This window comes from Eschrichtius robustus, chromosome 2 (genome assembly GCF_028021215.1).
Source record: "Eschrichtius robustus isolate mEscRob2 chromosome 2, mEscRob2.pri, whole genome shotgun sequence".
NCBI lineage: Eukaryota > Metazoa > Chordata > Mammalia > Artiodactyla > Eschrichtiidae > Eschrichtius > Eschrichtius robustus.
This window is the reverse complement of record NC_090825.1, coordinates 167,887,515-167,957,967: the sequence shown is the minus strand read 5'-3', so window position 1 is coordinate 167,957,967 and position 70,453 is coordinate 167,887,515. Positions and strand designations below refer to the sequence as shown.

The following is a 70,453-nucleotide window of genomic DNA, read 5'->3' as shown; positions in this document are numbered from 1 at the left end:
GGCAGGCAAGGTTCCAAACAGCTACTTATTTCCCAATGGCAGAGAAATAGGGGAAGGTGATGTAGGGAGCGCGGAGTGAAACCGGAACCACCCACATGGCACACGAAGCGGGGAGGGGCAGGGCCCGGCTGCATGCGGGCAGAAGGGGCAAGACCTGGGTCTGAGTCTGCTGCCCTCACAGGAGCTGTCCCCCAGCCAGCCAAGTTCAAAGACAAATGTGGCAGCCAGTCTTCACAGCTACAGGCTAGCCTTACTAGCACCGTGAGCTTCCCCGTCTCTGGCCCAGGCATCTGGTTTCTCGACTTAACGTTTGTCAAAAGGCACCAAAGAGGCCGTGTGGAAGTAAACACCGGCCTGGCCTTAGGAGGGCTTGGGGGTGTGCAGAGGGTTAGCCAGGGGGACCCTATGGGAAGACTCCTGAAGCAGAGCAGAGTCAGGTGACTGGGGTGTGTGTAGATCAGTGAAAGGGAGCTGGCAGCTGATAGAGACACTGAAAAACACCCAGAAACTGCCCTGAGAGCAAGGAGTGAGGGGACAGCGGCCCCAGGTGGGGCGAGGGGTCTGGGGTAGGGGCTGAGGTGGTGGGGGGTGTGGGTGGCTGTCCTCCCGATGGAGGGCTTGTGGCTCAGACCGACCCTCCCCCTGGGTCTTCGGAAGAGTGGTTCCCAGTCCCGGGACAGGCCAGGCTCCTGAGTGTAGAGCATTGGCCGGGAGAGGGAGAAGGAGCAGGAGGGAAGGCGGAGCTGGCAGGGCCCTCACCAGTGGTGCAGCACATCATTGATCAAGTAGATGAGGTGCAGCCGCAGCTCGAAGTGCGCCCCGTCGGCCGTGATGCGGTTCCGGAGGTGGCCCGCCATCAGCTCGCAGTGCGGTGGGGACTTGGCGTTGCTGAACATCCAGTTCTTCCCAGCCTGAAACAGCCAGGGTGGTGGGTGAGTGGGGCTGGGCTCCCCCAGGCCAAAGTGTGTACAGACGCCCGGGAATGTCGGACGGCCTCTGACTGCCTTCCACCTTTCTTGGTGGGGGAGCCCACGGAAGTGCTCATGCGGGAAGGGGATGCGGAGACGGGGTGCCCCTGGAGCAGCCCTGGTCCAGACTGGCTGCAGGAGCTCCCACCTAGTCAGGAGCACCAGGTTCTGGGAGCACGCCCCCCACCCCGACCCCGCCCTCACCGAGATGGCATCTTTGGTGCAGGTGTCGATGATGGGCTGCAACAGGTTGTCAAACTCGTTCATGTCCAACTGGGTCTCCTCCAGGAGCTTCTGCATCTGCTGTTCCACCGCGTGGGCCACGGCTGCTGTCACCTGCTCCTAGAAGGCCAAGTGGGACCGAGACTGCGTGAGGAGGGACCCTGGCCCAGGCCCAGCCAGGCTGGCCCATCAGTGCCCTGCCCCCAACACTCACGCCCGAAGCCTGAGACACGCATCTGTAAGTCACGGCCGTAACAGGCAGAGCAGGCAGAGGATAAAGCCAGACAAGATACAGGGGGAGACAATGTCTCCCCGGAGGTGACAGACAGAAAGATTAAGACCCAGAGGAACAAGGAACCTCTGCACGTCAATTCACCAAAAAAAGAAAGAAAAATGAGTGGCGGGTGTGAACACGGTATGGAGGGGACAAATATAAACAGTCACCAGTCACACACAAGCAGAGCAACCTCACGAGCAACCAGGGAGTCCGCAATGAAAACATGACGCCAGATTTCTGCCCGTTAGGCTGGCAAACTGAGATATGGCTGAGACCCGGTGCTGCTGGGGGGACAGGCAGTCAGCCCAGGGCTGGCTGAAGCCAGACTGCCCAGTCTGTGACGAGCTCCGTATGGAAACTGAGGGTAAGCATTCTGGAGTGTTTTGTTTTCAATAATACAACCGTAACTTACATCTTGACTCCAATACTAAAACTGCGGCTGGTGTTTAAGATATCTTTTCATCCATCTTGTGTTTCTGGCAGTTTATCCTATTGTATTTGGCTAAAGTACCAGACTGTGATGGATTGGGACAAAAGGGTCCTTCCCCACAACAGCTTGGGGTGACCTAACCAGCAGGAGCTGGTGCCGGTGGCGCCAGAGGCCACCGGGCATTCTCTGTCACACAATTTCCAATGTGCAGTCTCACTTGTCGGCACCCACTCCAGCACAACGGGTGTGTGTGTATCAAAGCTCGTGCAGTGACCTCACTGGGATGAGACGCAACCTCCGTGTCCAGCATCGGGGTCAAGCTACACACAACATGGGTGGTGGCAGCATGGAGGGATAATGACCGTCAGGCACCGAGCCCCGGGCAACGGGACATCCCCGTCCTCAGCGCTGACATCTGACGTTAGCGTCAATGTACAGATACAACAACTGAGGCACAGAGGGTGAGCTTGGGTACCCCCCTCAGGACAAGAGGGGCGGGGGCGGGGACAGAGCCGGCCCGTACCTGTCTGAGGGCCAGCAGGTGCTGCTCCTGCTGCTGCAGGTTCCACTGGCTCTGCTGGATGAGCTCGTCCATGGATGGGGTGCCCTGGGCTGGCGGGATGGGCGCAGTGGGGGCCAGCGGGGGCTGTGGCAGCGGTGGCAGGGCCGTGGCCGCTTCCAGCTCTGGGGCCTGCTGCTTGCAGATGACTGGCAGGAGAGGAGGAGAGGTGGCCCCTGTGAGGATGTGGCTGGGGTCCAGGTATCCCCTTGGCCGCCTCCTGGGCAGCTCTGAGTCCCGGGGGATCCTCTCCCTATACTCACCACCCAGAAGAGGACCCCTGCGACGTGCCGCAGCCATGCGTGCCTTGTATCATGGGGCCTAGCCCCGGACCCTTTCTGCCTTCCTGCTCGTCCTCTCCTCGGAGACCTTTGGGACCGTCATCTCACCACTCACTAGCCAACACCGTCCAGCCTTGCCCACTGTCCTTCGGCCCAGAGGAAGCCTCAGCCCACCCCCTCCACCTTCTCCACACCTCGCCTGGGCCTGAAGAAACAGCCCCTCCCCGAGGGAGTCTCTCAACCCCCAGCAACCTCGGCAGCTATTTCTAACGCCTGCTGTCCCCCAGTCTACTCTTGCCTTTCAAGACAGCAAAGCCACCGGACCTCTGGATGGCGACCAGCAAACCCACGCGCCTGCAGCCCTACGGCAGGAGCACGGCAGCACCCGACACATGCTGTGGCCTCCCTACACCCCACCCTTTGCCTTCCTTCCACTGACTCTATTCCTCTGTATTCAAGGGTCAATCCATATTGAGGCGACGTGGGATGCCTTATTCTGCTAGCAGGAGACTGCGTTGGGCAGGTGCAGGCCCCAAACCTCGCCAGATGAGACGGGAGGGGAGGACTTGGGGAAGGGTCCCTGGACAAGATGGCCTCCCCCTCTGCATTTGGGCCTCGGCTGGTCTGAGCGTGACCACGCTCTGCTGGAGCCCTTCTGAGTCCCACTCTAAGGGGGCCCAGCCTTTGGACAAAGCCATAGAAAGGACGGTGGGGTGCAGGGTGTCGTCCAGGGCCCACCACTGCTTAGGTCTGAGGCAGGCCTTCACCAAAGGCACCTTATGGGACCACCCCCACCCCCTGACTTGCGCTCTGGATCCCACCCTCCCAGGGACGCTGCTTTAGGAAATGTGTCCTCTTGCTCTCCTTCCTTCATTTTCTCTCTTTACTGACTGCCCCAGCAACATCTAAACACACCCGAGTCTTCGATCTTTAAAAGCTCCCTCTTCATCCATGCCCCGCTCTCAACAATTTTACAGCCAAGATTCATCTTCAATTCTTCATCTCCCCTTCATCTCAACCCACGGAGGTCTGGCTCCGCCCCCCCCCCCCCCCAAGCCACTGCGGTCATCCCCACTCAGCCTGATGGCCCCGTCTCAGCTCCTTGTCTCACGTGGCCGGTGTGGCCATCCCCTCGGCCCCTTCTTCCTCTATGCGACCCTCACATACTGAGGTGCCAGGTGTGAGGATTAAGCCCCCTCCTCTGAGCAAGCCCCCAGGAGAACATGACATCTTCCTGTGGCTGCAGTTACAAAGTGCACTCTACGACCCCTAAATCTATCACCGCCATCCTGGATTCCTCAAGCTTTGGGTCTAATTACAGACCAAATAGCCACTGCTTTCCACAGGCACCTCAAACAGGCATGGGTTCCCTCTCACCCTGCGTTCCACCCCCTCCAAAGCTCCCCTTCTGATCCGTGGCTGGCACAGCTACGCCCACATACCTGAGCCAGAAATGAGAAGGTTCATGCACCTTTCTCTCCCTTGCACTTCACACTAACAAGCTGCCCCACACAGTCAAGTCACCCTCCTAGATCACATGCCAATCTATCTGTGTCCTGCCATCACCGCCATGACTCTGCTGTCACCTGCATCAACCTGGGAACTGGTTTCCCTGCATCCAGTCCTGCCCCCTCCTCTCCTTCTCTACTCTGCGGCTGTAGTGCCGCTGCTCAAAGTGTGGTCCAAGGGCCAGCCCCAGGTGACGCCAAGACTAGACAAGCACAGAAATGGCGAGGGAGTGTTTTGGCACTTATACAGCAATTTGATGTTTCACGGTTCACGTTTTTTCCCTCATTTTCTTCTTTTCTTCGCTGTGCCACGTGACTTTCTGGATCTTAGTTCCTCGAGCAGGGATCGAACCTGGGCCCCAGCAGTGAAAGTGCCAAGTCCTAACCACTGGACCGCCAGGGAACTCCCATCATTGTTCACATTTTTATTGTACTTTGCCAAACTATACTTTTTGCAACAGATCAGAAAAAAACAAAAACCAGCCCTTCACCAGAGTCTGTGAGGCGCCAACCTCAAGCGGTCCCAGGACTCAGTCTTCTCAAACCACCAGGGTGAAGGGCTGGCTACAGAGTGGCTAGCCCTGCTCCAGAACACAGTCCTGAAACCCTTCTAGAGCTTCCCCAAAGCTTCCAGAATTCCTAAGTCCTTGGTAAGCCAGCCCTCCCTGCTGTGCACCCTCACTTCTGGCTGCTCCAAGAATCCCTCCTTCTCTGGGCTTCAGGCACCCTGAGCTTTTGTCCCCTCGCCTCCCCAGCCCCTCCTAAGGCTCGTTCCTCCATCTGAACACTCTTGGCTCCTCAGTTTCCGTGTGTCTAACTCTGATAGGGACTTTAATGGCAATGGAGATATTCTTACCTGCAGAAAGCATTTCCTGAGCCCCCATCTTCCCCTGCTAGAAACACCCCAACTTCCCCCCATTATGGCACCAAGTCCCAAGCAGCCCCCGATTTCTGACTTTCAGGGTGGGAGTGGGCTCCCCTCGCAGGGGAAGCAGCTCTCACCTCATGGTCACTCGAACCCAAACACCATCCTCCCCTGCCAAGTTATGCCGCCTGCATCAATATCCAACTGGCGCTTCAGTTCACAGATTCTACCCCTGAAGCCCACCTGTCCCCAGGCCCACTCCCTTTACTCAACTCGCCAACTCAATTCAGACTTTACCACCAACTGCCAGCCTCACTGGTCCCAGCCTCCACTCACGCTCCCTCTAGCCTGTCCTCCACACAGGCCACACAAACCCGACCCACCTCTCCCTTGTTTCAACCTCCCTTGTGGCTTCCCACTGCCTACAGCAGAGGTTTTAAAGTTGACATGCTGGGGCTAAGGAACGGTTGCTCCAGAAACACATAAACACAATTTAGGCACAACACTGTTAGGCACAACACTGACCCAAACAAGGTCTGGTTGGCCTCAGGGAGCTTGCAGTCCAGGGAGCATTCACCTTTCAATGTCCACCTACTTGGCAATCTGAAACACAACGTTATCTAGAAGCTAGGGATTTGCTACTGAACAACACAGATGTGAACTCAGGGACTATTTATCTGTTATTCAAAGACCACCTAGGATAACTGAGCTCATCTTAAATTCTGTTAATTTCAAGCCGGAACCTTGAAGCCCAAACCAGTGAACATAAACAGCTGCAAAGAACTAAAGCCCACAGGACAATTAGTTTTGATCTGGACTCCAACCATCTGAAATGCACAAAAACCTTGCTGGACCCACAGAGAGCCCGCAAAGGGGGCTGGACGGTACCTGCCAGGAGGGTCCCACCCACTCCGGCTTCTATCACTTCCTCCCTGGAAAACACTGAAGCAGTCACTCTACTCGCTGATCTCAGTCATCATGTTTGCAAAACAACAGAAATCCCTGATCCGGAGCCCAGAAGGAGAATCGATAACCTCGTTATCCATGACACTCGGACTCTGCAGCCGCAGGGCTCTGGGAACAGCCGAAGGAATCGTGAAGGCCCAACTAACCCACTTTCACAGAGAAATAGCATGCGACCTAAAAGAAGGCGTTTTGTGGCAGAGCCCGAAATGGAACCAGAGAAAGGATTCGCTCGAGGGGGCGGCCTAAGAGCTGGAGAGGACTCACGCTGCTGCTGCTCTAGAGCCAACTTGCACTTGTAGTAACTGTAGAACTCGCCTCCGAACAGAAACGAGAATTTCGGGTTGTCCTTCTGCTTCTCCATCGTCATCTTTTCAAACTCGGGCCCGTTCCGAGCCACGAACTGGGCCAGCTTGTCGATGACGTTTCGGAGTTCCTGGTCTGGAAGTCGGAGAAAAGGCCACGCGGGGCGTCAGCGAGGACCGCCCAAATCCTGGGGCCCTGGCTTCCTAGCCCGCGTCCGCGGGGCCGGGGTCCCTAGGGGTGGGCCCAGGAGAAGCCGCCCTTGTACGGGCCCCGATAGGGGCCAGAAGCGCTCCGGGAATGCGGGGACCCGCGGGAGAGGCCGCAGGCGAACCCGGGAGGCCGAGCCCCGCCCCCTCCTAGGCCCGGGGACCCCGGAAGGCGGGGCGGGTCAACAGGGGATTCCGGGGAGAGAGAAACGGCCCCCGAGCCCGGGCTGGGCCTCACCATCGGGCGGCAGCGGCATCTCCATGGCTCCGGCCGCGGGGAACGTCCTCCGGCGCCTCACGATCGCCCACCAGGGCCGTCTGCGGAAGCCGGCCGGAAGTGGCGCGAGGGAGCCTTTTACGGCTGGCCTCGCGGGCTGCTTCCGCCCGCCACTTACGGCCGTCGCCGGGAGACCCCGGAAGTGAGGGCACAAGGTGGGAGGGAAGAAGCCGCGCGAGGCCGGACGCGCAGGAGGGGCTAGCGAAGTGCACGCGCAAGGGCTTTCCCGCGCATGTGCGGAGTGGGCCCAGGAACTGCTGGAACTGAGCGGACGGTCGTTAGCCGCGGCCGGCGCGTTTTCTCAGCTCAGCGTTGCAACCCGAAGGCTTGGTCGGCCGCGTTCTCCGCGGGACTAGGGGTCCTGGGGTGTTCCTGCCCTGGTCAGGGCCTGTTTCCTCCTCGCGGGGCGGCGGTAAGGAAAATACGAGGTGAGGTGCGTCTGGGCGGCCTTTGGGCCGCGACGCCCGTCACATGCTCCCGGGCTCGCCCGGAGGTAGAAACAGAACCAGGAGGCTACGGGCTTGGCGGGGATGGAACTGAGCTTATTGAGGTTCAAAAGAGCCTCCCGCTTGGTTTCTTTCTCTCGATCCAACGCTTTGATAAGGAAGATTTTAGGGCGAGCGGACCCCACCCTCACCCCCGCCGGCCTCAGACTGAGTGCGCCTCTTTGGGTCTCGCGTGGCTTCTGTGCAGTCTTTCAAGCAGCGGGGAAGGAGTGAGCGCCCAGGACCTACGGGTGCTGGGCCTTCTACACTGCGCGTCCAGAGGGCAGGGCGCCATCCTGCAAGATGCATTTACGTTGCATCCAAAACGATGATGGTAAAGTTAACGCATGCTAATTGTGGGGAAAATTAACAAGCAGCAGCAAACATTAGGGAAATGTAGACTGTGGACTTGCCCCGTAATGTGACTCTCTCTCGAGATTGCCGTTAACAATAACACTTTAGTTGGCTATACCTCTCTATTTTATGAAGATGTATATCTGTGTGTTTTAGATACATTTCTTTTTTGTTGCTACGTAACTTCTGACGCTTATGGATTGTCTCCTGTACGCCAGATATTGCCTTGGACCAGAGGCTGGCAAACTTTTTCTATAAAGGGCCAGATAGCAAATATTTTAGGCTCTTCTGGCCAAGAGCCAAAATCGAGGCTATTATGTAGTGCTTATATAACCAAAGAGAAAAATGTCCAGAACACTTTTTATTGGTGGAATTTAAAATATAGCAATTGAGTACAATTTACATAATTTAGGTCTAATGAGAAGAATGGAATGCTTTTCTGGGTATTCCAAGTCAGTCTTTCCTGTCATCAATTGATTGCAAATGTTCACCTGTAAAGACCATTCTTGGTTCACAAAAAGGCAGGTTGGATGTTGCTTGTGGATGAAACAATGAACAAGTCAGACCTAAGCTCTTGCTCTCATGAGCCCACGGTCTGGGTAGGCAGAGACCCGTAGATCAGTAAACAAATATATCATCTCAAAGGTGTTATTGAGGAAAACAGAAGGGTGCTAAGACCATGATAAGGGAGGAGGGTGGTGCCTACACTGATAGGGTTATCTGAGAAGGCCCTTGGGTGGTGAGGTTTGCACTGAGATTCCACTCCAGAGCCAGCTATGTGAACATTCCAGGCAGAGGGAATGTTCTGTTTAGTATAATGCTCAGTAATCTGGATAGTGTGATTTTTCCATGCCAGTAAAGAACTATATCAAGAAGCTTTAACTTGTGATCCACCATGGATAGATTTCAGAGATAGCACTCATTTTTGTGAGTTGAAGATACACAGCACTTATCAGATTCTTAACGGGATCTGTGAACCAAAACACGTTACAAATCTATCTGGTCATTTTTAATGACTGCATAGGACAATGTGGTGTGGATTTACTATAATTTTTTGAAGCCAGACTCTATGGAGTCTCTTGAGTTGGTTCCACTTTTAAACCACTATTAAAAGTTTTAGTGTATACAGAGATCTTGTGGTCAAAGGGTTTGCACTTTTAATGCTGACGTTGCTCAACTGTCCACCAGAAAGGTTGTACACCCATGACTACTGCTATCATACATTCATCTCATAGTGTTTAAAATGCCGTTTGAGACTGGATATGTAAGCATCACAAGGCCTCCCCCAGGCTCCTTTCGGTGGGCCAAATCAGAATCCGTTGGTCAGGAGAAAGCAGTAGAGAGAGTTGCTAGAAGTAGAGGCTCCTGCAGACCAACATGGTCTCCAAGGACCTGGGAACAAAACTCTTAAGTAAGCAAGTAAAATGCACACCCCTTGGTGAGATGAACTTGCTGAGGGGCCCACCTAACAAGCAAAAAGGAAAGAATTTAAAAGACACACACATACCCACTTTGGTCCTGCAAATGTGCTGTGAGGAATTTATCCTAGATCAGAAGCATGTGCAACATTGTGCGCTGCAAACTTATCCCATTAAAATAGTATTTAGGGGCTTCCCTGGTGGCGCAGTGGTTGAGAATCTGCCTGCCAATGCAGAGGACATGGGTTCGAGCCCTGGTCTGGGAAGATCCCACATGCCGCGGAGCAGCTGGGCCCATGAGCCACAGTTACTGAGCCTGCGCGTCTGGAGCCTGTGCTCCGCAACAAGAGAGGCCGCGACAGTGAGAGGCCCGCGCACCGCGATGAAGAGTGGCCCCCACTTGCCACAACTAGAGAAGAGCCCTCGCACAGAAACGAAGACCCAACACAGCCATAAAAAATAATAATAATAATAATAGATTTAAATAGCACTTGACAGAGGGAAGAAAAATATAGTTATAAAAAAAATAGTATTTAATGTGCAGCAATAGGGGTTGGTTAATTGTAGCACATCTTATAATACCATGTACACAGACACAGAATCAAGGGATAGTATTTAGTAACAAGGGAAATGTTTCTAGCATATTTTTGTAAAGCAGTTTACAAAGTAATATGCACAATATGCCAGTTTTGAAAAAAGTGCATATATCCTCTCCAGAGGCAACTGCTGTGTCCAGCTTCCTGTGTATTTTTTCAGAAGTAAACTATTCACAAGCACCTTTATATATCTCAGCGATATATTTTGGAAGTTGTTCTTTATCCCATTCTTTTTGACATCTGTATAGTATAGATAATTTTTTGGCTTTAATAATTTTTTTCTAACTTAAAAAATATATAGACTATAAAAATATATAGACTAGAAAAGTTGTTACTAAAAAAAGTAGGGGGTTGATTGAGGAAATCTAGGCCCATCTAGACCTATGGTCTCAGTAAAGCAAAGCTTGGTGTGACTGTCACCTCATCTGCAATAACTGAACCCCATGTGATCAACTAGCTGAAGCCGTGGCAGGAGGAATGTCATGTGGGAACAGAGAAGAAGGTCCTATCCTGTCCTAGACATGAGCATTCCTTGGGCCTGATCATGTGTCACCAAACGAACCTCTGGTCACAAAGGAGCTGCCCTGGGGAGAGAAAGGAGGAGTCGTGTCTGGGAGCAGGCATCCCTGAGGAGGGGTTTGGGCTCTGGTATCTGAGCAATGAGGCCATCCTTAAACCTGGCCCTGCCTGACTTATAAGGCAGTGACACCATCCCCAGCAGAGCCTCTTGAGGCCCTGCTGGAACCACAGCAGGCAACTGCAAAGCGACTTGGGTCATCTGGACATCAGGGCTCCTTCAGGGTCTTACTTTAGCAGTGTGGCCGAGGCAAGTGAATTGAAAGGATCCCCTTTGATTGCACCAGCTCCTCTTCGGAGTGTATGACAAACGTGAGGAAAAACAAAACCACTCACTTTATTGAGGCTGCTTTGCAGGGCAAAGGGCCCTGGGCTTGGAGTCAGACACTTGGGTTCCAGGCGTGTTCCATGGGCCAAGCCTGACTTTCTCTGTTGACATTTCCCTCTGTAAAATAGGGCTAATACCTGCCTCTTGGGTCCTGATAGTTAAACAAACATATATAATACAAAATGTGCAAATAAAATACTCTGAATTGAAAATGCAAGCCAAAACATTCCCATATGCCGCTTGAATAATTATTACCCTGTACTTCCTTTAGCATTTTCTGCCCTGCCTCCAACACAGCACTTGTGTGCTCCTTAGTCACACATCCATAAATTAAGCTGAGTGCTCTGAGGGTAGGAGGCTTACGTATCTGTTTCCTGTACTTGGCACAATATGCCAGTTTTGAAAAAAGTGCATATATCCTCTCCAGAGGCAACTGCTGTGTCCGGCTTCCTGTGTATCTTTTCAGAGATAAACTATTCACAAGCACCTTTATATATCTCAGCGATATATTTTGGTGCTCAGTAAATCACTGAACGAAAGGATTATGAATTAAAAGGATGTGGGCAATTGTTTTAGGAGAAACTCATACCCATCAACTGTGATTGAAGGAAATTCTTTGTTGGGAGTGGTTTCTGAGTAATATGGGGGGAAATGGGCTTGGAGGCAGACTTCAGTAGCTGTGTGATCCTGGACAAATGACTTAACCCCTCTGGGCCTCACTTTCATGTGTTACAAGGTGAAGGGTAATCCTTTGTGGATTGTGTGTGAAAAGCCCACATGTAGCAGGTACTCTGTTGTTTCTCATACAGATGTAAGCACAGCTCTCACAACATTCTTGGATTTTCCATGTTATTCTGTTCAATAAAGGCATGTCAATAACTGTTAAGCTGTGATTCTAGTTTTATTCTACTGGCTCATAAATTCACAAGTCACATGTTTAAATTTTGGCTCAGAAAAAATAAAGTTGCAATACACCTGGATGTGGGAACCAAGTTGGTTTGCTCTTTCTGCCTCTTACACGTTTTTCTGTTGCTGGGCACACTGACGACAGGGTCACTCAGAAAGGGACCCTCACTGACAAACTGGGACCAATCTTGATTCCCTGGAGACCACCATTTATTTTTGGTAAATGCCATCCATGAATATACACAGTATCACTCCCACAGAACAGTCTATAGCATGAAAAGTCCTGAAAACAAGGTGACAATTGAAAAAAAGAATTCACAATGTTCAGATTCTTCAATAATTTAATGTTCTATGCCCTTAAGGCTGTTAGACCTTAAGGTATCCAGGTCTCGTTATGTCCCAGTGATAACAGAGGGCCTGTTGCATGATGTATGCCAAATACACAGTAAAATCCAGAAATTCCAAGTGCTTCTTCATTTGAACCTATTTGGCTTCTCTCCTTTGTAACAGGGGTTTGATTTTCCCAATAATGAATGAATTAAAATAAGGTGCTTAAAAATTCCACACTGAGTCTCAAGATAGTGAACAAACACTATTTAAAAATGCCCTCTGAGCCTCAGTTTCCCCTTCTGTAAAACGAAGGAGTTGAGTTTGAGTTAGTTTTGCAGACCATACCACGGATGGGTGAACTAGCTGTCACAATACCCAGCAGTGAGGAGGTGAGGGGAACCCAGCTGCAAATGTGGATGTGAGAGTGGGGTGGAGGGTTGAGCCAGGGCAGCAAGTGATTGGAAAACTGGCCTTAAAGGGGTCAGTGTCAGCTTTGAACTTTCAAGTCTCAAAAGTATGTCTTCGTCTTTTGATCTGATGATTTGGTCTAATGTGATTGTCTCTCATTCCAGTGTATGTACTCACTGTAGATTTATGTACAGAACTAAATATCCCATTTATTCATGTATAAACCGTAATAAAACCAGTCAGATATTTCCCCTCACCAGCAGATCTTGCACTGGAAAAGGAAAACAAATATACACATTTCAGCAACCTCAGAAATTTCATTAAACCTGCACAGAGGCATAATTCATTTTGGAGTTCAATTATACGTTCAAGGAATCAGCTCCTATCATAAAGACAACTACCGTAATGTCTATGCCGTGCAAAATTATCCCCATTTATTGGGGTTCAACTGCAGACTCTACTGCCTCTGGTGAAGGCACTCAGCAAGTTGTTTTCACAAATAACACCCTTCAGAACGGCCCCTTCCTGTTTTACACAGCATTGTCTCAGAACTTGTGGCCAAAGTAATTCAAAAGCAAGACAACGACAAACAGGGACTCCTTAGGCCAGTGGTACTGAACTCACAGGCCACAAGGGGACCCTGTGACCTCTCCAGGAGCTGCCCATTCATAAGCTGACAAAAATGTAACCTCTAAATACAGAGTTCTAATTATCAAAAACAGGAGTCGAGCGGTACTTCCTGGTGAAACAGAACCGTCTCACATGCCAGGAGGTAAAGGGTGACCCGATATCCCATCTGCTGATCAAGCCAAGTGCCTGTTCAAGAGGCTGGGGACAGGGCTGAAGGAAGAAGGCGGCCATCAGCGAAGACCCTAGCAGCCAAGCAAGTGGTCCTTTCCGAGGGCACAGTCTCTCGTGATGCCAGGTGTCCTGACCTGGACCTCAGCACGTGGGTTACCCACTAGGGTCACATAATTTTCCTGGAGTGATTTTGCCAAAACCCAAACTTCTTCTTGACCAAAGACTGATTTGGCAAACCAAATCCTAGCTTGGTGCTTGCCCCTTCACTGGGACATGATTCAGATACTAATGCAAACACCACAAGAACAGCTAATGGAAATCAGAGCACTGAGCTCTCATCTATGACACAAACTATCGAGATGACATTCTTGATTCATCTCACTTTCAGGGACTGGTCACTAGAAAAGCTAGTGACCAGCTTTTCAAAACACTTCATTCCTTCCTACTAAACGCAGAAATGTGCCGAGACAGGCATGGCCAGCAACTTTTCTTGTTTTTAAATGCTTAAAAACAAAAGGGTTTTCCAACCATAAGCCGATCCTCATCCATCCTGCGTCCCCTAAGGGGGATGGGGGCATAAAAACACAGACAGCTACAAAATTTGCCCTAGAAAAATGCAAGATCCTCATACAGCCAACATCACCCCACCAAACATCCTACTAAGTCAGCACAGAAGTGAAGGCTCAAAAGACAAAACAAATATTATAGAACTAGAGATTGAAACACTGAACATGATTTCCTCATGATCCTTCTCACAGCCCTGCGTCCCCTCCTCCTTGCTGCTCTGAGAGGAGAGATGCCCCGCTCCAGCAAGGGAAGAGGGAGCCCAGGAGACAGCGGCCCTCTTTCCCTCTGGATCCGGGCAGACGCCACCTCCGACTTTTGGGTCAGAATTAGGCTCTAAGAATTCAATGCTAATTACAATAGCTTTGCACTGGGGAACGTTTGCCAGAACTGCAAACAGCCATGGGGCTGACCAGAAAGCTGAGTCCATCTTTGGGGCTGGAGATGTTTTCAATAACCGTTACACTCCTCTGCTCCATGGCTGCACCAGTCCTGCGCCTACCTGAGCAGTGGAATTAAAGCGGCTAGTCTGTCACCAAGCACCACCCTAGGGTCCTTTCCTTGCCACCCTCCCTGCAAACCACCTCTTGCCCACTCCGAGGTCTGTGTCCTTTCCAGAGAGGGTCCTGGCTGTTATCTGGAAAACAGAACAAGACCTCTGAAAAACATGACTTGGGGAGTAAGTCCACACAGAAAGGTAAAAGCCGGCCGAGATTTCCACATGGCGACGCAGCCCTCAGAAGACAGACTCCAGGAAGAAAGGGCATGAAACACCGGAGCTCGGGGGCAGTGGTCCCCACCGCAGGGACGGCGTCCTGCTGCCCCCAGGGGGCCGGGAACCCCAGGGTCTTCTGATGGTGCTGCACCATCCCCCCTCGGCCGGGTTGTACATTCACTGGTTGTCAGAAGTTTCTGGTACTGCTGGGGGCTAGGAGGGAGGATTGGCAGGACGTCCTGCCCTGGTCGCTAGACTCTACACGTCGTAACGGTTCAAAGTGTACGAGTTTGGGTAGCTCTGCCGGCTGTACTGGAAGTGGTCTGTCAAGGTGTTGTTGCGGCCGTACTGATAGTCCCCGTGCTGGGGGAAGAGGATGCCGTTGTGGGGCTTCTCCAGGGCGCTCCGATGATGCGCCTTACTGCTCAGGTCCCCCGTCGTGACGGGGAGGAGGTGCTTCCGGGCTTGCTGATTCGCGTCATACTTGGTCTGCGAGGTCAAGAGAGCAGTGAGACCGTTGGCTCCTTGTCCGGAACGCGCACAGAGGACAGAGGGGAGCTCGAGATTCACGGCCAAGCAGCCTTCAAGGCCAACACAGGTGTCACCCCTCGCGGGGCTGGGCATGGCCGGTGAACTGTTACTGGACCGGCCCTACCTGTCAGCCATCCCACAGCCTTACATCGGAACAAACAGAACCTTCGCAAGGAGGGAGTGAAATTCCCGATAAAGCCGCAGTAGACCCGAGAGTCACACTGGAGTGAGGCATGAGCCTGGGGTCATCTACGCAGGAAAAGGAAGCCCCGGGCAGAGGGGGCGGGGCCAAGACCATAAACCAGTCAGTGGCAAAGCTGGGAGCTGGAACCGGGCCTCTTAGTTCCTGGTGAGGCCCTTTCCATTCCCTGCCCCGACCAACTCTTGGTAGACTCCCTGGGCGTCCGGGGGGACAGCCTCCCCCCACCCCAGGCTCACCTTGTTGTACAGAAAGACTCCCAGGATGGCCGTCATCATGCCCAGGACGTTGGTGCTGGTGACTGGGTTTCGCAGCATGATCAGGGACACCGTGATGACCATGATTCTCTTGGTGGCGTTGGCGACCGAGTAGCTCAGAGGGCTGATGAGGTTGAGGATGCTGAAGGCAATGACGTTCTGGGCAAAGTTACAGAAGCCGCTGACAGCCAGGAGCAGAAGCGTCCAAGGCCACTGGGACACATAGGTCTACAGAGACGGGGGAGCGAGAACAGCACTGCGGTCACAGGCTTGCCCTGGCGGGGGTGGTGACACACAGTGGCTTATCAGGGTCACACATTCGCTGGGGAACAGACCCAGGTGGGTCATCGTGTGATACCAGGTGCTTTATCTATACAACCTCTGACCTTCACGACACTCCACATGGAGCAACAACAATAATGATCACCACCCTTTCCTGCTGAGGAAGCGGAGGTTCGGGGGCACATCAGCTACCCAAGGGGTGCAGAGTATGACACAAACCAAAGCCTTCCCTTGTCCCTGTACAGTGAGGGCCGGGGCTCTGGGTTAGCAGAGCGAGGTCTGCATTCTGGACATCACCTGAGTCTGTTTGGGCTGCTAAGACAAAATACCACAGGCTGGGGGTGCTTACAAACAACATGTTTATTTCTCACAGTTCTGGAGGCTGGAAGTTCAAGATCAAGGCGCCAGTAGATTCCGCATCTGGGGAGAGCCCTTTTCCTGGTTCAGGGTGGCACCTTCTCACTGGGTCCTCACATGGCAGAAGTGGCGAGGGAGCTCTCTGGGGTCTCTTTTATAAGGGCATGAATCCTATTCATGATGGCTCCACCCTCATGACCTAATCACCTCCAAAAGGCCCCACGTCCTAACACCATCATGTTTGGGGCTTAGGTTTCAACATATGAATTTGGGGGGGGTGACAGACATTCAAACCATAGCAGACATGATGCATTGTATAAAATGGGGAGGTCCTGGGAAGGCAGCCTCTGGGTGTGTGAAGACCCCCCCCTGCCCAAGGCTGGGAGCCAGAGGCTCTGGGTCTGCCCCATCGCTGGGAACCCCGGGCAAGCTGCTCGACCTCTCTGTTTTCTTCATCTATGAAATGGGGAAGACTGACCCCTGATAAGTCCACACAACGCTGCTGCTATGAGGATCAAATGCAATCACAGCTTTGAAAGTGCTTTAAAACAATCCCAAGCCAAACAAACAGGAGGTGATGCTACCGTCAAAACTTCAGTTACCATTTGACCCTCACCAGAAGGAAGCCACCCTAATGAAGGGAACCCAGAAATCAAGAAACCACAACTAGCAGACATCGGGACCACAGAACTCCTCAAAGAGCCTGGGCTGATCCCAGGCCAATTCCCAGGCTGCTCTGGCCTTTGACAAAGGAGGATGCAGCTGGGTCCCCCCAGGACAGTGGTGTCTAGTGGCCCTGCCAGGATGGGAGCTGCAGCAATCTTAGGGCGGCGGCCTGATTCTATCTCTACCACCCTCTGATAGGGAACGATCATGTAGTCCTCTTAAAGGTGAGGGAGATCTGAGTAGGTGACCTGCTCAGAATTGCCCAGAACATCGCCCTAGTTGGGATAATAGCCTCTGTAAGGCAAGTGAGCCCACCAGCATGCCTTCAGGGTGAGCTGGCCTGTTCTCCCAGCAATTCTTCCCTGAGGTGACCCATATGGACTTCCAAGCTATTTTTACAAGGCAGCCAGCTTGCAAAGATATCTATCTTCCAGGAAAGGAACCCAGCCAATCCAGCTTTTTAAAAGAATTGACATAACAATAAAGGCAAGTGTTTCTTCCTCCCGGTGGATAGTTCCATGTGTTTTCACACATATATTGATTCATGTAGCCAACACTGCAATCAGGATTCAGAACAGCTCCATCACCCTGTAACACTCCCCAGGGCTTCTTTGTGCAAACCCCCTCCCCCAACCTAGGCAACCACTGATATGTTCTTCATGATAGGTTCATCTTTTGGAGATTGTCCTATAAATGGAATGATACAGCATGGAACCTTCTCAGACAGGTTTCTTTCATTCAGCATAATGCCTCTGACAACCCCCCCCCAAGTTGTTGTAAGGGATGACAGTTGGTACACTTTTTATTGCTGAGAAATGTTCTGCTGTACAAACATACCGAAGTTACCTTGACCATTCACCTGTTGAATGACATCTGAGTTGTTTCCAATACTTTGTGATCATGAATAGAGTTGCTATAAACATTCATGTACAGGCTTCTGTGTGAATGTGAGTAAATACCCAGGAGTGAGACTACTGGGACACATGGTCAGTGTATGTTTAACTTCAGAAGAAACTCCCAAATGTTTTCCAGAGCGGCTGCATGATTTTGCACTTGCTCCAACGATATATGAGAATTCCAGTTGTGGCCCAGCCTTGACAAACATGGTACTGCCAGTACTTTTTATTGTAGCCATCCTACTGGATACGAAGTAGCATCTCATCTTGGTTTTAATTTGCTTTTCCCTAATGACTAATGATGTTGAACATATTTCACATGCCATCTGTACAATCACAATGGTGAAGTTCAAGTCTTTTGCCCATTTTTAAGCAAGTTGTTTTCCTACTATTGAATTTTGAGAGTTCTTTATAATATATCCTGAACACAAGTCCTCTGTCAGTATCTCACTGGCAAATGAGAGGTATACCAGTATACCTTTATACTAAGCCTTAAAATTATGTAATGTGATTCCTCCAACTTTATTCTTCTCTCTCAAACTTATTTGGCTATTCAAGTTCTCTTGCCAGTCAATGTATGTAAATTTTCCAATCAGCTTTTCTATATTAAAAAAATTTTAATATATATAGGTATATATCTATCTCCATGTATACACACACACACACAGATAGATTAGTACCTCAACTTTTTTTTCATTTACACCTTTGCCAAGGAGAAAAATTAAAGTTAAAACTTAAGTAGTGATTTATAGTTGAATTAATACTAAAGAATAAGATTTTGTTGGGTAGAGAGAATTTTATTTCGTCCTTTCAAATCTGTATTTCTTTTTTCTTTTTCTTGTCTTATTGCCCTGGCTACGATGTCAAGTATGATGTGGAATATGCATGGTGAAAGTAAACATCTTTACTTATTCCTGAATTTAGGGGGAAAAGCCTTCAATCTTTCATCATTGTGATGTTAACTATATATGCCCTTGATCAAGTTGAGGTAGTTTCCTTCTATTTCTAGTTTGTTGACTTTTTAAAACTCATGACTGGATGTTGGACTTTGTCAAATGCCTTTTCTGCATCAGTTGGTATGAATACATGATTTTTGTTAGACTATTATAGTAGATTACACTGACTGATTTTCAAGTATTGAATTAGCCTTGCATTCTTGATTTAAATCCCACTTTTTCATAGTGTAGCATGCTTTTTATATATCACTGCATTTGATTTGTTCTAATACTTTGTTAAGGACTTTTGCCTCCATGTTCATGAGGGATTTTGGTCTTTTTCTTGGTTTTGTTATGAGCCAAAAGAGTTCCTTTCCTTCCTTTTCTGTTTTCTGGAGGAGACTGTGTAGAACTGGTGTTTATTTTTCCTTAAGCGTTTGGTAGAAATTACCAGTAAAACCATCTGGGCCTGATGACTTCTTTTTAGAAGGTTTTAAACTACGAATTCAATTTCTTTAATAGCTATAAGACTCAGGTTACCTTTTTCATCTTGAGTGGGTGCGTTTTGATAGTCTGTGGTTTATGAGGAACTGGTCTATTTCATCTATTGTTGAATTTATGTGTGTAGAGTTGTCAGTAGTATTCTTACGGTTTTAAGGTCTGTGAGTTCTGCAGTGCTATTCCCTCTTTCATTCCTGGTATTTGTAGTGTCTTCTCTCTCTCTCTTTTTTTTTTTTTTTGGTCAGTTTTGTTTCAGTTGAAAAAAATTTTTTTTCTCCCTTGAGACGTCCTCTTTGGCCCAGGGATTATTTAGAAATGTGCTGTTTAATTTCCAAGTGTTTGGAGATTTTCTCATTACCTTTCTGTTATTTACTTCCGATTTCATTAGGATCAGAGAATATACTTTGCATGTTTCCAATCCTTTTGTTAAGGTTTGTTTTGTAACAAAGAATATGATCTTGGTGAATGTTCCACATGTTCACTTGAAAGAATGCCTATTCTGCTGTTGCTGGGTAGCGTGTTCTATAAATGTCAATGAGACATCCAGTTGGTTGACTGTGGTATTCAGTTCTTTATTCTTGCCGATTTTCTATAGTTCTATTGATTTTGAAGATTCTATATTCGCTGGATATAGAATTATCTGTTGATAGTTCCTTAGTGTCAGTACTTTAAAAAAAATGTTATTCTACTTCTGGTTTTCATTGTTTCTGATGAGAAACCTGCAGTCATCCAAACCGCTGTTCTCCTATAAATACTGCGTCATTTTTCTCTGGCTGTTTTGAAAGATTTTTTCTTTGTCTTTTCATCTTTTTTTCTCTGTGGTTTAAACTGGATAATTTCTATTGATTTATCTTCAAGTTATGGACTTTCCTCTGTCACCTCCATTCTGCTTAGCCCATCCAGTGAGTTTTTAAGCTGTTTCTTCCATTCTGAAACTTCCATTTGGTTCTATCTATCTTCTGTTCTTCCCATGTTTCAAGAGCATTTTTGGAGCATGATTATATATCATTGCTTTAAAGTCTTTGTCCAATAATTCCAACATCTGGGTCATCCCAGTGTTGGCGTCCATTGATTATCTTTTCCCACAAGACTTGAAAATTTCCTGGTTCTTCATATGCCAAGTAATTTTGGATTATATCCTGGACAGTTAGAATATTATAAGACTGTAGGTCTTATTTAAGTCCCACGGGGAATGTCGATATTTGGTTTTAGCAGACTCAGTTGGGTTCAGGCTACAAGCTTGAGCAGCCTCCTGTGGGTTGTGGTTCCAATGTCAGTTCTGTTTTCAAAGCCTTTTCAGTGGTACACAGCTCTGTCCTGAGTGTGCTCTACCCAGTGGGCACTCTTGGTCCTGGGTAGTAGTCTATCCTGTCTTTGTATGCTGCTAGGGTCAGATTCCCACGTGCGCAGCTCAGGAGTGGGCCCAGGATTTCATGTTTTATGAGGTCACTTTCTCTGGGTTCCTCTCTCCATGTCTCCTTGGTACTTTATGGTTTCTGAGGGCTCCCTCTTTCAGTCCTCCAGTCAGAAAGTTGGACTTAATTACCCCATTCTGCTGTGTCTTTCCCACAACTGCACCTCCTTTCGGGGGCCAAGCAGTGGGAGGATGAAGGGAGAAAAAAATGCAATGGGGCTAATCCCGTCCTGTGACTGCAGAGGGAGGCTGCCCCCCTCAGCATCTCAGGTGCCCATGGGACCTGCTGCCGCCACCACCATGGGATTGCTGGGGGCCTGGGATGCGAGAGAACAAAGGAAACAGAGAAAATGGGGGATTTCCTCTACTCTCTCTGAACACCAGGAATCTCCTTTCCCCGTCTGCAAGCCAGCATAGAGGGCTCTTGACTCTGTTCTCCCCCAGTGCCCACTTCTGCATTTCCGGCTGCCTTGAGTCCAGGCTGGAGACACAGGAGACAAAAGAAAGGCAAACTCACAGATGGCTCAGTGGTACTTTGCAATCTGGTTTTCTCTACCAGCCTGCCTGCTCCCATTTACTTTTCAGTTTTCAAATACCTGTTTCACACATCCTGTCCAAACTTTAAAACTATGCTTCCTGCTCCCAAGTCTGGTGATCCGTGCCTGGCTTCAGTTGAACTGTTGGCATCAGGGCTGGGCGTGTCTGGGAACTGCCCGCTGTAGCCTTTGCTTCTTGGTAACATGGCGAATAGCAGACCCCAGCTGATATTCTCCGACATGAGCCTCCTTCCTCCTACTATGGAGCGCCGCACTGGAACAGAGCTAACTCACCTGGCTGCTGTGGGAGACACAGGGCAGAGAGGAGGAGCCCCGACAGGAACCCCGCCTTCAGGCGGCAGCACTGTGGACTACTGCATGCTCCTAGGGCTGCTGTTAAAATGCACAAGGGCCCCATCAAGGTAGAAAATAGATGGCCTCAATGAGAAAAACTAGAAGAAAACCGGAAGATGTCCAAAATACAAGAGAAAAGCAAAGCAAAGAGAGCAGACAAAAAGATAAAAAAGAGAGAGCAGAGCAAAGCCTACGTATACCTGTTTGTGTGTATACACACAGACCCCAATGAGTTGTAACAGAACTCATGCCAAACCTATAGACAATACTATGCGGCCAATAAAAGGAACAAAAAAGACCTAACAGGTCAGTATGGAGTGATCTTCAGGACATGTCATTGAGTGAAAAGAGCAAGGCACTCTTTTCTAAGTATCTAAAAAGCCACTTTTTGTGTAAGGAGGAGGGAGGTATGAACACACTTGGCCCTCAGTATCTGTGGGGTGTTGGTTCCAGGTGCCCCCTATCTGAGGATGCTCAAAGCCTCTCATATAAAATGGCGTAGTACAATTTATAGTCGGCCCTCCGTATCTGTGGGTTTCACATCTGCAGATTCAACCAACCTTGGATGAAAATTTTGATCCTCGGTTGAATATGGGGACTCGAAACCCATGGATATGGAAGGCTGACTGTATATAGACATTTGGTTATGTCTGTGAAAAGAAACACTGAGAGGGTAAACCAAGATCATAAAAATGGCTACTTATGGGGGTCAGCAGTGGGGAGGCAACAGGGATTGAAGTTAGACTTCTTTGAATAAACCCTGTCACATCATTTGGGTTTGGAAATATAAAGGTCTGATATATTCAGTGAGGGAAAAAAATTGCCTGGAAATTGAAAACAAATGGAAGTAAAGGAACCCAAATGCACAAGAAGTTGGTGACAGAGGCACACTGTGAAAACAATTATTTCAAGTGCCCTGAGAACAGTATTCCAGTTGTACATCTGTAACGAAACCTGTTTTAAGGACAAACAGGGCTGCAAAGAAATCTTAACTGTTTCTCTGTACGCTACCTACAGTTGTCTGGTAGGGATTCTCACTCTGAAGCAGTTATATGTGTGTACAGTAGAATCATGCATGAACAGTTTCTGTAGTATATTGCGAGTAAGAAATGTTGTGAGAAACCAAGTGTACCAGAAAAGACACACACACAAAAAATCAAAGCAGTAATAAATCCTGCAATGTTAAATTGGAATTAGAATGAATCAGGATAAACTCTTCCCTCCGCCACCAAATACATCTTTCCTAGTTTTTTACTGCCAAGGCTTAAAAACAATGACAACCCAACAGCAGTGAGCACACGCGGCACTGAGATGGTATCTCTAAACACGACTCTCTCTCTGCTAAAAGCAACCCGGGTCCCTGAAGGAGTGGCTGATTGCAGGTCTGGGATGGGAGGCGCACAAGATGAGGGAGGACATCCTGTGGGGCCAAAAGTTACCCAAGGCTGATATGTGCTATCAGAAGGGCAGGGAGCCAATAAGAAGGACTCCATCAGCCCAGACAAGATACTCTGAATATTTTTAAAAATAACATGTACAACTGACAAACACAAGTTCACAATGATACTGAAAAGTAAATAAATCAAAGAACCCTCCTTCACCCAAAAGAAACCCTCAACTCCCTGGTTAACACTCCCTGGTTTTCTTTACTCTGAAAACTGGTAATTAGAAGAAAAGAGAAGCAGTAAACTGCTTTTCGTGCACTGTACTTCCAGGTGACAAACTACTTCCAGTTGATGATGGAAAGTTCTTCACAGAAACATTATAGCTAATCAACATGGAAGGGAAGTTAGAACACAGAGTCACAGTTGCCTCACCTGGAAACCAGAGATAACCTCCACTACGTCCATAGGTGGTGGTAGGGATTAAAGACCAATGTCAAGAATCCAGTCAGACCTCATTAAGCCCTAATAAACATTGACTCCATCTAACTCGGGCCTGGAAGAACCTCCTTCTTATCACTGTCACCTGCATTAGTTTCTAGCACATTCTCTGGAGGCTGGTCCTGTAGGGGGTGGGAAGATGCTCTTTCCTGTGCCCAGAGAGCTATGGATACATCTGGTGCCAATGGAAGTACAGAGATGACACCAAGAAAGGACTCGAGCAGTGCAAGCACAATTTCCAAAAGGCAAAGTGAGATCTGAACCAGATTGTCAGGATGGGAAAGTTGCCTGTGCTGGCATTTTTTTCTTCCTTGAATGCACTGGCACAAATGCAGCAGCTATCAGCAGCTGGGATCTAGCACGACGGAGAAGGAAATGCACAGGCAGCCTTCTTACTCGACTGCAAGCGGTGTGAGTCATCAAAGAGCTGAGGGCTAAAAGGGCTGGCTGTCAGAGGCCTCAGATGCCCCAAAGTCAACACAGAGGCGTAACTCCCTGACAAAGCACCTACTTTGGAACCAGTTAAGAAAAGGGCATGTTCTTGACACAGGCCAACTCACCAGGTCGCTGCTGACCAGGAAAGCCGAGAGGTCCACCAGGACCCACGTGGGGATCATAAAAAAGATGGCATGGCAGCCCAAGATGTTCAGCAGCCGGAGATGGTGGATCCTTGAATCTCTTAATACCTGAAGGGAGAAAACCTCTTTAAAGGCTGATTGAAACAATAAGTGGCAAGAGAGGCTCCACTTACCCAGGCCCCAAACATGGTGACTGTACATTAACCCTGACATCTGACCTTGACTGCCAAACCTGAAAGCGCACCTATGACGAGACACACAGCCCATGTCCAAAACAAGCACAATGTTTCGTACGTGAAGGACCGAGAAAAGAAAAAAACAAAACAAACACAAAAAACACCAACACTCAATGCTGGTGAAGCTACAGTAAAACAGGCACTCTGAAATGGCACTGGTTAATGTCTGAATTGGCATATAGTTCCAGAAAACAACCAGGCAAAGTATATCAAGAGCCATAAACATCTCATACCCTCTGACCCAAGAACTGTAAACCTATCAAAAGGAAATAACCTGAGAGACAGAAAAATGTTATGCACAAAGACGTTCATTACAATATTATTTATAGTGAGTAGCTGGAAATAATCTGCATCTGCAACAGGGAAACCGACTGCGTTACTTGTGATACCTGAAAAGATGTGATTATTACTGGAGTTAGGAGCAATAACTTTCAATGATATGGGGGCACGCAGTGTTGCAATAATAAATGAACGAAGCAAAATTTGAAAAATATGTATAATATTACAACTCTAAAAACCGTGCAGGAAGAAACTCTAGCATTAATAGTAGTTCTCCTTAGGGGACAGCACTGTGACTTTCCTCAGTAAAGAGGAAACCCTGGGGCAGGGGGCAGGTCTCTCTTGATTCTTTGTCTCCAGCACCTACTATGGTGCCTGGCACACAGTAGGTGCTCAATAAGTTTTCTGATTTCTTTTCATTGGGCTTTTCTCCATTTTTTCACATTGAACATAGGCGAACTTTATAATAAAAAAACAGAAAAGCTATTTAAAAACCAAACAAATAGAAACCAGCAGAAGGGCAACAGGATTTGTTTTGTTCCAACACCGAAGAAATCCCTACTCGGCCACTTTTTTTTAGATGCCACCCGCACACCCCTGCAACACCAGGTGCACCCTGGATGGCACCCAAATACCTTTTTGGAGAAAATATTCTGAAGCGAGAAGCACAGTGTGGCAGCAAGGGCACTGACAAGCCCCCACATGTCGAAGGACAGCTCCGTCACAGTGGCCAGCAGGACGCCGCTGATGATGGGGATGAGTGACAGGTACACCTGCGAGAGGAGGGCAGGAGGGGCTGATGGGCCAGGGTTGAGCTGGGCCACCCAACACAGATGACCAGAGGAAAGCCTCAGCTGCTGTCTCTTCCCTCCCCAAAAGGACACCGCCTACCCCTTTGAACAATGGTGTTAGCCATGACAGTGATGCTCTAGGGGGCGCTGCGGGGGGGTGGGGCGCAGATGGTTCTCGGAGTACCTGAGGGCAGGGCTGTATCATTGTGGGTGGCCCCACCCCCTATACCATCACCCCCATTAAGAGCCACAAACCAGGGCTGGTCCCAATAGGATCTATCCAGCTGCCTCCACCAACACACCAGGGTCTGAAACTTCAATCCTCTGAGAGGCTGGCCGGGTCCCTCTTATTTCGGGCTCTTCCAGCATGCAGTTATCCCTGGTAGGGACACTCCCCCGACACCTTCTGCGGCTGGAGACCTCCCTTCCCTTCAGGTGTCAGTTCACAAACACAAGAACTTTCCCTGACCCACCTCCCCCTAGACGCTGTCAGTTTCCTCTGCTGTGTGTTCCAGGGAATAGCGCTCTCCATCCACTATAAGCGCCCTTTACATTGTCTGCGTCCCTGCACTCGCTTAGGGCAGCTCCTTGTTCACTGTTCTATCCTGGTGCCCAGCACACGGCAGGCAACCCAGTAACTGCTGGCTGAAAGACCGAGTAGCGAGTGCCATGATAGGGGGTCCTCCAGAAGGCTCAAGCTTTCCAGGGCCTAGGGCAAGGAATGGCCCTGGAGCTCTGGTGGCTAAAATGGGATCCATTCTCCACATTTAGCTCTTCTTACTCCTGGCTCATCCTTCTCCTACAAAGGATACTCTTAAAGCACTTGGGAGACTTTAGGAGGGGGTGGTGAGGCTCCCCACCCCGCCAACGCCCACACACAGGGCCGAGGGAGGCCTCTGAATTCCAGAATTCCTGCTCCCCCCACTACTGGCTGCGGCCCTCGGGCTCTCCCTTTTGAAGTCCCATTTCTTCCCCTGAGATCAGGAATGATTAACCAGCTTATCCGAACAGGGTGGGGCCACACTTACTCTATCATAATCCTTAGTCTCCTGCCTAAGCCATTCCCCTGTCTTTCCTCTCTGTGTAAGGTTCTGGCTCCCTGCCCAAGCCGGGTACAATGTCCCTTACAACAGGAAACCTGATAAACACAATGTGATATGGAGAGATGCAGCCGCACACCTCTCAGGCAACTCCGACCTGGGGAGACAAGTCACACCTGACTTCACCCTGGGGGTGGGCTGCAGAGCGCACCCAGATCTTGCAGGGGAAAAGACTGGCTGAAAGAAAACATCAGCCAGAGGTGGCCCCATTTCTGTAAGCTGATCCAGGGCACCGCCGTTCTAAGTTACATAAAATACAGGATGCCAGAAACCGACCACATAGGAAAGAGGAGCTCTGTCCAGCGTGAAATGGATTCCAGCTGGGACAACAGGAGTCCCACTTCCACTTAAGGACACAGGGAAAGGCTGTCTCTGGCTGACGCCACAGCTTCTCTCCCTCCAAGCCAGGAAATACCCTGGCTTGGCATCTTGAACAGACCCTGAATTGTGCCCGAAGCATCTTCCCTATGCAGCCCTGGGTTCTGCGTGTTGTTTTCACTTCCATTCCCAGACAGTCACAATTCCTGGCTGTTTTTATTTCGAAGACTTTGCTGGGTTTTGCCAAAATCGGACTCCTCTAACTAGCATTTCACTTCTGACCCCAGAAGTCCCAACCTGACCGCTATCTCTTGCAAAGATGTGAAACTCTGTCAGGAGTTCCGTTCCAGCAAGGAGTCGGATGTTCCAAGGATGTTCCAACCCTGAGCCCACTAGAGGGGCATGGGGTGTCTGGTCAGGATGGGACCAAGTTATCCAAGTTGCCTACCAGCAACCCCAGGTAGGTAATCAAAGCAGGGAGGAACGCTGCACCTGAGATGGATGGCAGCATCCTGAGATCACACAACAGAGACAACTCAGGAACACACACCCCACACACCACTGCCCCCAGGGTGATTCCAGAACTTTAGCAGCAAAAGAGCTACCAGACGTCTCTAAGCTGACTTCCTTATTTGACAGGAAGCCAGGCAGCCTGCAGGCCAGGAACCTGGACCACGTCACCAGCTGGGCAACAGCCGGAAAGCCCTTGGGGCCCCCACTGGCCCAGAGCCCTCCTGGGTTACCTTGGTGCTCTGTTTCTCCTTCATGATGATCCGGGACAGGAGGACCACCCAGATGGGCATGGTGGCCTTGACTGCAAAGAGAGGCAAGGGGCGTTCAGGGAGCTGTTCCTAGTCCCAGAACCCACCCTGGGACTCTGTCCCAACTCCACTGGAGGGGCGGGAAGGCTTGGCAGCCCCTCAACCTGCTTCAGCTCTTCTATTTCTGTGGGCCTTCCCCCTAACCCAACAGTTCTGATCCGCCCTGCTCAGCTCCCAGCATTCTTCTCAGCCCTTACCTCCCCGAGACCCCTGTGCGTGTCCCTCTCTTGCTAAAAGCTTTTGGCGGCCTCCAGCGCCTTCCGGACATTAGCTGACTTCTCAGCTCGGCATTCCTGACCGTCGACAGCACCCCGGCCGGCGCGCTCCTACCCAAGAGCCGAAGCCCCAGGCGGCGTGCCCCGGCCGCCGCCCCCTAGGCCAGCCTCGGCACCCACCGGTGTGCGCGTAGGACACGGGCACCTTCCAGATGCTGACGTGCGCGGACACTGACGCGAAGTACTTGCCGAAGGCGAGCGGCAGCACGTAGCGCGGGTAGAAGCGCGGCGGCAGGAGCGGGCCCGGCGACTGATGCGGACCGGGCCCAGGGCCCGAGACTGGCGGCGCCGGGGGCACGCGCCAGGCGCGGAGCAGAGGCGGGAGCCCCGCGCACAACGCCAGGATGTGGCACAGCGACACGGTCACGGGGAACGGGAAGGCGCTCAGGATCACCTTGTTGACCACATTGCCGCCCGCGCTCAGCGCGTACCACAGCAGGCACAGCGCCGCCACCCGCGCGCCCTCGCGCGCCCCGCCGCTGCCGCCCGCGGCTCCTGGGCCCCCGGCGCCAGCGCCCACTCCCACCGCCGCCGCCACCGCCATCCTCCCCGAGCGGCCGCCCCTTCCCGCCCGTCCGACGGCCCGACGCCGGGCGGGGGCGGGGCCGGACGGGAGCGGGAGCGCCAGCCAACGCCGCTCCCCATTGGCTGCCACCTCTCGCGTCACTGACACGCGCCGGCAGACGCGCCCGCCACCACGTAGCGAGCGCAGGCCCCGCCCCCTCCGGAAGCCCACCCGGGGGAGGGCGGGGCCTGTACCGGAAGCGGAAGGAAGGAACGGGGGCCGTGAAGCCACAAGGGGTCTTCGAGCGGTGGGCTGGCCAGGGGGATCGGGGACGGGGCCCCGGAGCACAAGCGGGAGGGGCGGGCGGGAGCGTTAGGCCCCGCCACGTCGGTGTCTGAGCGGGCGATCGAATTCGTGGGTCAAACCTCGATGTCCGGGCTGCATCGGCGCCCTCCAGCCAGATTCCTGATGGCCGGCGGCGGACAACGAAGGTAAAAGACCAGACCTTTCGGGGAGAGAAACCGAATTGTAAAAACCTCTCCTTGGGCTAAATTCTTTCTGCAAACCGGGAGCGAACTCCCGTGGCTGGACTCCAACAGAGGGGCCAACCTCAGAGCGCTCCGGAGCACGTTCTGGGAACTCGATGTGCGCTGTGCGGTGAAACGAAGATGGTATTACCACCTTCATTTCACCGACTGACGGACCGAAGCCCAGAGAAGGGAAGCGACGTGGCTTAGGTACTCGGGCCAATTTGGGAGCCGCGGTAATGGCAGCCTCTTCGGACACCTGTCTCTAGGGATCTGCAGGAGGGAGGGGCGTGGTTTTGGCCTCGACTGCTGACGCCCAAGGACCGGCTGGGATGGAGCAGCCCCAAGCCGCAACGGAGGAAAACAAAACGGTGTTTTCAGCAAGATGATCTTATACTAAAGGACTTTGTTCGAAAAATCATGTACTTCCAACTTTTGGGGGGATAGGGAGTGTTAAAATTTCCTTCTACCGTGTCCTTACTTGGCAAATTAAAAAGTGACAGCCCAACTTGATCCCCCAAATGTTGGTGGCAGGTCTTAGCTTAACCTTGTGTTCTCAGAGGCAGGCAATATCTGTACCCTAGGGCTTACCAAGATACTCAGACACAGGAAAGGTGGTCCCTGCAGGGGGTGGGGGAGCAGTGACCTCCCTCAAAGCCCAGGCCTGAGAGAAGGACAGGCTCATGGGATGGCAACCTGCACCCTAATAGCTTCCAGCTGTGCCTGTGACCCTTTGTCACAAGAATAATGTCACCCTCAGGATACCCACATGTCAGCTGGCCATATTACAAAGTGAGAAAACAGGCACTGTGGACTTAGGAAACTAGTTACTCCACAGCACAAATGGTCCTGCTGACATGCTTTTTTTCCCCCCTGAAGTTTGATGATTTAATTTTAGTCCTCACAACTCTGGGGTAGCACTTGCATCTCCCAAATGGGGACAGGTGCATGGGAGTAAAGTGATTAGCCCAGATCCATACAGATGGTAGATGGCAGGGGCAGAGTTCAACCTCACACTGCCCTTAAAGTTACTTCACCTACTTTTTCTAGGAGTGGGTGTGTCCTGCACCAAGGCTATGTCAGAATTCCCCACTGGCTCTGAAACTGTGGTTCTGGGTTGACTGAATGTTCCTGGACCCCTTGGTTTGCCCTATGGGGCTGCCCCTGTAAAGGGGTAGCTGCTTCCTTACCTGTGAAATTAAGTAGATATGGACAAGAAGACCTATGCCAGAGTGAAAAAAACTAGAAAGCTGAAGCATACGGTTTCAGAGACAAGGGGGAAGAATTAAAAGATTATCACTTTATAGTCAAGGAAGAAAAGTTATTTTTTAAAAAGTCAGCCCCAGCCACATAGTAAGACAACCCCAGGCCTGCATGGGGAGTTGGCAGCCTGGGGCTAGGGCCAAGGGCTAGGCTGCCAAACATAGCTTGGGAGGGCTTCTTTCTGGGGAAGATGAGGTCTGGATGGAGACGGATGTGGCCCCTTGGTCTGTCACCCAAAGCTAGCAGGTGACTTTAGAGATGGAAGAGGCATCGTGGCCCTGAGTGAATGAAAGGCAAGGTGGAGGTCAGTCTCCATGCAGAAGGCTAATAGGCTGACTTGGTGACTTTGCCCTGCCCACCTCCCCACGGTCTGGCTAGCTGTGGGGCCTGAACCGTGGATATGGGGTCCAGGTCTTGGCTAATACAGAATCCAGAAAGGGCTGATATGGCTGTAAAGGACCAAATTAAAAACAGTTCTCAGACTGGTTTGTGCAAATGTTTTTTTTTTTTTTTTTTTTATTTCCACATTTATATCACAAGGTGTCCACTTACTGGACCAAATAGCAAAGTTGCTCCCTTCTGCGTCCTGAGAACACAGAAGTCTAGGTACTGTACATTCACTAAGGCTCCTTGTTTTTGCAAATCGCGTTTATGACAAATAACCATAAGGCAAACGAATCTAAAGGAATGGTTATGAGTGTTTCCAGAGTACAGACAGGTCTCTTCTCACCCAACAGTACAGCTTACACACCAGTAGCACCCACGGTTACTTTTGTGTTTTTTGGGGAGGGGACTCTAGAAAGGTGAACTTTTCTAGATATGTGCAGGAAGGGGAAAATGAAGAGGGATGAACAAGGAAAGTTATTCGTCTGATGGTCAGATGGAAGAGGGGGGTAAAATAAACTCTAGAAAACTTAAATTTTTGCAGCATTTCTTTAAAAACTGGGTTGTAACTGAAACCAGATACAAATGTGTGGACGCCCAGGGAGCGTGGGTCAAACTGGCTGGCAAGCTGGCCTGCCTGATGCCAGCAGCTCGCTACAGCTGAGAAGCTTCTGGCACCATGATGGAAAAGCTGGCCAGGTGGGGTGCAAACAGAGGCCACAGCGTTGCCCACTGCCTCAAACACTCAGGGCCATGTTAAAAAACAGAAAATGCAGAGATGAGATGCGTGCTTCTGTTGCTGTGTTAAAGGTAACCTCTTCCACAGGTTTTCTGTGCCTGCCTGCAACTGAGGTCCCAGCTCACCGGGGGCTGGGAAGTGTCCGCACCTCTTCCGGGGTGGGGGGCTAACGCTTTTTATAGCTGGTTTGCTATAGAGTTCTGAACTCACTTTGCTGGCCTTCCTTCCACGTGGTCCTTCCTTTGCAATTTTGTTAGTAAACTGGTAGCAGCATTTCACAAAAGAAGGAGAATTTTGAGGGAAGAGCACAGAGAGACCTAGAGACTCTCGCTCCCTCTCCCTCCCACCCTGGGCCGGACCCCCACCCCCCACTCCAGATTCCCAACCACTGGAGGCGGCCGGGCCCTGGCGCCCGCCCTCTATGGCTGACTGCAAGGTGGGAATGCACTTAGAGCCCGACAGGCCAGTCAGTCCAAGCAGACATAAGGCAGAATGTTCAACCGCCCGTCGTCGCCGTGCGGGTCGAGCGATATGCACTGCGTCCAGTCATACCAGTTACCCTGTGTGTCCTGACACCCGTTCACCCCCGGCCACTGATGGGCCTGGATCCTGTCCAGATCGTCCTGCGTGACCTCACGGCTTAGCCCTGGGAGGTCCGTGGGTGGGCCGTGAGGCACCAGCACGTGCGGCTTCCGGGCCCCGCGCCGAGTGCTCTCCTCCTGCTTCAGGTACTCGGACATGAAGTGGTGAGCGCCCGGGGTCTGTGCGCCCGACGACGAGAGCAGGCTGCTCTGCCGGCTCAGGTAGGACTGGATGATCTCGTTGCGCGACAGCTCCTTCCAGTTCGTCTGTTCAAAAGGGCTCTGGAGGCTGGCCTTGGCCTCGGGCTTGTCCAGCTCTGTCCTCGGCTGCTCTGTGTGCACAGGGCTGTCAGCCCGCACTGGCTCTTTCTGGGTCAGAGGTTTGATCTGTCTCGTCATGGGGTCAAAGGTGAGCTTCCGCTCTTTTAACCGGACAGGCTTGACACCTGCCTCGGCCACCTGCCCGTCCAAGTTAACCGTGTAGTCACGAGGCCGGTACCTCTTCTTCTTTTTGCTGTCCGAGCCACCGGAGGAGGCAGCATCGCTGTCTGCCTTGGAGGAGTCCGGGGAGAAGCCTGCCCGGGGCAGGAGGGGCTCGGCCGGTGGCAGCCCTGCCTTGCAGCCCGACCCCGCGAGCCGCTGGTGGCCCTCAGGCTGCTCCAGCCAGCGTACCGGGCTCTCTGCGCTGGGCAGCAGCTCGAGCCGCCGCACGGGGGGTGTGGACGGCTGGGCCAGCGGAAGCGGTGATGGCACCTGCGTGGCATCGAGTGACTGGGGCCGAGGCGAGGGACTGGGCACGGAGCCCTTGTATGTGTACGGGCTCCGCTGCCGGGCAAAGGAGCCCTCGTGCCGTGAGTTCCGGGGACTGAAAGAGCAGCGAGGCGGCCCCTTGGGGTGGGGGGGACCTGGAGTCTCGTCCACCCTGTCCAGCTGCTGCAGCACCGCAGCCTTCGTCTGCAGGCAGGGCCCGGGGGGCTTGCCCAGGCCCGGGGAGCTGGTGTGTGGCCTCACGGCATTGACGGGGATCTTGCCACTGTGCTTGTCATTCTCGCTGTGCTCCAGGCGGCTGCCCTCGGGGCCCACGTGCCCACTGCCGTCCAGGGGGCCGGGGAAGCTCTCAGGGCTCCCACTGATCCCGTTGGTGGGGAGGGGGGACGAGTTGGCTACCAGGGAGTCGTGGCTCACTTTGGAGACCTTGGGAGGTGGCCCAGGGTGACCGAGGTCACGCTGGTCCCCCCGGCGCTTGCGGCTGCCCAGCCTGTCCAGCCGCTGCCCGGGCAGCCTCTGGATGTCATTGCGGTTCTTCAGGTCATGGATGCTCTTGGGCGGGCCGGCCACCCCTGCCTCCGGCCGGCAGTTATGGGCGCCCCCGTTGGCCGAGCCGGGGGCACCCGCCAGCCCCCGCAGTGCAGCCTCATTCTGGTGCACGGGCTCGATGAGCTTCTGCCAGCTCCGCAGCAGCTTCTTGGCCCGCTTGGCGAGCTCCTCGTTCTTTGTCTTCTTGCGGACGTCGTTGATGAGCTTCCCAAGTCGGGTTTCCTACAGCCAGAGAGAGACGATGACACACTTTTAGGACAGGGTCACCCCATGAAAAGGGAGCTGAGACAGAAACGGGGGGAAGGGCCCCATGTCTCTGAAATGACCCCACTGGCCCCTAAACCACTGGCCTCCCAGACACAAAACCTACGAGGATTTTGGGTCCCTTGTGACATTTAAATTCTCAACTCCCAAGTCCTCAGACCTTATGGTCCCAGAGACGGCATTCTCAGAAGCATCATCTCACAGGCTCCCAACTCCTGGAGGCTGTGGACCATTTAAGGCTACTGCAAAGCATGCTGGGGGAGCACATTGTGGCAAAGGCAACAGCAAACAGAGGGCCCTGAGCCAGCGTCACTCACTGGAACCTCTGCTGGGCATGCACCCCAGAGTGTGCAGGGCCTCCTGCAGAGAAAGGGGCCCCAGACTAAAGCCACCCATTTCCTGCAGTGCCTGTGGGAAGACGGTACTCTTGGAGCATGCGCTGTGGGCTGGCACAGTGCAGGCCAGGAGGGCACGCCCCCCTCACTCCTCTTAAGGCCCCGCTGGGCCAGTGAGCAAAGTCTCTGAGGCTCCAAGAAGCCAGGAAAGACCTGGGTTGGGGCAGCCCAGGCCTGGCCCTCACTGCCCTCCCTAGTGCTCAGGCCAGAAATGCTCACCTCCAGTGCCTCTTTGGTAATGGGGTATTTCTCCAGGCTGGAGATGACTTCCTGCACCGCCACCATGTTCCGGATCTGCAAAACAAGAGCCACTGGTCAGACCCCAGGCACTTCTCCCCGTGCCAGCCTGCTCCAGAACGCTCCCTTTCCCAAGAGCCAGTGGAGCCAGCATCATCAAAGTCCCCACCTCGTGCAGCCTCCTACCTGCTGCCAGGGGCCAGCATGGCACCCAGCGCGCACCCTCCGGTCTGCCTCCTCTAGTGCGTGGTGACCAGTTTACCATGAGCCTGTCTATGGACACGCCCACCTGTCGAAGTGGCTGTCACACAGCTAAGATTCACTGTGTTTATGAAACAAGATTCGCTCTTCATATGGGAGATGCACTCAAATCTGCCATCTGACGGGAGGTTGAAAGATTTATCAAATAAAGTGCACCAAGTTGAAAAGAGCCATACGTAATAATCTAATCAATTTAGTTAAATTAACGAGATCGTCAGAGTTCATCTAAAGACACCACAAGGAGAGCAAAAGTCAAAGTGGGAGAAGACCAATGCCACAGGGCCCCAAGGATCCATCTGAGCATACAGAGAACTTGGGCCAGGAGACACGAATAGGAACTGGACAAAACAGGAGGTCGTGCAGCAGTGTTCAACTCTCTTAGTCATCAGCAGATGCAGACCGAACCCACCAGTGGCTGCTACACTGCATACACACCTGACTGGTGGAAATGGGGTCTGACAATACCAGGTAGTTCTGGGGTGCAGCCAACTCTGGGGAGCGATGGGGCTGTGTCTAGTCAAATCAAACACGTGCATGTCTCATGACCAAGCGATTCTATCCCTCACACGATACTTGCTACGAGGCAGGCCCTGTTCTACCAAGGTCTGTTGCCACATAGCACTACTTTGTTGAATTATCACAACCTCAAGGGGAAGGTACTATTATTACCACCACATTTAATGAATGGGGATGGCACAGAAAGGTGTGGGTCATGTGGTCGTATGTTATAACGACACCAATGTCTTCCAGGAGTTGAAGGAACAGACTGAGAAATTCAAGAGCACTAGAAATGAGCACACTGCAGCTTCAGTGCGTTAACAAGGTGAAGTTCAAACCACGAAGGATGAAAAGTCACAGAAAATACATATTGTTGATTCCAGTTACACCAAGCATCACAGCATACTCAAAAATTAACTCAAAATGAATCCCAGACCTAAATGTGAAAGCAAAAACTCTAAGGCTTCTAGAATAAACAGGAGAATATCTTTGCAACCTTGGGGTAGACAAAGATTTCTTAGGAGCCCCAAAGCACTTTTTTCCAAGAAAAAATACTGACAAACTGGGCAGTGAGGAGGCCGGTCCCACCGGGACGAGGCCACCCTCTCCCTGTCCCCAGCCCTGGGATTCTGGCCCTGACAGGGTCCTGGGCTTGCCACATGGCCTGTCTCCACTCCAGTGACCTCACCCTGGTATATTTAGAGCCCTGGGTCCCCACACACTTCTGAACCAGCAGTCCCCGCAGAGCGAGCCCAGCGGCACAGAGTGTCCTTGTCCTTGGGCAGACACTGTCTTGCTGCCAGACAGGAGGGGGGAGGCAGAACACCTGAGCAACCCTGGGGGCTGGCAGCAAGCTGGCACTGTAGACCTCACACAGCTGGAGACCCTCCTGGAAGCTGCACAGGGGCGGGGATGGGGTAAGGCTTGTGGGCCCCACTGTCACAGCTGAGCAGCTCCTACACTCGGGCGGGTGTGCAGAGGGGCTTTCGGCTTTGAGGAGGCTCTCAGGCTCTCGGCCCTGTGGAAAGTGCTACATCCTCTGCCTTCTTCTTTCTGCCCCTGCTGCGTGGAAGTTCAGGACCCCTGAGGGCTCATCCCTCTGGCTCCGCCCTGGCCCCCACTCTGGCCATGATGGCAAGGGCACTGAGCACTGTGTGGGGAGCATCACCTGGCATTCTGGAGGCAGTCAGGCCCTTGGGACCAGGAAGTGGACCAAGCCCTGCCCTCACCACACCAAACAGGCAGGAGTCCTGGGGTCTATGCAGTGCCAGGTTGGGCCTCCGGCCTCAGACAAAGCAGACAGTGACACCCCGGCAGCCTGTGGCCCTTGCCTCCCACCCTCGATGAGAGGACCCTCTGCATAGCAGGGACGCCAAGGCTCAGATATAGCCAAGGGGAGGCTCCCATCCAGGCTCCAGGCCTATAAAAAGTCCAGCACAGGACCCGTGGGACAGGGAGATGGGTGTCAGGAACAAGGCAGGCCAGGGGTACCTGTGGTGAGGACAGCATCTGAGCAGGGCCTCCCAGGGTGGACAGGAGAAGCCCCAACACCTCAGGAGATGGTGAAATGGCACCAAAGCCCTGGAGAGGGGAGAGGGGTCCAGAGCAAAGACAGTGGCATGAGTCAGGAGGCCAGGAGAAAGAACAGATCCAGGGGAAGTAAGCTGGCTACACAACCTGCCTTCCATTAACTTCAGCCACTGTGGGAGCTGAACTGCTCCCACTACCCCAACAGGCCACCCTGTTGCTAGGTCCTTCCTGGCACCCGTCTGTCTGAAAATACACTCATGATCACAGCAGAGACCATGCCATTACTGTGTGGGGAGGAAGCCTCTGAGCTACTCCCAGGCACTGCTCTCAAAGAGGGCTTTGGGGCAGCTCTACAGGTCATAATGCCCAAGGGTCACTCACACCTTCTTGCTGTCAGGAATAGCCTGGCACATCCGTGGCCCTTCTGTCCTTTGGATATCTCCCTTGGGATTCATTCCCAGGGAATGAAGTCAAACCAAGACTAATAAAAAAACCACCTCTCAAAACTATTTGCCAAACAGCTTTCCCAAAAAGGGCAGAATTCACACATGAGGGACGTCTGAACACCTGCAGCCTCATCTTCTCATTAGGGCTCCTTCAACAGATACAGATTAATGTGAATTTCCTTAATAATTAGTGAAGCCAAATGTCACCTTCTTTCTACTAATGCTGACTTCCCGTGTGAACTGCTCACTGTCCCAGCCCACTTACTTTCATTATTTGTCTGGCCTCTTTATTGCAAGTAAATACCCTCCCAGGGTGGTGATGTCTGCCCCTGTGCACACAGATGCCTAAATGTGCTCAGGGCTGGCGCTGCAGAGGGAGGTGTCAGGAGCGGGGAGGGCTACTCTGGAAGGGCAGGGAGCAGGTGAGGTGGGCCAGGCAGCGGGGGAGCACTCAGAGCGGAGCAGAGGCAGGGCAGGAAGTCAGTGGACAGCCCCGGGTGTGGCCCAGGTGGCCACACAGTCAGCTGGTGACCACTGGTGGAACTGACTCCGTCACTACTGCGCCAAGTGCTTGCGGATCCTAGACTGGAGATTCATGAGGGACAATCAGGTATCCACGGTCAGACAGGAAAGCGAACGAACATCCATCCCAGGCAGAAAGAAGGCGGAGCAGCCGGTGTCTCCACATGGAACACACGGACACCCCCTAAACTGGCCTCCTCCAGGCCGGCTCAGGGAGGGGAGAGAAAGGACCCTCCTCAAGCCGTCCTCACTCACACCTCAGGGACGCCCAGGGGCACACGCTGGGAGGCGGGGAGGGAACGCTCCTCACCACTGACCCAGTTCCCAGGGTTCTTATGCAGACCTCCCACCACGTGAGAACCAAGGGCAGGCGGGGAAGCAGTAAGGCCTACCTTCTGGTGAGCCCCTCATCACTTGCTAAGTCACTACTCCAGCCAGCCTAACCCACGACATTTGCTGCTCGACTCACAGGAGGAAGGAAGGGGCGCTGGACACGCACAGGCGACAGGACCAAGGCAGGGCAGCAGCCCTCAGAAGCAGCCTGGGTAAAAGTGTGGACTACACAGTGCAGGATGCCACCACTCCCACATCATATGTCTGAAAGTTGTTCTGTGAACTGGTTCAGTGGTCTGAACCTGGATCCATGCGCAGAGGTGGGGACGGCCCAGGGGGCACAGACCCACCACTGACCAGCCTCCTCCTCGTGGTAATTCAGGGGATAGGCCCAGGCCCTGAGTAATTACCACCCTGTGGGGGATTTCCAGCCCTGATGTGAAACAAGGAACTGAGACTTCTTTGGAGTCTGCAAGGCCCCTTGCTCACTGCTCCCTTTTCTCCAGGCATCAAGGGCTCCTGCTCCACCCGAAATCCCCAGTCTCTTACTAATTAAGCTGGACCTGTGCAGCCCTGGTGGCAAAGAGGAAACCCTGTACTCCCCAAGTCCAAGCACTGGTGAGACCCAAGGGCAGTAAGCCAGGGCAGGCCCACCCAGCCTGACTCTCCTCATAGGACCACTACTTCTTGGGTTCCTCCAGGGGCCAAGGTCTCTAGCTTTTCTTCCTCGAAACTCCACTTTACAGATAAGAAAAAAACTGAGGGTCCAGGAAGGTAAAAGAGGACCAGTGCTCACCACGCAGCTAGAAGGCAGTGGAGCGTGGCTTTACGCTAGCCTGGCACAGGGTCTGCCCACAACACACCGCCCAGCTGGTGCTTTACTAGGTAGGGTGAGGGAGGGCACCCAGACACCACCAGGCTGGTGACGCTGGCATCCCACCCACATACTCTCCCCGACTTGCCACAGCAGGGAAATGCACAGGTTACAAGAGTTCCACACAGGGCTGGCTTCATGCCCAGCAGCACCTATGGATGGCCAGGCTGCCTCTGTCTCCCCCCAGGGTGCACTGGAGCCAGAGGGATCCCCACGCCCACCCACAACAGCAGGGGCTTCAGCCCACCCTCAACGCTTGCCCTAAGCTGCAGGACACTTGGTAAACGACAATGGCACTGGAGCCTCTCCCTGCCAGGCCCTGGAAGGAAGTGGCACACACCGAGGACGGACTCACCCTGCCTGTCTAGCCAGCCCCTGACCACACTGTGGCCCTGCATCTATGCAGCACAGCCCACACCAACTCCTTCAGTGGGCTCAAAGCCCACCAGGTCAGCAGTAAAAACTAGTTCACTTTAAAACCAACCATGTGGAAGTCACTTTTCTTTTCTTTTTTTTTTTTTTTAAAGCAGAATAGTCTAGACTACAATTTACAAAACCCACTTAGCTCGAAAGGCTTTGGAAGTGTTCAACAGCAAGCAAGCTGTCCTTCCAAACCAAAACACGACACAGATGGCACCCAGAAGCAAGCAAACCTTGAGCCTTTCAATGTGCTGAGCGTTGTTAAGGCCATCCTTGGCTGAGTCACTGTGCCCTGCAAGCCACACAGTGGGCGTCAGTTGTGTCCGCGCGGATGAAAGAGGCTTTGCCAGGCGAGTGTGTGTCTGTGATTTGGTCCCAGTCTCACTTTTTTCAGCCACAGCAAGTCTTCCTGCTTCTGATGAACTCCACACGTTCCCAAGGTAGGTGCTATTCTGTGACTCTAACTGCTTTCTACTGCAAGTCAGTGCAAGAGGCGGCGCCTGCATCTCCCGGAGAGCCTGTCGGTGACCAGCCCGTGTCCCACCCCGTCTCCCTGAGCGAGGAAAAGAAGTCAGTGTGCCTTGATTCTACCTCTCAGCTCGGAAGGTGCAGCCTCCCGGCCCCGTTCTGCCTTGCCTGGTCCCACAGCCAGGCAGGAGCCAGGGGAACCTCCCTCAGGCAGGTGTCATGCCAGCGCTCTGCCTGGCAAAGGCGCCTTCCTCTGCCAGGACCCCATGGGAATCTCGCACCCACAGGGGTGAAGTCTCTCTCATTCACGGCTTCTGAGAGGAAGAACGACACTGGGGCGGGGGCTGTGTCTCAGCCACAGCCACCAAGCTCACCACTTGCAAAAGCACAAAAGCACTTCCTCATCGGTGGGGCCCATCTGCTCCCCAGGAGCATCCACAGCTGGAGGACGGCCACTGCCTGCGTGGCCCTGACTGTTGTACACTCACAGCCCGCAGAGCGCCCATGGCCAGAGCAGCCGACTGCAGATGCAACTTGGCCCAGAGGCAGCAGGCAGAGCACTGCTTGCACCTAATGAGCAGCCCAGGAAGAGGAAGCCCAGGGCCCAGGGCAGCGACCATGAGCAGCTACCATCCATGGGACCTCTCCGAGAGGCTTGCAGAGGTGAGAGAGGGCCCTCTCCACAGTGCTGGTCCTCTCTCTCAACTGTCCCAGCAGCTCTTCCCAACAAAACTACAAACTTAAACGCTCCTGACCTCTGAATCAGGTCAACATACAATTCTTGTTGTAATTCAGCCCTTTCTGAGAGCACAAGAGCTCTCGACATGTCATCTGGGAGCTGGTTCATTCCTACACTGATACAACTGGATAGTCAGAAAGCCAAGCAGAGCGTTTTCTATCTGCATCCATGCTCGCAGAAGGGTCCGGGTGGCAGTGCATCTGATGACAGCATGCCGGGTGAGGTTTCCTCCCTCTCAGCCGTGCTCTCGTGGGAACAGCCAGTAAGAATACTAGCTGAGCAAGACGAAAACACCCGACGCCCATGGGAGGGGCACACACAGTGCTCGGCCCACATGCATGTAGAATACAGGAGATCCAAAACTAGAACGAGCCAGCTTTTTAGGAAGTGACAGGGCCAACCTCCAAGAGAATGCTAAGTGAAACAGCGAGGTGACAGCAGTGCACTCTTGTGCTGCCGGTGAAAAACGCCTGGTGCTGGGGCTGGGCAGAGAAGCAGCTGGGCCAGACCTGGCTTCCAATGCTGGTCCAACTAATAAGACTTAAAAAGCAAGACCAGCCACCAACCTGAGCCCAGTTCTCCCTCCGGCAGCCGGAAAGCCTGGGCGGAATGTTGGGAAAACCACAGATTGTGTTTGTAGATCCTCAATGGCACACTGACCACCATCCTGGGAGACTGTGCCCACAGGGGTCAGGTCAGGAGAGGGTCCTGTGCACTGTCCGCCAGGCCGCTCTGGGGTTTCTAAGATCCCTTCAGGCAGCGCAGTGCCTAGTGTGGCGCCAAAAGTCTGCCAGTCTGCTCCTGGGCTGCTATAGGATCCCGAGAACAGGGGATATCCTAGAATTTCCCTCAACAAGTCACCAAATGCAGGCTTGGAGGACGCAGGAAGGGCTGGTTATGGCCCAGTCCTGAGGCATAGGTAGAAATGGCCAGAGGCAAGGACAGAAATAACAGGTGAGGCACCACAACTGAGGCTCAGCTGAGCGGCCAGGAGCACCAAAGTGGCGACATCAAGCAGGCTCCTTTAGGACATGAGAAGGACTATGGAGAAGAGAACCAAGGCCTTCTCAGAGGGCCTCAAGCCCAGAACCGGTCCCAGAACCTGAGGCTGCCGAGCCTTGATGGGTAAAAGTGACCACACCCACAACCGACGACCAGGATGCCCGTGGTAAGCAGTAAGAGTGTGTTACAGACATGTGACTGACTCACAAGGTCTGGTGGCCCTCACTTTCCTGGGCACTCCACACGGGGTCACCAACGTCTGTTCTGAGCTGGGTGGATGTGAAAGAGTAACAGGAACTGCCAGAGCCTGGGTGGGGGCCACACTGGTTAAGTCATTTGGCGAGTCACAGGGTTAAGTACGGAGGAGCCCTTGTCACCTTCCACGGAACAGGAATCTGTGAGATCCGCAAACTCATCAGGCCCTAAAGGTAATTGAGGGACGGTATGCCTGTCCTACATGACACAGCAGCCATCAGGCAGGACATGGCCTAACGGGCTGCGTGAGCTCCGTATCACATGCTCCAGGGCAGAAAGCACCAGAGAAGACTGTACACAGGAGGTGAGCAGATAGCTCTGAGCCCACCCACCTATTCCATCAGCCACGAAGTGGGAGGATGACAGAAGCTTCCTACAGGCTCCTGGGAGGGGGACAAGAGACACACATGAACAGGACAGAGCCTGGCTGGCACACAGTAAGCGCTCAAGAAAGGGGGTCACCACACAGCCTGTCATGGGACTACGCTTGAGAGGGATCAGGTTCAAGGCCACCTCTTTCCCCCACCTGCTGCCCTGGGCTCTGTGTGGAGCTAGAAGAACAGCAGTGGGCATGGGGACTTTCTCAGTGGGCATTCCTGCAACAGGGGCCACCGTGGAGAAGACCAAGGACATCGTCACATGGAACAGGAAGGTAAGTCTGTGCACTGTATCAAACATCATGTAAGGATGAACACTCATACCCCAGGACCTAGCAATTCCACTCTGGGGTAGGGACCAACAGAAATGTGAGCATGCATGTGCTGAGAATGGTCAGAGCAGCCATATTCAGAACAGCCCCATCTGAAAACCACCCACGTGGCCACCAACAGTATAATGGATGACTAAATCATGGTCTAGCCATTCAACGTCCAATGAACACACTACTGCTACACACAACATCAAAGATAAATCTCAAAACAGGTTGAGTGAAAAAGCCAGATACAAAAGAATACATTCTGTGCTGGACTGGAAGCTCAAAAGCAGGCAAGACTTGTCCACGGTGACGGAAGTCAGGGAAGTTGGGGGTGCAAAGACACTAGGAGAGGGAACAAGAATGGCTTCCGGGGAGAAGCTCTATTCCATGACCTGGGTAGGGGTTTCTGGGGTATGTTCACTTCATAAACGTTCACTGAGATGTAATACTTACAACCTGTGTACTTTTCTGGATATATGCTACACTTTAATGAAAAATTGGTCTTAGAGGCCACCCCATCCTAGAAACAGATGCCAGCGCTACTGGGTTTGAAGAGGAGGGAGAGGTGTTGGCGAGCCAGCCTCTCACCCCCCACTCGGCAGCAGAGACCCTCTCAAGGTCTGAGAACTGCCGCACCAGGAGCCCAGGCTACCTCTGAGATACCCAGTGTGTGCTACGCTTCACAGCTCACAGAGAAAGGTGTCCACACGCTCCTATCCTGGGCAGAGGCCAGTTTGGGGAAAACAAGGGCGCTCTGCAGGTTCCACGGAAGGAGCACAGAGCAGGTCAGAGTCCCCAGGAAGGAGCAAGCTCTAAAGTTACTGGAGAGAGGCAGGCAGGCAGGCAGCAACCACTGCGTGGGCATCACTAGCCAGCATCCTGGGTGGGTGGGCGGGCAGGCCTCTGTCTCCTACCACACAGTGGTTCTCTCCTGAGACCACAGACTTCCAAAGTAGGTGTTATGCCACTTCCACAATGAGGAAGCCAGGGTGCCCATTACACACCTGGCCACAGTTTCATTACTAACCTAACCTGCTAATCCTGTGCAGTTAGCCCATACCTGCCTCCACACAACAGGCCATCAGCAAGTCGTATTGGTGACAAGGGCAGAAACAGCTGGCTCAAGGGAGAACAGTGGAACAATTCGGATAAGGAAAATTCTGCATGCCTACACCAGGAATGAAGATAGCAAGGAAAGACTAGAAATTAAAGTGGGGGAGGCAGATAACATTCAAAACTCAACTTAATCTGCCATATTAAGAGACCAAAAATGAAAAGCCTTATGATCATTTCAATAGATGTAGAAAAAACATTTGACAAAATTAAACATCCATTCCTGATGAAAACTCTCAGTTGGCTAGGAGTAGAAGAGAACTTCCTCAGCTTGATAATACCCACAGCTAACATCATACTTGATGGTGAAGGGCTGAATGTTTTCCCCCAGGAACAGGTACAAAACAAGGACATGTGCTCACTACTTCTATTCAGTCTTGTCAGGAGATTCCAGCTAGTGCAATAAGGCAAGGAAAAGAGAAAAAGAAAGGGAGGGAGGGAGGGAGGTAGGAAGAAAAACCATCCAGATTGGAAAGGGGGAAGTAAAGCTGTCTTTATTCACAAATAACAGAACAGTCTATATGGAAAATCTTATAGAATCTACAAAATAAGAATAAGTGAGTTTAGCAAGGTGGCAGGATATAAGTTCAATATAAAATTCCACTGTATTTCTATATGCAAGCAACAAATATTCAGAAACTGAAAATTTAAAAACCCAATTCCATTTACAATAGCAATTAAAACTATGAAGAAAATAGCTAGCTAGTGGGAAGTAGCCGCATAGCACAGGGAGATCAGCTCGGTGCTTTGTGTCTACCTAGAGGGGTGGAACAGGGAGGGTGGGAGGGAGACGCAAGAGGGAGGAGAAATGGGAATATATGTATATGTATAGCTGATTCACTTTGTTATACAGCAGAAACTAACACACCATTGTAAAGCAATTATACTCCAATAAAGATGTTAAAAAAAAAAAAACTATGAAGAACTTACAGATAAATCTGACAAAAGATGTAAGACCTCAACACTGAAAAGTACAAAACATGGCTGAGAGACACTATGATAGGCCTCAATTAATGGAAAGATATACCAAGTTAATAGCATGGAAGAGTCAATATTGTTAAGATGTCAGTTCTTCCCCAAACTGATCTATAGATTCAATGCAATCCCAATCGGAATTCCAGCAGGGTCTTTGGGAGAGATTGACAAGTTGATTCTAAAATTTATATGGAAACGCAAAGGTCCTAGGATAGCTAACAAACTTTGAAAAAAAGAAAATCAGAAGCCCACATTATCTGATTTTTAAGACATTATATAGTCAAGACAGTGTGGTATTGGAGCAAAAACAAACAAACAGATCAATGGAACAGAGTAGAGTCCATTTAACAGATCCACACATACATGGGCAGCTGATTCCTAACAACAGTGGTAAGGCAATTCAGAAATGAACGAATAATCTTTCAACAAATAGTGCTGGAATAACTGGATAGCCAATAGGCAAAAAACAACAACACTGAAACAAAACATCAAACCCTTGACCTCTATCTCACAAGACATACAAAAATTAACACAAAATGGATCATAAACCTAAATGTAAGAGTTAAAACTATATAATGTACAGAAGAAAACATAGGAGGAAAATCTTAGTGACCTTGGGTTTAAAAGGCAAAGACTTTAGTAATATGAAACAAAAAGTACAAACTATAGAGAAAACAAACTGGATTTCATCAAAATTGAAAACCTTTGCTCTTCAAAAGATGACACTGTCATGAAAATGAAAAGGTAAGCCACCACTGGGAGAAAATATACACGAATCATGTATCTAAGAAAGGACTTGTCTCTAGAATATATAAAAATCTCTTTCAATTCAATAATTAGGCAAAGAACCCAAGGGGGAAAAAATGGGGAAATGATTTGAACAGATTTTCAAATCTGTCACCAAAGAAGAGCTATGCATGGCAAACAAATACTTGAAGAGATGCTCAGCACTATTAGCCATCAGGGAAATTCAAATTTAAAACACCATGAGATACCACTACATACCTGTTAAAATAGCTAAAATTAAAAAGATTGACCATACGGAGTGCTCATCAAAATGTGGGACAACTGAAACTCATACACTGCTGGTGTGGGGTGGGAGTATTAAACGGTATAATCACCTTGGAAGACATTTTGACAGGTTATTAAGCAACCCAAAAGTCCATCAACACAAGAATGGATAAACAAATTGTAGTACATCCATAAAATGAAATGTTAGCAACAGAAAAGAATGAACTATTCATATATATACAACATGCATGAATCTCAAAATAAATATTAATGAAAGAAGAGCCCAGACACCACCCCGCCAAAAAAGTACATGCCACATGATTTCACAAAATTCTAGAAAAGGCAAATTAATCTACGGCGACAGTAAATCAGCAGTTGCCTGGGGATGGGGGTGGGCTGAAGGGAAGATTACAATGGGACAAGAAAAAACTTTTGGAAATATCTTTATTACCGTGACTGTGATGATGGCTTCTCAGGTGTATTTACAGATCAAAATATATGTAATTGTACACTTTTAAGTGTGCACAGTTTATTGTATGTCAATTATACCTCCATAGAGTTGTAAAGCAACTATGGAGGCAGATGACAGATGCGACAGGTCCTAGAAAAAGGAGGAGGGGTGGGAGGCAAAGAGAAGGAACGCTTCTTTGTTGGAGGTTAGGCATCAGATGCCCCTCTTGGGCTCAGCCCTCCCTGGGGTGGAAGGTCAGACAGAAAAGTTCCTTCCCCCCTCATGAAGAAGCCTGTCGTGCCTGGGCCTCCCAGGGGTATCATAAGGACTGCATGGCAAAGGCACGTGTGTATAACGCACTCCTAATAGCAGCAGGCATCAATCCATATATATATTTTTTCTCCTGGACATTCTGCTTGCCCCTGCAACACCTGTGCATCAACAGACTGCACATCCCAACTGTGGGCTTGGAAAAGGTGACTCCTGGCATTCCTTCAGAAAACGCACTGTGGCTGGAGCTGGGTGACAGCGTCTTACAGGTTGCGAAATGAAAGGCTCACTAGCCGCCGAGGACTGAACTTCAGGACATGTGCCCTCCTCAGCCTGCCTGTGGGGTTTTGTCATACTTCAACTGGAGACCCAGGAGAGGGAGCCAACTTCCCATGCTCACATGGAAAAGGCCAGTGGCCACAAACATCTCCAGGAAGTCTTAGGCAAACAGCAGTCTGTTTTCCCCTCAAACAGTTGGTGTGAGCGATAACCTGTCTCCATCCTCTTGACATGAAAACAGCCTCAAGGCATCTGACAGCTTCCTTTTCCCCCTCACTCTTCATGGTTGTCTGCAATGTATTAAGCTTCTGTGACTGAAAGTGTCTGAAATCGACTTCCCTCAAGACAGCTGAGCTAGACCCTTACTACTCTCAAGTGTGAGTGAATGAATGAATGAAGGAAGGAAGGAAGGACGGACAGATAAATGAAGCCCCATCTTACTGTCCTTGGTTGCTGGGCACCATGTTCACTCCAACATTACAAACATCCCAGGGGTCTCCCTCTGCAGCAAGTCAGGATGTGCAGTCACCAAGTAAGTATCTCGAGAGCAAACAGGCCCTGTCCCGTTTCCAGCTGTCACCGGTACTGGCCACCCCACAAGGGCCATGGGAACAGGCAGGTGACTCTCAGTGCTCCTCACACAACGCCCACGGAAGACAAGGCCAAGGGTACCATGGCTGGGTGGCCGGCAGAGGGAAAGCTGAGGCAAGGGCAGGAGAAGGCTGTGGCCAGGGTGGCACAGGCTCGGATACTGCTCCAGGCAAACACGTTTGCTCAGCAGGGCCCAATGGCTTCGGAGAGAGTCTCCCATTTTCAACACAGTGGTCCCAGACGTCACCACAACCACAAATACTTTCTCCAAATTACCTTCTTGGCCACCCTGAAATGATTCCGACGGGCTACATAAAGCAGGAGGAAGGAGAGCCAGGTGAGATTTTTGTGGAGGCAACATTAAAACAATGGGGGAAACCAAACATCACAATCCAACATGGTAACTCAGTGACAGCGTGATCCACAGGCGGCGGCACTGCTTGGCATGGCGGATGAGTGGAAGGTTGCTGCTAGAAGGTGAGGGAGGACCACCACGGCTCCCGAGGTCACTTGCTACCAAGAGCCAAATCAGCCGCTTCCTCCCAACCTTCCCTGCTGGGGACCTGGGAAAGCCTGACACCCAACAGCAGGCCCTGCTGGGCTGGCGTGGACCCCCATCGGCACTGCCTGCCTCACCCCAAACCACCTGCGTCCCACAGGGCAAGGGGTGGCAAAATTGATCCTGAGGACAAGAGCCTGCCCCATGGCTAAATGTTGCAGGATAGCCCTGCAGCGAGACACGAGGTCCCGGTCATCAAACGTCCAAGGCAAGGCGGGACCCCAGCTGGGTTCCAGGAGAAGCACCACAGCAGCTGTCCCTTGCTTTAAACATACCAGGCAGAGAACACTGAGGAGCACTGGGAACACAGAGGATTTCCCTTTTTACTGTATTTCCTTCGGTGTATCATTTTCTAACATTACTTTCTCACTATTTTAAACCTATTTTTTGCAACTTTTTTAAAGGTCTGTTTTTGCCCCTTTTCATAATCACCATACAGGTGGATACCAAACACAACTGACCATGGCACCTAGGTGAGGAAACAGAGCACAAGTTTTTACTAAAACCTACATTAACATTAAAAAGGAAATTAAAAAGGAGCTCTACCTCATCCCTACCTGCCACTGCACCAAAACTGCTCTGCCCAGGCAACTTTTCACCAAAGCCAAGGACCTGTCAGCCCTGCCTCGTCTCATCTCTCGGACCCCGAGCAGATCCTGACATCCCTCCACACGCTCATCTTCCTCCTCTTGGAGCTCTTCAAGGCACAACCCGAGACCCTTTCCTTCTCTCACTCCACTTCTCCGCTGCCTGAGCAGTCCCACCCCCAGGCAGCTCCACATCTGCATCTGGGGCCCAGGTGCCACCTCTGGACCCACCTGGCGGCACTTCTGCATCTCAAAGGCACTGAGGGTGTCTAGGTACCACTGGCTGACTCCACCCCTCCCCACCCTCGGAGGTGGGGCAGGACCCTCGGAGCAGGCAAGCCCCCTTTTCTCTCACCTCCAAATAAACACACTCACACTAGCCCAGTTAGGCACATCCTCTTTGGACCCTGATTTCAACCCCAAAATGGTGAACCTGAGCCCACCTCCTGGCCAACTTGTGACGGGCACTTTGTCTGAGTGTGCCCACATCCGGTCCCGTAACTTTTTATACATACTGACCATGTCTGACCTAACACAGTGCTGACCGGGCTCACCGATGGGGACCTGAGGCTTGATGGTGCCCAAGCTCTTCACCCTAAATATCTCGAGTTCTCCTCCACCCACTTTGGTCTTCCTTTTCTCTGAGAGTATCTTCTGGGCCACTACCTTTGTCACTCTTGAACCACAACAGCCCCAGGAGGCAGATAACAACATCATGGCTCAGGTCTGACCCCAGAGGCCAAGCTCTGCAGCACTGTCTCCCCTGAGCCCCTGAAGCCCCCCGAGCCCCCACCAGCCTAAGCCATGGCCACGTTTCTCTGGCTGACTTTCCTGCTCTTGTCCAGAGCCTGCAACAATTACGTAGTTGAAATTGCATCACACATACTGTTTTTTTTTCATCGAACACTTCTTCCTGTTGTTACATAATCTTCATAATGATCTTGTTTAACAGCTAAACGTTCCATTAATGCATCATTTCCTTGACCTTCTCCAACTGCTGGGCATCCCATTTCCTTCCGGGTTCCCCTACTGCAACCAATCTTGCAATGATCATCTTCACACGTACGACGACTTCCTTCTCTCATTTTTCCCTCAGAAATAAATTCTCAGGTGTTAAACTCTGTCCTAAGGGTCCAAATACTTTTATGGCAACTGGTTCTGCCTCAGCTATTTTTCACTCCCACCTTACACCACGCAATGACCCCATCACGAAGGGGAGGAAGAAAGCAGGGCTGAATCTGATGTACCCTGCACAGGGTCCCCGAGAGGCGGGCCCACCTGTCTGGCAAACTGCACTCAAGATGTCGGGGCTGTTATCCTGCCCTAGTCCTCTTATCCCTTGAATCCACCAGCAGGGAAGGGAGAGAGAACCCAGTGCACACAACCCTCCAGGACCGGCACTGAGGCTGCTCTGCTCACAACTGCTTGCACAGAGATGGGAGAGAACTGGGCCCCCTGCCTGCTGGCTCTAACTCAGAGGCTGTTGGGAAGACAGGCGAGGATTAACGCGACTGTCACTCTACCTGGGGAGGGCTCTAACAGCCCTGCAGGGACACAGTGGCACAGGGTTGGGGGTAGGGGGTGTGGATAGAAGCAAATATGGCATTAGCCTTGCTGAAACCTAGAGCAATTTTTACAGCCCAGTGGTGAGGTTATCAAGAGTGACTCTGAGATCTGCAAGGAGAACACAGCCAGAAGACAGAGCTGCCGTTTCCAAGGAGAAGGGCACCCTGCACACACTGAGAGGGAATGGCTGTCTCCAACATCAGGAAAACCTTGGATGCAGGAGCCAAAACCATTCAGACTGCACACTGAAACTGCTGCAGCCAACAAAGAAAAGACACCAGAGTTCATTCACCAGCTATGTATTTACCAGGAAAATAAAAATGTATATGTGCTGAGGAGGAACTCAGGGAGCAGAGGGAGCTGGAGGGACTTACATTCAGGGTGGGGAAGGCAGGCAACAGACAAGCAAACAGGACAAGGTGACTGTACTGAAAGCTATGAAGAAAATAACCAATGTGACATGCTAGAGGAAGGCTTCCTCTGGAGCCTGGGCCAGGAGGGGTGGTCGCCTCAGCTTGGAGCCCCAGAGAGAACCTGGGGCAGCAAAGGGTCTGGAGCAGACTTCTGGCCCCACCCCACCTTCAGAACAGCTGGCTCATCGTGCACCCATAAGGGGCTCCAAGCATGGCCTCCATGACACTCGAGCCAAGAGAACCATCCCAGCAGCCAGCTGCAAAGGTACTGATGCCATCTTGGACAAGGAGCCTGTGGCCTGCAGCCCAGATCCAAGCAGGACAGGGGTAGGGACTCTACCCAAGAGTGTGCTGGAGCCAGCTCACACCAGCCCATGATAGCCTGTGGTGAAGCTTTCAGGAATCTTGGGAGCCAGATGTTAAACACAGCCATTGTTAAAAATGCAATGATAAGGTTGGGACTGACCACCTGAAGGCTGCTGTGGGCAGCTAGTTATCTCCTGCCTGGCAGCATTCTAAATTTTCTAGAAAAGTCACATAACTGGGTTTTTATAGAAAACCTCCATTTGTACTTCTGTGGCTAATTACAGTTTTAAAAATACTGTACTAAGAAACGACACAAATCCTTGAGCTCTACCCAGCTCACAAATCACCTCTATTTATACCTCAGTGTCAGGTACATGGTAGACACTAATAGCATTAAAACTGCGCAAGCAGGCCCGTGTGCCAGGTGCTGTTCTAGACGTGTGAAGTGTATTAACTCATTTAATCTTCAAAACAACCTCGGGAGATAGGTATTATTACTTCCCTCGTTTTCTGTATAAGGGCAGTGACACTCCAAGATCAGTTAGGTAACTTGCCCAAGGCCGCACAGATAATAAGGCACGGAGCCAGGATCAGGTCCAGGCAGTCTGGCTCCAGAGTTGGTGCTTGTAAGCTTTATGTTTAGTTCCTGAAAAACAAAGGCACCAACATGCATAAGCAGACATAGTGCCCAAGGAGCAGGAATGACTTATATTTCATTTGACGAAGATTCTGGTTGAAATAAATATCACTTGAGATGTTCCTCTGAGCAGCAAGGATGGACACTACCTCTGCCTTACTTCTACTGCCATATTCCTGAGGTCTGAGGTGACCACTGTCCTAGTTAACTCGGCGTCCTATCCATTTTAGCATGTGCCCTGGATTTTTCATCTTTTAAACAAAGTTTTAGAATTTTATTAAAAATAGTTTTTAAATGGAATTTTTATTGCTTTTTAATAAACCATTTGTGGTCAAAAATTGTTTAATGTAATTTACTTTTAGCACTCCCTTTTACTTCTCAAGGGCACCTTCATTTGGATATATATATATTTTTTAATTGATGTATAGTTGATTTACAATGTTGTGTTAGTTTTGGGTATACAGCAAAGTGATTCAGTGTTATATATATAAAACGGCTGAGAAATTTAAATATCATACGATATCACTTACATGTGGAACCTAAAAAAAAATGATGCAAATGAACTTATTTACAAAACGGAAAAAGACTCACAGACATAGAAAACAAACTTATGGTCACAAAGGGGAAAGGGGCGGAGGGATAAATTAGGAGTTTGGGATTAATATATACACACTACTATATATAAAATAGGTAAACAACAAGGACCTACTGTACAGCACAGGGAACTATACTCGATATCTTGTAATAACCTATAATGGAAAAGAATCTGAAAAAGGATATATATATACACATATATATATGTAACTGAACCACTTTGCTGTATACTTGAAACTAACACATTGTAAATTAATTATACTTCAATTTTTAAAAAAAGTATAAAAGATTTTTTAAACTAAAAGAAAATGCAATGACAGAAACTGTATACAATAAGTTATACTGAAAACAAAGGTGATGAAATACTCAAAACTCATCACTTCCTACTTATTTTCTCACATTTACTATTATCTAGGTTTCTGAGTTTATTCATGACTACTAAATCTTCATGGTGAAAATGGTGTACTACTGAGGCATCTCTTCCCAGCTCCACATTTGGTGACAGACATCATGTTAGTAGCTTGAAATCATACATAGTGGAAGTGTTTATACCATGGAAATTGGCAAACACTACAAATCAGGGCTTGATTTATTGTCAGGTTGGTGGCCTCTGTAGACTCCTGGGCTGTATCCAGCCCAATGCCTGTTTTTGTGAAGAGTTTTAAAATTTCATTTTATATATTTTTTATTGAGGTGAAATTCACATAACATAAAATCAACTATGTGAATATAAAGTTTTACTGGAATACAGCCACATTCATTTGTTTACAAATTGTCTATGGCTGCTTCTGTGCTATGCATAAAGGCAGAGTTGTGACAGAGACTGTATGGTCTATAAAGCTGAAAATATTTACTATCTGGCCCTTTACAGAAATAGTTCACCAACCCCTGGGGTTTAGACTTTTAAGAAAATGTTGATTATGCAGATTAAACTTAAAAGTGTGTCATGCCTGTAGCTGTTACATTAGGAATAGCACAAATGATGAGGAAATATTCTTCCAGTATTTTTTTTTTTAATAAATTTATTTATTTATTTATTTATTTTTGGCTGTGTTGGGTCTTCGTTTCTGTGCGAGGGCTTTCTCCAGCTGTGGAGAGCGGGGGCCACTCTTCATCGCGGTGCGCGGGCCTCTCACTGTTGCGGCCTCTCCCGTTGCGGAGCACAGGCTCCAGACGCACAGGCTCAGTAGTTGTGGCTCACGGGCCTAGTTGCTCCGCGGCATGTGGGATCTTCCCAGACCAGGGCTCGAACCCGTGTCCCCTGCATTGGCAGGCAGATTCTTAACCACTGCGCCACCAGGGAAGTCCCTCTTCCAGTATTTGAAAAGTCTTTTCTGATTCGCTAAGACATTACTTGACTCATTAACATAAAAATTATCAGTCAACATTCATGTCAGGACTACACTCATAAGCTGATTATAGATACAAAAGTTCAGCAAAAAACAAGGAAAGCAGTCTGTGAGAAACAACTGACTACATCAAATTGACAATAAAGTGTTGTGTTTCTTTATTATTTGTAAATTGTCTGCTACCTATCCTTTCTATCAGTATAATTTATAAATTATGTGTGTATAGGCATACTTTTTTTTTCCTGGAGAGCCAGCTTTCAAACATTTATGGGCACACCACTAGAGTAAATCACAGTTCTTCATTACTTCAAAGTCCTTGAAATAAAGTTTGAATGAAACTAAAATCCACTTGCATTACTGTAATTCAACATTACATATAAGTGAAAAGAGGAAAGAACCTGGATTCTTTAGATACCAACTCTTATAAATTATGGTTTACTAAAAAAATCGTTCTAAGTTTTATCATCTCTGCATGCAAACTGAGTTTCTCCATGGTGGTTATCAAAGTCAAGCAAAAACAAACAGAAAAACCCACCTAACATAAAAAAGTTATGTTCATGGACACAGTGCTCCCTTTTATGAAAATCAATAATGTTACTTGGAAAGTCAACAGAAGTTCAATATTTAATACATTCCCTAACACTTTACTTTTCTCATAACTATACTGAAGAAATGTACTGCTCGTCCCCCCACTCCCACTTCTAGTTTCCCAGTGCCCTGCCTGGATGCCCTGTTTCCTATGTGTGCCATGAACACACGTAGTCTGGAGGCAGGCAGTGTGACAGCAGGGAGGGGATGGGGCTCTTTACAGAAGCCTGAAGGAACCTGAGGTCACAGATCTGGGGAGCAGACGCGCACAGTCATGAATGAGGGAGAGGGAAGTATAAACTGAGATGAGAAAGGAAAGAAGGGTCCAAGTCACACAGCACCTGTAGATCATGACAATAAGGAGAGTGGATGTCTATTCTAATCACATGGGATCTTAAGCGAATGATGTGATCTGATATTGGTTTGGAAGGGGCAAGAGGGAAGTGTTCCAAGAGGGTGATGGCCAGGCTTGGACAAGAGATGGAGAATAGAGGATGAAGGGAGAATATACATTTTGGTAGTAGAGCCACCAGGACTTACAGACAGACTGGACGTACTAAGGTGGAGAAAAGCAGGGAGCACGGATGATGCCGGGGCTTTAACAGGGCCACAGTTATGGCCACACTGACTGCAATGAAAACTCAAGAGTCCTGCACAGGACTTCCCTGGTGGCGCAGTGGTTAAGAATCTGCCTGCCAATGCAGGGAACACGGGTTCGAGCCCTGGTCTGGGAAGATCTCACATGCCGCGGAGCAGCTAAGCCCGTGCGCCCCAACTACTGAGCCTGTGCTCTAGACTGGTGAGCCACAACTACTGAGCCCACGTGCCATAACTACTGAAGCCCGCATACCTAGAGCCCGTGCTCCGCAACTGGAGAAGCCACTGCGATGAGAAGCCCGAGCACCACAACGAAGAGTAGTCCCTGCTTGCTGCAACTAGAGAAAGCCCGCGTGCAGCAACAAAGACCCAACGCAGCCATTAATTAATTAATTAGAATAAAATAAATAAATAAAAATTTAAAAAGAGTCCTGCACATCCTCTCTGTCCTGGGAGGTTGGACTCCAGTGCTCTGAGAGCATGAAAAATACGACTGGTGGACTTGACTGGGGTAAAGAGTTGCACACCCCTGCTCTGAATCTCCCAGAAAGGCATGAGAGAGGAAATAAATCCTCTCCTCTCCACTGGCTGCAGTACACAGCAGCCCCACGATCCACTCCACATGTGATTGCTCTCAATAGTTCGAGTGCTCTTCAGGCTAAATCAATCTACTTTTATTTTCATTTTTTTACTGTTTAATTGAAAAAACAATGGAGCACAGGAAAAACAAAAACCGTTCCTATTGCCCCAATACAAATGTTTCCCATTTTACCCCAAGTTCTAGTTTTTGTGCCTTTTCTAGTTGTGCAGGGCTGACAAAAAATGCTCCTTTTCTTCACCATGGCAAGGCTTGTCCATTTTTCTACAGAGCCTGCAGGATCATTCTTCACAGCTCTACGCTATTTGACTCTGTGGATACACCATGTTTCCTAAGCCTCTCCCACGCCATTTAATTAATGATATTAAAAATTATTATTACATAAATATATTCATTAACATTGTTATTAAAAATGACCATGTATCTGTAAATAAATTTCCAAGAGTAAAATGACCTGATCAAAGGACGTGACCATGGCTATGCCTCCTGCCATGTAAATATTTTCCAAAAGGGTGAAGTATGAAGTTGCTCCTGGGTCCTGGAGCAGGGTGCTGTGGGATGAGGTGGGTAGAGTGGGAGACGCTCTAGGAGATATAAAATAGCAACAGGACAGTTTAGCGCCGTCTTGATTATCTGCCAACAACATTTTCCCCCCACATATTTGAATATGAGGTGTATTTTCTGATTATTAATCACATCAACATTTCTCTGTCTGGTGATGTCTCTGGGAGCTTGTGATTGTTAGTTCTGAGTAAGTTCTCCATACCAAAAGAACACTGCTTCCTAAAGGCGATTTTGCACACACACACCAATCTGTATTCTGATCCCTCCCCTCCCCAGTCTGCAACCACAATACAGAGGGATTCGGAGAAGTTCAGGCAGGTTGTAAACCTGGTTGGGAGTTCCAACCCAAGCACCTCTTCCAAAGTGTGCCTTTCCTTTTACAAGTGTGGGATTTTGTTCTACAACCAATTTCTTCCTGCTTCCCCCTAGGGAGCTTTCAGAAATGTGCAAAATTATGCAATGTTGTCTGGTAACTGCTCACACTAAAAGGAAGACTATCTTTGGCAAAAAATACCATCTGTGAAAACCACAGTTAAATATCTACAAACTCATCCAGGGGAATAACTGCCTCCGCCCCCAACCCCCAAGAAAAGCAGGGAGGGGACTTATGTGTTCAGTGTCTACGATGAACCCAGCAACTTCCCTTTAGGCATTATTTAACCCTTCAGTAGGGCAGGGCTTGTCTTCACTTTATAGAGGACAGCAAGTCTGACAGATTGTCAGCAATATTTGATGTGATTTGTCCAAGGACAAACATCTCAGAAACAGAGCTATATAGATTTGAACTCCAAAACCCTTGCATATGAAATACTTTTCTTTCTCCCTCCCTCTCTCCATTCCTTCCTCCCTCCCTCCCTTCCTTCCTCCCTCCCTCTCTTTCTGGCTATCCGTTTGTCTTTTTGATTTGGGGGGAGGCTCAGAGGATTTCGTATTCACCAACCTGTACTTAAGAAATGAGAAGAAGCCTTTCTTCTCCATGAGACAAGACCTCGTGAATGGAGCTGACATGGCTCAGGGGGCCCAGAGATATCAGAGAAACCAGGCTGTGTGACAGGGGAGGGGTCAAGACTTGAGGGTCGCTGGGAGGGGACAGGGGCCGTACTCTGCACCCCCATGCTACCCAACTCCCCATGTGGAAAACCACAGCACAGGCCCCAACTCTTACCCAAAGCAAAAGCGATGAGGCCCTGGAAGCACGCTGTCCAATTCAGGTAGGCATTAAAATTAAATAGAAATTTTAAAGTGAATTCCTTGGTGTACCACCCACGCATTAGGTGCTCACTAGCCACATGTGGCTGTGGCTACCGTACAGAACAGTGCAGAGACCATCTCCATCAGCAGCAGCGCTCAGCCAGGAAGGAAAGAGCTCGGCAGGGATTTTCACAGTCCCCTCTGCTCCCTGCAGTGGGCGCAATGTTGCCTCCTAAGAAAAGCAAAGGCTCTGAGGTCAGCTGTGCGGTGGCCAGCTACTTACCCTGGCTAAACCTTAGACTCATCTATTAAATGGTATAATACCTGGCACAGAATGAGCATATGATAAGAGTTGCTCCTGTCCTCCTGTTTCTGTTATGGTCCAAAGATAAAGTCCTTACAAAGAAATAACCCTTATAAAGATGATGCCAAAAGAGACTGAACACTTGATTTGTTAAGTAGGGTTGCTCATTAGATTGAATGAGATCCAGTCCCTCCATGCTGAACTCCACCTGCAGGTCTATTACCCACTAATAGGATTAAAATCCACTCTCTGCTCCTTCCAGCTGCAAGGCCTCAGGTAAGGACAACCTCCCTCACTCTTTTCCTCATCTTTAACAGAGAAACAGTATCAGCTCCCTCACCTAGGTGACTAAACCAAGCCAGACACTGCACCAGGCACCTAACATGCTCAGCCCCTTAGGATGACACCACCAGGTGATGGCACCAAGAGCCACACATCACAGATAAAGACACTGAGGCCCGGAGACACTAAGTGATTCACCCCGAGGCCACTCAGGTGGAAGCAACCAAGTAGGACCTGGAGCTGCTGCTCTCACAGAACAGCTGGGGTTCAGGGTTCAGAACCCTCTTTTAGGGGGAGTCCAGGCCTGGCCCGAAGGAGGGAGGAGGCATGTGCACTCCTGGGGGGGGCTGGGCCTGAGAGATTCGTCACACCACAGAGGGGGGCTAGGCAAGTGCTGCAAAACCTGTAGCTGCCCACCTCCCCTGCTTCCTGCGTCCTGTCTCCAGCCTCTAGAATCTCGACTCCCTAAAACTGAGTGACACACACAGGACAGGCTCAATGCCTGAGTGCTGACCATGCCACTATGGCTCCAAGGGAACTGACGCACCACAGGAGGACTCCAAAGGGCTGAAGTCTGGAGAGGGCCAAGCAGCCATCACAGGAGGGGGGCATCCTCCAGGGAACCAGCCATCCCAACCCCAATACTAGTAAGCCAAGCAGCTGCCCTGCCCAGTCCCCACCAAACTTGAACTCTTTCTTACCCCGAACCCAGCTTGGTCCTCCCACATTAGGCACTGCTTGCGCTTACCCACAGCTTGAAATCAGAGATGGATCCACAATAAACTGGTCATTGGCCCTAACAGAATGAACTATGCACCAGCAAAAGAACGGGGTAGGGCGGACACAGGCATGTCAGACAAGTTAAAGGTGAGCAAGATCGGACCAGGATGCCAGAACAGTCAGAAGACAGTGCTCCTGGGACAGCTGGCACTGGGCTTGTTGGGAAAGGCATGCTGGACCTGGAGCCCAGAGACGGAGGTAGGAAGGGAAGGAAGGAGGGAGAATAGAGGGAGGGCAGGCCACCCAGGTGGGGGCGTAACAGCGGGTCAGGAGCTGATGAGCAGCTGAGTGTGGCTGGAGCAGGGGAGGAGAGAGGATGCCTGAGCCAGAGGCTGGGGCATAATGTGCTCAGCTGACTCTCCTGGTTGCAAGTGACAGAAAAGCCAGTTCAAATGGGCTTCATCAAGAAAAGAAGCCATTGACTCACCTAGCGCCAGCTGGGCCCAGGCAACTTATTCCTCCCCATCCCTCTGGGCCAGTCTCACTCCTGGGCAGGCTGTCCCTAGGCAGCAGACCCTAGCAGCAACCTGCTCACATCCTTCCCCATTCAAGTCTCCTCCAACTACTCCAGCAGAGCACTAAAACCTTCAGATGGCCACAGGTCCATCCCTGAACCAACCACTGGCCAGGAAGACGCAGCCCCATGATTGGCTAGACCCCAATCACTAAGCATCCAATGGGCATGGACCAGAGGGAGGGAGGGGGAAGTAGGGGATGGGAGCTGGGTGAGCCGCCCACCAACAAGTTTGTTCGCTACCATGCACACATCAACATCCAAGATGCTTCAGGCCAGGGACCACATCCTACTCTCAACAGCTTTCCTAAGCAGTGTATGTACATCCTCCTGAGAAAATTAAGGCTACAAACCTAACCTCTTCCAAAGCGACATGGTGAACAGCAGAGTCAAGATTCCAACTCAGTTCTCAACCCTAAAGCCCAAGTTTTCCACCCGGAGAAAGACTGTCTTCTTCACTATGTCACCTACAGAGCTCACATGTTACCCAGTCAGCCACATGGCCCCAACAGAGGGGGTGAAACATCCCAGTCTGTTTTTGGACACTCACTCTGGGGCCGGCACAGAGGCAAGATCAGCACACAGGAGACTGGCTGGGAAGCAGCTACATCTCCCTAGTGATCCTGCTTGTAGGAATGGGGCAACCAAGGGAGGCGGCCAGCTGAGCAGTGGGTTGTGGCACCACCAACCAACAGCACAGCATGCCGAGGGAAGCAGTCAGCTGGACTGCAAGGGCCCAGGCACTGCTGGAAGCCATGGTGAGAATACCTGGGGAAAGTCTTAAAGGCCAGACAGGGGTCCCCAAAGCAAAGCCAAAATACTCAAGGGGAAGGACTCACGGTGGGCATGAGGTTTGGAGAGAGCGGAAAGGCCAGTGCAGTAAGGTACAGGGAGCCAGGGGACAATGGGAACCGCTCAGTGTTAGGCCTCAGGTTTGCTTCGTTCCCAAGGAGATGCATTCAGCACTAACCCTGAGGCAGGCCACTGAGGACAGCACGATGACCCAGGGAGACAGCTTGGAGGGACAAGCATAAGGGCATCCTCATGCCCAAGGTTGTTGGCTCATCTTACAGAGCAGAAGATGCCACTTCCTATTTGCCCAACTTGGGGGAGCCCACCACCAACAGCACAGAAAACCATGCCTGCTGTAGGAGCATCACCCCCAGGGCAACACGCAGATTCCTGCTCCCCTAACTCTGAGTGGGGCTGACAAGCAGGTTCACCAGAAACCCTAAGACAGTCCCCACCTCCCCGCCCCAGACCTCACTGTTTTTGCCCTGCCACATGGGAGGGCTATAGCAGTCTAGGGACACCTGCTGCTTCTGTCTGCACAACAGACTCTGCTTCTTCTGCAAGCTCCTCCCTGACTTCTTGAGGGCACTGCCATTTTCTTACAAAGCCCCCTTCACCCCACCCCCAAGCCAAGCTGGAGTGATTCTCCGGAGTTTTCAAACTGGAAGCAAGTCAGCGAATCCATTTTTGATCATGTCCTAGCTTTCAAGAGTTCAAATCCCAGAGCTGCTACACTTCCCGCCATGTGGAAGAAGTCTGTCCACAAGACACACAGACACACACAATGCTGACGACAAAAAAAAAAACAAAACAAAACAGAACAGTTTCCCTCTTGGTTCTCCCACTCCAATTTCAATCCCAAAGAGTACTTTGACTCAGTGGTGAGAGGAGAAAGGTTACAAGCGAATGCAGGATGAGCTCACAACACCTGGGAGGGTGATATTTTTGCCCTTTGGTGAGAAGTGAGGCTCCTGCACTCAGTGGAAGCTTTGGCCTGTTGACCAACCTTCAAAGGGAGAACTTTAAATGCTTAAGAATACGAAGCTCCTTTAAAATAGAAGTGAAAGTGAAATAACCATTCACAACCCTCCTCGCCCCCAGACATGCCTAAAATGTAACATGTGGCCCACATCTGCCACTGCCAGGCTGCCAGCATCCAGCAAAGGGAGAACAGACATCACCAATTTCGGGTGCTTGCCTAGAGCCCCCCAGATTGGAAGGGAAAAATGGAGGGACATGAAAGATCACCTGACCCAATGCATTTCAGTTAACCTAAGGGAAAGAAATGCAGGTACCAGTTTCTAGTAAGCGGGGGCGGGGGGGCGGGGACGACGACGACGGGACGGGGTGGCGGGGGGGGGGGGGACAGACAAGAGGAAATGGGTAAGACGATCAGCTCGGACCAGACCTCCGAGTAATCATCTATGCCTCTGAGGCCGAGAGAACAGAAGTCTGGAGAACTCAGCTCCTGCCTGGGTCACAGGCACTGTCTCCTTCCACCCAGGCTCATCCAGGCAGTTACTGCAGCATCAGGAGAGGTGATGGGGACAGGAGAATCAGCAGTGCTATGGTGAGGCTCTCCTGGACTCCTAAAGGGCTCCTTAGCCCAGGATAGGGTCAGAAGCTGCCACCTAGCACCTGCACTAAGACAAGGTACCCAAGTGTGACTACAGGCAAATCAGAGTCTGCAGTTCAACCAGAAGGAGTGGGCACTTAGAACCCTGGCTGTGATGTGACGCCATCCAAACAATCCCGTTGCTTATGCCAGACCTCATATTTCAGTCACATCCATTCTGTCATCTGGACCCAAGTCTCCCAGGCCTAGCATTGACACCCAACTATTTGAAGGCGCCTAACTATTTGAAGGCGCTATCATATCAAAGAGGTGACTAAACCAGCACGCACTCAGGGGTCACTGCCAGTCCACTCCCCACCCCATTCTCCCATTAACAGGACCTAATGTTTCTTGGGGGCACACCCTCTACTCTGGGTCAGTCTGGGTGGAACTAACACCATGCCCAGATTCAGGGGTGAACCAACGAACACAGCCTGCTATTTCAATCAAAGTCCAGAGAAGGCACTGGGAAATGTCTGCTGGGCCCTCTGGGAAAGAGGTGACTTCTCTTTCTGCCCCTGGATAATGGTCAGTGAGGGTGAATCCCAAAGCTGCAGGGGCTGGGGAGAAGACACCCACTATGCAAAGGCAACACAACAAAAAGCAAAACAGAGAGCGGGAGTAAAGCCAGGTCGTCACCTGAGAAGAGACCCATTTCTGGGCCTTTGAGTAACACAAGCCAATGAGCCCCTCTGCGTTTAAGCTCCTGTCATGAGCGCAGTGCCACCTCCCTCTGGGGAAAAGGGGTTAAAAGAATTAGTAAAGGTGCTCTGCCTGCAACTATCTAACTGAACACTTGAAGGAAACAATGTGAAACAATGAGCAGAAAGGGTAAACTCTTCCTAGTTTATATACCTACACGTCAGTGTCACTCACCCCCCACCCTCGCAGCACTAAAAAGCTAGCTTGCCAACTATTTGCCTGGCACAGATGCAAGGTGCACCAAGGGGGTAAAAAAAAGTTGGGAAGTGTTTACTGGAAGTGGCTTTCAGGAGGACTGGCTTCAAGAAGGAGGACACAGGTAGCTACCTTGAGGATCACCCAAGGGAAAGCGGACGTGGCCACCACCCCACGACCCAACGCAAGCTAGGCCAGGGACCTGATGGAAAGAGGGGTCAAGAGAGCTAAGGTGGGGGCTTCCCTGGTGGCGCAGTGGTTGAGAATCTGCCTGCCAATGCAGGGGACACGGGTTCGAGCCCTGGTCTGGGAAGATCCCACATGCCGTGGAGCAACCGGGCCCGTGAGCCACAACTACTGAGCCTGCGCGTCTGGAGCCTGTGCTCCGCAACAAGAGAGGCCGGGATAGTGAGAGGCCCGTGCACCGTGATGAAGAGTGGCCCCCGCTTGCCGCAACTAGAGAAAGCACTCGCACAGACACGAAGACCCAACACAGCCATAAATAAATAAATAAATAAATCGTAAATCTTATTTAAAAAAAAACAAAAACAAAACAGAGCTTCCTCCCCTTGCCTGCTGAGTCTGGGTCTCTGGGATGGGGTTCAGATATCTATTTAAAAATAAAAAATAAAAAAAAAAGAGAGAGCTAAGGTGGAATAGGGGAGGCGGGAATATCCAAGTAAGGCATCAAGGAGACAAGGAGAACCAGCCCCCAGGTGTATGCAAGCAGAGCTGCAGCCAGCTTGCGGGGCCAGGCGCCATGCGGAGCCAAATCTGACCGGACTGTGGGTAAGGGAAGGATCTGAAGGTACAAGCAGGACAGGGGGGCCACCGGCACCTGGAGGAGGGCTGCCAGGCCACCAATGGCCTCTCGGTGCGAGCCACGGTCACGTGCAGCTGAGTTCTCTGTCAGTAACTCACCTGACTGCTGACGTCTGCACCACAGAACCCCCCATCACAGAGCCAAGGCCAGCCACCTACAAAATCACTTTGTGCACACAGTGGACAAGTGACTAGAGTCTCCACAGCAGCCATGAGGCTGACCCACCACAGGGTGTGACCTGGAGAAAGCAACACCCATTTTTTGGCCCTTGACGAATGAAACTCGGGAGAGGGGGGTGTCCAGGAAGGGTTTGATTTGTCACATGACCAAAAAAGGACACAGGGGCCCAAGGTAGCATTTGAACAGTGTCTCCAGGGATCACAGACAGCCAGTGAATCTAAGATCAAGAGCCACCTTCTCTGTCAGGGGTGAAAAATGCCAGCCAAGAAACAAAAAGGAAAAAACACTTCACACCTTTTCCTCAGCCAGCTCAAGAGAAAGCAAAAAGTATTTCAGGTACAACTTTCCTCTGGGACGAGCATCACAACGTTGTACAGATGAATCCAGCATAAGGATCCAAGTCCAGGCAGGAGAGTGGAATGCCTGCCTTGTACCCACTGCCCTCTCTCGAGTGACATGGGAGGCAGCAGCAGGTGGCTAAGGACTGGGTGGGTAGGTTCCAACCCTAGTGTCATCCCTTCTAGCTGTGTGTCCACGGAGCCTCAGTTTCTGCACTGGTACCTGCCTCCCAGGGTTGCTGTACAGATTAAAGGTGAAAAGTGCTGGCACCTCATACCTGCTCAGTAAGTGCTGACAGCCAATTCTGAAGACCAGCCCTTTTCACAGGAATATCAACAAGCATCTGAGCACCCACTTGCTGAAGAAGTTCTGGATACCTGGGGAGTAACTCATGCTCTGCCAGCAAGGAGCTTGCAATCCCATGGAAAACGTGTTCAACAAGACCTATACTCAGCAGGAATGTAGGATTTTTAAGTTATGTACAGTGCCGGAAGGACACTGTCTTGGATTAAAGCAGGAAAGGTTTCTGGAAAAGGGAGAGCAGTAGGGACGACAGGAGGCCCCAACCAGAGGCAGTACAGAGGGTTCAATCCTAGGTGTCACACACATACAAGTTAAGTCGGCTTCCAGGTTTAAGTAGATGCTGTTTTGACAACAAGCTATAACTTCATTTCAAAACATTACTGGATTAGGAGTAGCTTCTGTCCTTGAGTTTTCTCCAAAAACAAAAACAAAAACAAAAAAACAGCTACTCAAAGTACACCTGCCATTATGTGGAAGTTCCTGAATGTTTCTGATCATAAAAATGGATCCTGACACCCAAAAAGGTTAGGACCCAGTAGGCTAGAAGATTTTAAGGAGGGAAAGGTGGTAGGATATGGGAAGGAAATGGAAATGCAAAACTTAACGTTTAAAAACACTTCACATTTAAGGTTAGCCTCAGAAGATGCACTGGAGTTCAACTTTCATGCTGGGCACTGCTTATGTAGGAGGGGGGACACTGTTGTTAAGCCCACCGGCTTCTGAGCCAACCAGCACTGGGTTTGGGCCCAGAGCTTTCCCATATCCACCTCTGTGACAATGGACAGATCACTTAACCTCTGTTCTCCCCTAAAATGAAGATGGAGCATCCACTTGCAGGAGTGGTTCAGAGAACCACCAAGGATGCAAAGCACTCTACACAATACCTGGTATATAGTAAGTGCTCAGTAAACGGCAGCTCTTCATTTTATAGCCTCCAATGGATCAATCCAGGAAACTTGCAGTCCCAGGAGCACTGGAAGGCTTTTAACCCCACCTGCCTGGAAGTGGCACATCACCTGACACGACCCTTCTTTTTAGCAGCCTCCATATACAATCACAGAACCTCCAGGAACTCACAAGTCAAGAATCTGAGGGCCCAGATAGAGGGCCCAGTCCTGTCTGCACGCCCACCTGGCATGGTGGCCCTGGACTCTCGAGCCAGCTCTGACGATAATCAAGAGCTCCCCCGAGTGCAACAGCACCTACCTCCCAGGAACTCCTGCCTTCCGAGTCCTAGGTTTGCCTCTGGAAGCCACACAGAGCCCACCTAACCCCAGTACTGGAAACGAGCCCCCAGGCCCTTCACAGAGCCTGACACCTGCCCCCTTCCCATCCCATTGCTGAGAGGGCAAACTGTTCAAGGATTTGCTACCAACTCCTCCAAACTCTCCATTCCCCTCAGGTCAGAGACAAACCAAGAACTGACTTCCTTTTCCTTCTGAAAACTCAAATGATGGAAAAAAATGATGATTCTAGAAAGCCATTTCACTCTCTTAAGAATTCTGAACTATCTTTGAATAAGACACATGAACTGTTCCACTTGGATCTAAGAGCTGTAGCCCTGTAAGGCTGCCCCACCCCAGACCATCCGTGTGCACACTCTATGCCTGCTCCAGGTCCCTGGAGGGTTGCAGCTGGGCATCCCCAGGTCTGCACCCTCCATATCCAGCACCATAAATGCTTGCTAGAAATGTTTATTCAACTGCTGAGCCACCTTTTCCAGTTTTACCATATTTCTCCATAAACAGTGTGCATCAGTTGGTGATTGAAACGTAAGTGTACTGCCTCCCAAGACCTGGAATTCATTCAGAGAGTACTTTTAAACACAGCATGCGGAATATTGGTACGCCCTCCTTATTCAGGAAATGCTCTCCAGTTCATGGAATCCCTGTGTCAATACTTGCTCAGCACTACTCATGTGCCTGGAGAGTGAAAAGGAGCAGTTTGAGAAGGGGCTCTGAGCGTGGGCACTCACAAGGCTGGACTGAAAATGCGCTGCCTATGCAGCCGGCCACCGAGCCACAAACTCAGTCACCCAATCTGACAACCAGCTAGTGGGCCCCAAAGGGACCAGGCGGACTCAGGCCAGAGCCACCACCAGGAATAAAAAGAAAAAGCACGACTTCTACTGAAAGACAGAGCTCCCAGCTTCCAGAAGGCGGTTTACAGTTGGGGGGGGGGGGCAGGAGACCCCCTGAGGCAGTCACCCAGAGGTCGGGCTGGGTAAAATCAGTTCTGGATGAACCAGAACTCCGTCTGAGAAGACACTCACGTGGACACCAAAACTGAGGCAAAGTAAATACAGCTCTCCTCCTTCACATAACTCCACGCTTGGCACCCCTGAGGGCATGTCCTGCCACACGAAGCTGCATCATGAGCCCAGGTGACCATGGTGCCTGTTTATATCTGTATCAGGACAAAAACCCCTTCCCATAAGCTGATCTTGGACTGTCCTCCTAGGCCTCTGTGACCTCCAGCCAGGACAACATACCCTGACGAGAGCCGCCTCTGAGGACCTCCATGAAGACCGAATATAAAGTCCACCTTCTTCTGAGGGAGAGAGTGAATCACAACAAGGTCTTACACCTGCTTCACAACCAACACTGTTACCTGCCTACTTCCCAAAGTCATAAAATGCCACACTGCTGTCCTCACACGTCCTGGCCATGACGTAAAGGAGCAAAGACAGGAAGGTTACTGAATGTGGGCAACCAGTGTGATCAGGAAGAGTCCACATGTTTAGATTTCATATCTACTAATATACTAATGAGAATCAGAACTAATAGTCTTCCATTTTAGAACTTATAAGATTCCTCTTTTCTGCAGGATCAATGGCATTTTAAATTAACATCAAAAGTGCTGTAATCTTGAAGCAGAAAAGGAAGCTGGAACACAAGACTCATGAAAAGTTCCACATCAGCTGGCAGTTGCCACACCACAGTGTGGTCTGGCCCAGGATTCTGTGTCCCTGACAGAAACCTTAAGATGTTTCTGGGACAGGCTGTCTAATGTCATCAACCTGTAAGATCTATCACAGGTAAATCGAACCCAAGTTGTAATCTCATATAAACTTGTGTGGGAGAGAAGAGGCTCCCACATCTTTTCTTACCAGCTCAAGAACGCTGCCTTCTTGGCCTCTTCTGAAGCTGCCTCTCCATGTTTGAGAGCAGTATGGTGGCGTTTAAAGTTGGAAACACTATCGTTTAATGACTTTGGCTAAGTCCCTCCCTAACTTTAGGGCAGTCACCTCACATTAAGTCAGTAGGAAACAAAGGCATCTTGTCCTCTCCTGGCCATGGGAGACACTCACTAAACAGTACTGTCATGATGTCGGCTTCTGCGCCTGCAGAAAGGGGAGACTGGCTACTCACCCCACCTGCCTTTATAGGCTGTTGGGAGAAAGCAGGAGACTCTGCTGCACAAAGTCAGGTAAAGCATACATCTCTGTGTAGAAGTGTGTTAGTGTTTGTTATTCAGAAAATTCACACAATGTACCTTGCATTAAAAGAAAAAACTTCTAGAACAACAATTCATGTTAGCCTCTGCTGCGCCTTCCAGAATCTGAACCTGGATCTCGAAGGAGCTTTATGGGGCAAATACACCAGTTCCCAATTCCACTTTGCAGATGAGGAACCTGCAGTCCAGTGAAACTAAGTGGTATCTTAACCTTCAAATTCCTAGGTGGGAAAATTATCCTTCCCGTGTGTCTCTCTGCAGAGGCCCCTTGGTCACCTCCCCTTGGCACCTGAAGTCTGCAGAACAGTGAAGAAGAAAAGTAGTTCCTGAGGTTTCCTGCTGGAGAGCCCAAGAAGGAGTCTAGGGTTCAGTCAGTTTAACCAGCACTTAGAAAGTACACCTAACACTTCTGCTCTAGACAGAGAAGACAAAGCCTGAACTCTGGTGAAACAGTGAGTGTCCGATACAAACGGGAACCTAATCATTTGCTGATGAGATTATGCTTGGGTGGACTGACTCTGATTTCTGGGCAGGAGTAAGACAGTCCTCAACTTTATCCATAACAAAACAAGATTAAGCTGGAACAAAGGCACACAGTGCACTTAAGAAAGATTTTCAACACCCTGGGCTGCCATACACAAGAAGAGTAAGGCTTCGACTGTTCTGAAAAACCGTTAGTTGCTTTTTGAAAAGGAGTGTACAGAATTTACTTTATTACTGAGTTGAGAGAAATTATTAAGTCAGAGCCTGATGCTATAGATATTCAAATACTCCAGAGGCTAGAATATAGAGCAAAGAAACAACTTTCCTCTCAAGAACTCCTTTGTCAGGGAGATGGTCAGAAAGTGGTACTTTGTTACTTCCCTAAGTTTTCAGATACTTGTGGATATTAGGTCAGCTGCCTGACATGGAGTTTTCAAGCAAAAGCTAAGTTTGTTAGCATACTTGCATGCCCATAAAGGTAAGCATTACGTGACACAATTCTCTGTCGCTTCTCTCAGAAGAGGTTTAATTTTAGTGTTGGCTCTTCAACACTGTCCCCATTTTTATTTTCCAGGAGCATCTTAAATATGTGTCAACTAACTATGCAGAAGTGGAGTTCCTACTTGGGCAAGGCAGAAGAGAAGAACAGCTGTGTGCTGGCACCGCCTGGTTGGAGCCACCTCTCACCTGAGCCCAGGTCAATCAAGAGAAACTGCAGAAATACGGTCACATCATCTCTGCCAGCAACCTATCCCTCCACGGCTCTGAGTTTCTATATGGGGTTTGCTCCAAGCCACACTCCTGTCAAACGGCTTATAAACAATACTCAGGGATGTCACTGACAACAGCAGCATTTAAAGGTGGCACTTTCTCACCACTCATATTCAGAGACAATTTCCCAATTTCATCCACCACACTTATATTAGCAGGACTCTGCACACACCTATCACAAGAGTGCCCCCAAATAAGCCACGTGAAATGTGCATTCCATGACACGTAACACAACCGTGGTCTTGGCCTCTCTTCCTCCTGTACTCCTAGGAACCCTTTAGATTAGAGCCTTACACAACACTGGAACCCCTGAGGTCACTGCCCCACCTAATCTACAACATGGTGACTGCCCGTTAAAGTGCCTCCTGATCCCAAAGCTCTCCTAGGTGGCGTTAAGGATCAGTGCTAATATCTCAGCAACCTTTCAGACTCTCCGGAAGGCAAACAAGCACATGGAATTCAAGAAATTACACTCTGACTGATGCAAAAGTCACCAAGGCTACATTTTTCAAGTCACTTGTTTTATCCTCTAATATTTCAGTCTTGGGAATTGCTGCAGCACCCGTTTCTGCAAAAATTCTGCAAGGTTTTATAAAGCTTGTGCCTACTCCACCCCCAAAGTCATAACAAAAATGTATACAATATTTCTTAAAGACAATTACCACCAAGTCTATCTTAATGGGGTCTGAAGACCAGGAATGACAGAATTACTTATGATACAGAAATCAGAGTCTTACAAAAATAACTCTATTTCTGCCAGAATTGTACAATCCAACATGAATTATTCCCAAAATGCTAGGCTAAAGCCTACTGCTAAAAGTAATCAGCCAAACTCACGTAAAGGAAAAGCAAAAGCCCCCATAGTGACAGAAACCTAAGTTACCTAGCCAAGTCCAAGATGGTTTATTTCTTCCATCCCCAGCACATTAAAAAGTGGTTTCAATGGCCACTTCCTGGTCTCCCAGGAAATGCAGGGGCTCACTTCATACTTGGATGCCACTACATCTTCCCATTGCTGAACTGCTCCTGCCACAGGCGTAAATGACCCCTATGGCCGTAAACCACTCATAAAAAATATGAGAACGCGATGAGTCTTTCCCTACACACACGGAGGGGGGCAGGGGAGATCCCTCCACAAACAGTAGCCTCCGTGGAGGAGCACCTGAGAAAGCGACACCCTGGGGTTAACCCTGATGGCCTAGGTCACAACCCAACAGGCTAGGACCCCAGGTAGGGCGTAGACAGCCAACGGAGGGCTCTGGGTGGAATGGGAGAGCAAACAATCACCTTTAATTCACTACCAAAAAGCGGGGCTCTGGCTTGGCCTGAGACGCAATGAGTACTTAGGCCCAGAAAGGTAACAGAAAGAATCCCACTCTCCACAAGATCATCTTCCGTCGGCAGGGACCCCAAGAGAGACCCAGCAAAGGCATGCCCACTCTCAGAACCAAAAGGGACTCTCCAAGCGCCCTGAGCACCCGGCTAGGTGCAAAGCAGGCCAGGGGGGTTCCCTCCGAAGCCAGGAAGGTGCTTCCAGACGGGAGGAAAGAGAAAGAGGACTTCCCTGATCACCCAGAAGACCGAGACACCGCCGGCCCCGGCTCCCCGAGTCATACCCCGGACACCAGTTGCTCCACAGCCTTTCCCCCCTCCCCTGCCCCCCGCCGGGAGGGCTTCCCGGGGGTCGCGGGTCCCCCGGGAAGGGCGAGGCGGGCGAGCTCCGTCAGCAGCAGCAAGGGTCGTAGAGCTGGACCGGGAGAGGAGAAAAAGCTCTGGTCTCAGCTCCCATCTGCTCCCTCCGCCCAGGCCGCACGAAAGCCTCGGCCTCACGTACCGAGCGCCGCCGGGCTGCCCGACCAGCCCCCGGCCCGGGCCCGGGGGGCGAGATGCCGGGATGGCAGCGGCCCTCGGGGGCAGGTGGGTGTCCGGTGGGTCCCCCGGAGCCCTGCGGGCGAGGGGCACTATGGAGGGGGAGGGTCCCGGGCCCACGCGGCCTCCACCCCAGCCCGTGTGGTGAACACTTACGTTGCTCTGGGGGTCGATGGCCTGCAGCAGCCGGTCCCTGATCTGCTGCGGAGACGGCGGAGCCGCTGTCATTGCCTGGGCGAGGCGGGGGGGGAGCGGCCGGGCCAGCGGGCGGGCGGGCTGAGGCGGGGGACGGGGTCACTCACTCGCCTGCCTCCGGGAGCGGAGCCTCATGTTCCCCGCGGCACCGGGGGAAGTGGGGGCGCGCGGGGTGGCGGAGAGGGGAGCCGGGGCCGGGGCTCAGGCCCGGGGCGCCGCCGCCACCAGAGGAGGAGGAGGAGCCGCCGGAGCCGTCGCCACTGCTGCCGCCGCCGCCTCGAGAACCAAACTCCAGTGAGCTGCCCCCGCGCGGAGCACTCTGGGTAACCCGCGCCGCACGCAGCGTCGGCACCACGCTGAGGAGGTTGGGAGATGGGGCAGGCAGAGACGCCAAACTTGGGCGGGGCCACACGCGGGCCCCGCCCCGCGCCTCTACGCATGCGCGCGCAGGCGCATTGTCCCCGCCCGGCCAAAGGGGCCGTTGGGAGGCGGTTGGGCAGGGGAACGGCCACCGCCTGGATGCCCCGCCCCCACCCAAGCTAGGCGGGGGCCGAGGTTTCCGACGGAAACGGTCGATACGCGCCGAGTCCTTGAACCCGGGCGCTCTGGGTGGCCGCCTGAGGGCAGCGGGGCGGAGAGGACAGCGGAAGGACCCCTCCTAGCGCAGAAAAGCTTTCCCCATTCTGACGGAGGTGACGGGAGTCGCGGGTGGGAGGAGCTGCCAAGTTTTCTGAGCCCGGGGGTCCTCCTCAGCCTCTCTGTCTGCGTTCCTGGGGGCCAGGAGGCAGACGTCCACGTTGTAATT

At 50.7% G+C, this 70,453-nt stretch overlaps 3 protein-coding genes across 4 annotated transcripts in view; all 3 read right to left on the bottom strand.

Annotated features, from left to right (window-relative positions):
• The window catches only part of CHERP (calcium homeostasis endoplasmic reticulum protein), a 21,358-nt gene extending 14,427 nt beyond the window's left edge, over nucleotides 1–6,931 (bottom strand). The window contains exons 1-5 of one of the 2 annotated variants that reach the window (XM_068536788.1): nucleotides 6,824–6,931; nucleotides 6,341–6,514; nucleotides 2,421–2,605; nucleotides 1,173–1,310; nucleotides 760–911 (exon numbers count right to left, since the gene is read on the bottom strand). In XM_068536788.1, coding sequence (XP_068392889.1) covers nucleotides 760–911; nucleotides 1,173–1,310; nucleotides 2,421–2,605; nucleotides 6,341–6,514; nucleotides 6,824–6,848 — 674 coding nt within the window. In that variant the 5' untranslated portion in view covers nucleotides 6,849–6,931. The remainder of the gene's footprint in view (nucleotides 1–759; nucleotides 912–1,172; nucleotides 1,311–2,420; nucleotides 2,606–6,340; nucleotides 6,515–6,823) is intronic. The other variant, XM_068536787.1, reaches the window with a different exon arrangement.
• Nucleotides 6,932–11,713: 4,782 nt separating this feature from the next.
• SLC35E1 (solute carrier family 35 member E1) lies at nucleotides 11,714–28,111 on the bottom strand. The gene is made up of 6 exons (XM_068536786.1): nucleotides 27,673–28,111; nucleotides 27,200–27,270; nucleotides 24,883–25,020; nucleotides 23,715–23,840; nucleotides 15,313–15,558; nucleotides 11,714–14,832 (listed from the first exon to the last, which is right to left on the bottom strand). The coding sequence occupies exons 1-6, from the start codon at nucleotides 28,094–28,096 to the stop codon at nucleotides 14,602–14,604; spliced, it is 1,236 nt and encodes a 411-aa protein (XP_068392887.1). The 5' UTR covers nucleotides 28,097–28,111; the 3' UTR covers nucleotides 11,714–14,601.
• Nucleotides 28,112–30,375: 2,264 nt separating this feature from the next.
• MED26 (mediator complex subunit 26) lies at nucleotides 30,376–69,948 on the bottom strand. The gene is made up of 3 exons (XM_068534766.1): nucleotides 69,610–69,948; nucleotides 33,747–33,821; nucleotides 30,376–33,090 (listed from the first exon to the last, which is right to left on the bottom strand). The coding sequence occupies exons 1-3, from the start codon at nucleotides 69,679–69,681 to the stop codon at nucleotides 31,438–31,440; spliced, it is 1,800 nt and encodes a 599-aa protein (XP_068390867.1). The 5' UTR covers nucleotides 69,682–69,948; the 3' UTR covers nucleotides 30,376–31,437.
• Between the last annotated feature and the right edge of the window lie 505 nt (nucleotides 69,949–70,453).

Coding starts and splice junctions, on each gene's coding strand:
- SLC35E1 (XM_068536786.1), bottom strand. CDS start 28,096: ATGGCGGTGGCGGCGGCGGTGGGAGTGGGCGCTGGCGCCGGGGGCCCA. Junction 25,021..27,199: donor AGGAGAAACAGAGCACCAAG/GTAACCCAGGAG, acceptor CTCCTCTCGCAG/GTGTACCTGTCACTCATCCC. Junction 23,841..24,882: donor AGAATATTTTCTCCAAAAAG/GTATTTGGGTGC, acceptor TTCTCCCTTCAG/GTATTAAGAGATTCAAGGAT.
- MED26 (XM_068534766.1), bottom strand. CDS start 69,681: ATGACAGCGGCTCCGCCGTCTCCGCAGCAGATCAGGGACCGGCTGCTG. Junction 33,822..69,609: donor CCATCGACCCCCAGAGCAAC/GTAAGTGTTCAC, acceptor CTTGTTTTGCAG/ATCCGGAACATGGTGGCGGT. Junction 33,091..33,746: donor TTACCAAAGAGGCACTGGAG/GTGAGCATTTCT, acceptor CTCTGGCTGTAG/GAAACCCGACTTGGGAAGCT.